The sequence below is a fragment of the Ictalurus punctatus genome, chromosome 13 (assembly GCF_001660625.3).
Source record: "Ictalurus punctatus breed USDA103 chromosome 13, Coco_2.0, whole genome shotgun sequence".
Taxonomy (NCBI): domain Eukaryota; kingdom Metazoa; phylum Chordata; class Actinopteri; order Siluriformes; family Ictaluridae; genus Ictalurus; species Ictalurus punctatus.
This window is the reverse complement of record NC_030428.2, coordinates 4235440-4296387: the sequence shown is the minus strand read 5'-3', so window position 1 is coordinate 4296387 and position 60948 is coordinate 4235440. Positions and strand designations below refer to the sequence as shown.

General features: G+C 39.7%; 1 protein-coding gene, 1 long non-coding RNA gene and 1 other non-coding gene across 6 annotated transcripts; 1 reads left to right on the top strand and 2 right to left on the bottom strand.

Annotated features, from left to right (window-relative positions):
* Positions 1 to 1124: 1124 nt before the first annotated feature.
* On the bottom strand, positions 1125 to 39356 carry LOC108273545 (NACHT, LRR and PYD domains-containing protein 12). 3 transcript variants are annotated; one of them, XM_053685129.1, is made up of 14 exons: positions 39030 to 39355; positions 38749 to 38870; positions 38172 to 38288; positions 37689 to 37743; positions 37335 to 37539; positions 35273 to 37046; positions 33931 to 34107; positions 32868 to 33041; positions 30560 to 30733; positions 12653 to 12826; positions 7091 to 7333; positions 3337 to 3513; positions 2950 to 3126; positions 1125 to 2813 (listed from the first exon to the last, which is right to left on the bottom strand). In XM_053685129.1, the coding sequence occupies exons 2-14, from the start codon at positions 38799 to 38801 to the stop codon at positions 2777 to 2779; spliced, it is 3537 nt and encodes a 1178-aa protein (XP_053541104.1). In that variant the 5' UTR covers positions 38802 to 38870; positions 39030 to 39355; the 3' UTR covers positions 1125 to 2776. The 3 variants fall into 3 exon arrangements, with proteins under 3 accessions (XP_053541104.1, XP_053541106.1, XP_053541105.1); XM_053685130.1 differs by lacking the exons at positions 1125 to 2813; positions 2950 to 3126; positions 3337 to 3513; positions 7091 to 7333; positions 12653 to 12826 and adding exons at positions 27291 to 27879; positions 28021 to 28197; positions 28443 to 28616 and having other exon boundaries at positions 39030 to 39356; XM_053685131.1 differs by lacking the exons at positions 30560 to 30733; positions 32868 to 33041; positions 33931 to 34107; ... (4 more) ...; positions 38749 to 38870; positions 39030 to 39355 and adding exons at positions 14053 to 15817; positions 16104 to 16308; positions 16545 to 16599; positions 17002 to 17118; positions 17576 to 17782.
* Positions 39357 to 41286: 1930 nt separating this feature from the next.
* On the bottom strand, positions 41287 to 48037 carry LOC108273696 (uncharacterized). Of its 2 annotated transcripts, XR_008397697.1 has the most exons (6): positions 47972 to 48037; positions 47111 to 47817; positions 46723 to 46813; positions 42937 to 43041; positions 42565 to 42592; positions 41287 to 41853 (listed from the first exon to the last, which is right to left on the bottom strand). It is a non-coding gene; the product is annotated as an uncharacterized LOC108273696 (long non-coding RNA). The 2 variants fall into 2 exon arrangements; XR_008397695.1 differs by lacking the exons at positions 46723 to 46813; positions 47111 to 47817; positions 47972 to 48037 and adding an exon at positions 43348 to 44251.
* trnaf-aaa (transfer RNA phenylalanine (anticodon AAA)) lies at positions 45851 to 45932 on the top strand. Its single transcript has one exon. It is a non-coding gene; the product is annotated as a tRNA-Phe (tRNA).
* Positions 48038 to 60948: the final 12911 nt, after the last annotated feature.

Below are 60948 nucleotides of genomic sequence, written 5' to 3'. Positions count from 1 at the left end.
GGAACGGAACAAATAAATCTGGACCCTTGCTTCTTCTCACTCACGGCTGGTGTCCTTTTTTTCTATCTCCAACTGGGCTCAGAGGTAGATGTGAGTATTGGCTTCTAAGTTGAATTTTAAGTGTTTTTGAGTAATAGGCTAAATTTGAGCCAGCACTGTTCTGACAGAATAAGCTCTCTGTTCATAATTAAATCAAGCAATGATCTAGCTCTTCCACCTTTCTGTGTGTGTATATATATATATATATATATATATATATATATATATATATATATATATATATATATATATATATATTCAGATAATTTCAGCATTAAACTAAGAAGCTTTCATTGAACTCTGTGTCTGTGTAACCTCTTTCCAAACTCGGTACTGAGAAGGTAACAGTAGTATGGGTCAAAGAATTTAATTCTGATTCCAGTATCAGCAAAATCTTAACAGGTTCATTTATTAGATTCATTTTCAGGAATTAAGCTCATGCAACTCGAGTGTGAAGGGGTGGCGGAGCATAAATGAGTCCTCAAATGTGACAGCACCCTGCAAAGAGGCCCCATTTAAGGGGGTTGCTGAGATGTTGCTGCACATTATTTTAAGATGAAAATTTCTGATAATTTAAATGATCAACACTCAGGGGCCCTCTCAGTATGTGGGGCCCCAGGCAACTGCCTACCTTCCCTGCCCTGTAGATACGCCTATGGGTGTGCTTGATCAGAAGTCGGGTGATTGAGAAAGGGGCAGTGTGTGTGTGTTCTGGGAAGTGTAGTTCATGGCGGCCATGTCTGTAGGCTGTGAAGCATGTTGGGAGATCTATGATGTTCTTGTGGTGAATCCATAGTTGTAAAAAGTCATTGCACATTTCCTTGTGAAGATTTGAACACCAAATAGAAATGAGAGTCTGTTGTTTTGTACTGGATTGTGGTGTAAGTAGACAACTGACTTGTTACATCACTAGAGGGAGGCAGAGAGCACTGTCTTAATCATAATCAGTGGCCATCAGCCCCACCTGTCTTCAGTCAACCTTGCCATACATGCAGTCCTCTTCAAAAGTATTGGAATTCTTTTGATTTTGCTATATACTGAAGACATTTGGGTTTGAGTTCAAAAGATGAAAATAAGACAGTAGATCAAAATTGAAGCTTTAATTTCCTGATATATACATCTAGATGTGTTAAACAACTTAGAACATTTTGAGGTGAGCAAAAATATTGGAACAGATAGTCTTGAAGGAACCCAACGTAAATAACACGATTTGGTTGCATATCCCTTCCTTGCACTAAATAATCAAGCGCCGATACACTGACATAACCAAATAGTTGCACTCTTCTTTTGTGATGCTTTTCCAGGCTTTTACCACAGCTTCTTTCAGATGTTGCTTGTTTTGAGGGGTTTCCCCCTTTAGTCTCCTCTTCAGGAGGCGAAATGCATGCTCAAATGCACAAATCCCAAAGGCCATGCTCCAAAATATAGTGGAAAGATTACCTGGAAGAGTGGAGGTTATTATAACAGCAAAGGGGGACTAAATCTATAATGGTATATTCGACAAGCACATATGGGTTTGATGGTACTGTTGTTTTTTTTCCATCATCTTCACACCCACACACAATCAATGCGATGCAGACAATTTATGACCACACACTACCAAGCACCCGAAATAATTGCCTGTCCAGGTAGGTATAAATGGCGTTGGCACATTTATAACACACATTTGCCGTCAACAGAACTTGTTCTTCCAGCAACCAACAATCACAGTATAGCAACGGATTCAAGCACTGGACATGGTTCTACAGACAGGAAGTGATGTGTATAAAGAATCAGTGCACCCTCTAGTGGGCATGAGCAAAAGCTTTTCATGAGCAACCAACTTTTCCAAATTCAGCCTTTAATGGTCACCATCCGGGTGAACACTGAGAGTCCCATAAGTAGAACGCCTAAAGGATGGCCTAGAAACTAAACCCATTCTTGACTGATCAAGTGACTGAGCTATATGAAGATCTAGAGAAGTTTCTAAATTCAAATCTTGCTCTCGTGTGGTCACCTGAGGTTGAGACGTTAAAGATGAACCTATACTCATAAGACAGTAATCATTTTGTACCCCAATTGGACTAGACTGAAGCACTGAGGGCTGAGAACTAGAATCAACATGGACTTGACCCTCAGAGTTCCTTACACCCATTCTCGTGTGGACTATGGCCACTTGTGAATAATCTCCAATTCTAGGTCCATCTGGCTCTACTCACTCCTGGGGTTGGAAAGGGCCAGTAGACCATTGGTTCACCTGGCATATTGTTGCCAGGTAAGAACAGGCTTACGTTCTGAGCAATGGACAGTTTTAATGGGTCCATCTTCTCCATGTGGTCTGATCTTATACAGCGTTCCCACTTCATCAATGTAGGCCACAATCTCAAACACAGTGGAGCACCAGACATCCTGAATCTTACAGCAACCATGAAAATGATTCTTACAATACACTAAAGTGCCAGGGGGTAGTATTGCTACTGAGTCAGGGCAATTGGTCCTACGGTGAATGACCACAGTCTCCAAGTACATTCAGGAACTGGTATAAATGGAGGTCAAATACTTTCGGTGTTACAGTAGATATTTCGTTATGTGTGTTGATTTCTCCTGTGTATGACCTTCTGCCTGTTCTTGGCTTTGTATCTGTTCTGTCCCTTTACGTTTAATGATTCAGCTCCCAAACTGCTGTAAATGTGGGCCGGGTTCTAACTGTTCACCAAAACTGCTTTATCCTGGAGAAGAGTTTGAGGTGAGACTCCTGTCATATACCAGTCCTGGTGAGTTTATTATAGTTAATGCTGAAAGACAGAAGAGCATCAGTGTAAACACACAACATCAGCATAAACACCAACACACACACACACACACACACACACACACTATTCAGTATGATACAGTAGAGTAGAGTAAAGAGACAGTAAGTCAGTAACTCACCATAATGTCTCCAGTTTACAGTGTGGATCCTTCAGTAGATCAGAGAGCAGCTTCACTCCTGATTCTCCTGGATTATTACCGTTCAGATCCATTTCTCTCAGGTGTGATGAGGAGTTTGACTTCAGAGCTGAAGCCAGAGCAGCATAACCTTCATCTGTAATACTGCAGTAATTCATCCTGCAAAAAAAAAACCCTTCTCACAATTAACACACTCAGTTTTAGCTCTGAAAACATCAACTACACAAAATCTTTATATACTCAACAATGACAATATATCACATCACTACAATTACAATCACCACAGATGGAAACTGGATGTAGCCGTGTTTTTTTTAATTCTGCTCTGTGTGTGTGTGTGTGTGTGTGTGTGTGTGTGTGTGTGTGTACCGCAGTATCTCCAGTGTACAGTGTGGATTCTCCAGTCCAGCACAGAGCAGCTTCACTCCTAAATTCTGCAGGAGTTTATTCTCACTCAGCTCCAGTTCTCTCAGACTGGAGGATTTTGAGCTGAGAACTGAGGACAGAACTCTACAGCTTTCCTCTGTCAGATTACACCTCCGCAGCCTGGAAGAGAAATGAACTGTTAGATTTATTTATCTGATTGTGAAATGAGGTGTTTCCATCAGGTGGGAAATAAAGTGTTTACCTGAATACAAGGTTCTAATGTCAGGATAAAAATATAAGATGAACAGCCTGTGTATAAACAATAAACTAGTATTGGCATGTTATTAAAGTAAATGTGTGTGTAATGTACACTGATCTACATGCTGTAGAAATAAATGTACTGTGTTCTGATGTGAGAAGTGATGTAGATATTTCAGCATTAACACAAAGCTGAGTTTCATAGAGATGCTAAAACTGTTGGAGTTCATTGTTCTTTGGAGCTTAATCTATCTTTCACACAAATACAAATCACATAACACACACACACACAGAAAAACAAAGCTCAACAGCAGAATAAATGCTACTCCATCCATCTTCTATACCGCTTTATCCTTTTCAGGGTCACGAGGGAACCTGGAGCCTATCCCAGGGAGCATCGGGCACAAGGCGGTGTACACCCTGGACAGGGTGCCAATCCATCGCAGGACACACAATCACACACACCCATTCATACACTACGGACACTTTGGACATGCCAATCAGCCTACCATGCATGTCTTTGGACTGGGGGAGGAAACCGGAGTACCCGGGGAAAACAGCCACAGTGAGAATCGAACCCCCGACCCTGGAAGTGTGAGGTGAATGTGCTAACCTCTAAGTCACCGTGCGCCAGTGCTAATCCACATCATATAAAATACACACTTCAATGTTTTACTCATATAAAACACTGGGCCTCATTTATCACACTGGATACGAATTAATTTCTTCATAAACAGTGTGTAGGAGCATTTACACAAGAACTCTTTAATGTGCAAATTAAAATGTAATGTTATGGAACATTTACAGGATGTTGAGAGAAAAGGTTGATGAGGTGATGGATCAGAGTTAAATGGGCATGGCCACTCAGCACAAGAGCTAGCTCTTTAAGTATGTGCATAGCTGATTTATCTGCTCTTCATTCTGACCCTCAACCCAATGTTTCTCCACCAACACCTCACTGTCCTCTACTTGTATACAGTTGGGGGAAAATCTGAGGTGTGTCAATACAGTATATTAGGTCTGTGCATTAGGTCTTAAAGTGACAGCAGTCTAATAAACCTGCTGCTGTCTGTGTCATTAATGTTCATCAAACTACAAAACACAATGAGAAAATCACTCACTCACTCATTTGACTGAATAACTTCAGTAAACCTAATAAGAATCACTGTATATGTCACACAGTGAAGTTAATTTTATTTTACATTTAATTGCTTTATTCAATTTCCGTAGTATTTCTTACCTGAATACTACTGACAGACCTACCTAAGAAAACATATCGTCATCATGAAACGTATCGTGTAGTCATATCGCCCACCCCTAAATGTTAAGATTTCGTAATTCCAGTCTTGAATTTCACATAAAATGTGAAATGTGCTTCTTAATGTAGTAAATCTCATAAACCCTGCTGATGTTTTTTATTATTTTAGAAATTAAAATGAGAAAAGTTACAAGAACAGAGCTGTGTTCAGAAATGAGTTTGTGATTCATAGCCTGATTACAAGCAATAATAAAGCATGAATCTTGTTGTTATGACATGCTGCTAAATGTAACTCTACTCTGTACTCTCTCACTCAGACTATATAACTATGGGGGAGAGGCATCAAATCACTGAAACGTCGAACTGGAAGACACAATATTGTGTGATACAATAGCAAAAGAGCTTCATTTGTATTTTCATACACTTGTAATCTAATAAAAGTTCTACAAATACCTCTATATCCATTTTTTTTATTGAAACCATTTTTTGATAGGAAACTAGTTGAGGTGCTGATGACATGAATAAAAATATTAAATTGCAATGTCAAGATGTATTAGTGGTATTTTTTGTTACAGCTATGTTGCCATTGGTTTGTGAAGGTTAAAATACTAATTTAACAGCTCAGTGTTGAGTTTACAATTGCAATTTCAAATCTTTTATCAGTGTAATTACTTTCTGGACTCGGCCAGAATCAACTCGGACTTGGCCATTAAAGACTCTGACTCAAGTCCAACTCTGCCCCTTTTGGACTCAGACTTGGACTCAGACTTGATTGGTTAAGGACTTGGTCTCAATTCGGATTCGACAAAGGTGGACTCGGACTCAACACTACTAAATAAATTTAAAAAGCAGCTTCAAAACATTTATTTACCTTGGCTTTCAATTAGGCCTCTTCATTTTAGGCTTAAAACTGATTTTTTAAAAATTTCATAATGATCTAAATTAAATTTTATTTTCTGTTTGATTATTTAATTATTTCTTAAGGAATGTTTAGGTTTTAATATTGTATTTATATCTTTAATGTTGTGTTGCAATATTTTTGTTTTAAAAGGGGACCTATTATGCAAAATTCACTTTTAAATGGTGTTTGAACATAAATGTGTGTCGGCAGAATTTGTACACAACCACCCTACGATGGTAAAAATCCACCCACTGCTTTTTTATATTCCCAATAAATCATAAACAGAGTCTCAAAATGAGCCGTTTTTGTTTTCGCCCTAACGTGATGTCACGTTGGAACAAGCCCCGCCCAGGGACTTGCATTAGCATAGCTCCTCCCCTGAGTGAGCTATACACAATCGGCCATGTTCTCCACGCTGGAGCAGCTACAGTGATGAGAAGAATGTCTCAGCTTCGTAAGCTTCGTAAGTATTCTGTTGTTGGTTGTAAGAATGAACACAAGAGTCTTCATGTACTCTCGGCATCAGAGACACTGAAGACGCAGTGAAGTTTAATTTTTGAAGGAAATGTGCCCCAAAAATACCTAAAAACATTTCACACCAGACTGTTTTGTGAACGAGGGTCAATACAAAGCAGGATTCGATAAAAACTTGATTCTCAAGCATGGATCAGTACCCACTGTTCATGATCCAGCTTCATATCCTGAAGACGTAAATATCGCACTTTATATTTTGGGAATGTTTGCTAATCGATTTTCCGAATGAGCTTGGTAGCAGATTCCATGGCTAATGTGGCTAAAGTGCCCGAGTTATGTCGTCATTTTTATTTTTAACCCGAAAACACACCTTTATTATGCACAATACAGTAAGGTGATTGTCTTTTCGAAAGCTGTGTAGGTTTCTGTGAATCATTTTACACAAGGCTGTTTTGTGAATAAGGTTGTTAGCAAATTCCACAGCTAATGTAGGAAGCAGGAGCTGGTCTCTCCCGGAAAGGGGGCGGGGCACAGCAGCTCATTTGCATTTAAAGAGACACACACCAAAACAGCCTATTTTTGCTTCCACCCAAAAAGGGGCATTTATAGCAGGGTATAAGATCTGTGGGGTATTTTGGGCTGAAACTTCACAGACACATTCTGGGGACACCTGAGACTTATATTACATCTTGTAAAAAGGCTTAAAATAGGTCTCCTTTAATATTATATTTGTCATTTTATTTTATTACCATTGTGAAGCAATTTGAGCTGCATTTTATGTATGAAATGTGCTATATAAATAAAGTTATTATTATTATTATTATTATTATTATTACTGTTGTTAGTGTGTGTGTGTGTGTCTGTACCGCAGTATCTCCAGTGTACAGTGTGGATTCTCCAGTCCAGCACAGAGCAGCTTCACTCCTGAATCCTGCAGGAGTTTATTCTCACTCAGGTCCAGTTCTCTCAGTCTGGAGGCATTTGAGGTGAGAACTGAATCCTGCAGGTTATTGTAACCCAGGTCCAGTTCTCTCAGTCTGGAGGAGTTTGAGCTGAGAACTGAGGACAGAACTCTACAGCTTTCCTCTGTCAGATTACACTCCCGCAGCCTGGAAGAGAAATGATGAAGTGTTAGATTTATTTATCTGATTGTGAAATGAGGTGTTTCCATCAGGTGGGAAATAAAGTGTTTACCTGAATACAAGGTTCTAATGTCAGGATAAAAATATAAAATGAACAGCCTGTGTATAAACAATAAACTAGTATTGGCATGTTATTAAAGTAAATGTGTGTGTAATGTACACTGATCTACATGCTGTAGAAATAAATGTACTTTGTTCTGATGTGAGAAGTGATGTAGATATTTCAGCATTAACACAAAGCTGAGTTTCACAGAGACGCTAAAACTGTTGGAGTTCATTGTTCTTTGGAGCTTAATCTAACTTTCACACACATACAAATCACATAACACACACACACACACACACACACACAGAAAAACCAAGCTCAACAGCAGAAACAATGCTAATCCACACCATATAAAATACACACTTGAATGTTTTACTCATATAAAACACTGGGCCTCATTTATCACACTGGATACGAATTAATTTCTTCATAAACAGTGTGTACGAGCATTTACACAAGAACTCTTTAATGTGCAAATTAAAATGTAATGTTAGGGAACATTTACAGGATGTTGAGAGAAAAGGTTGATGAGGTGTTGGATCAGAGTTAAATGGGCGTGGCCACTTAGCACAAGAGCTAGCTGTTTATGTATGTGCATAGCTGCTTTATCTGCTCTTTATTCTGACCCTCAACCCAGTGTTTCTCCACCAACACCTCACTGTCCTCGACTTTCACATTCATCAGGCACTTAAGGAGGAGTTCTGGACTGAGCTGGAGCTTGGGGAAATAGCACCAACACTGGACGAGTGCGCTCATTCTTCTTCCTGTAATCATCTCTCTGTAATAAAACTACTTCATCTGAGAGGACGAGTCTACTGGTGTTTGTCTAAATTTCCACGACAAGAAACCGAGAAAGCAAGTGGCAGATGTGGTAAGAGTGACACAGCGCACATTCTGATTGGTCTCTCTTTGTGCTAACTAATCTATCACTTTTCCCGTTAGGCGGGCTTTACAGTCGACCTCTCTCTCTCCGTGAGGTGGAGAGGTGGGAGGTAGCCAGTGAAGTCACCTCCTTGAAATGAGTTTTGGCATGGTTACGTTGACATCTGGGGAACCAACTGTTGTCAAAGCCAAGAAACCTGGAACTGTGGAGAGCCTGCAGTCAAAAAGGGAAAGCGACAGAGCCCGTGCTAAAACGAGAATAAATATGGGCATGGCTTTTGAGAGCTGGCGAAAACTCAGAGATCTGAAGGGATTGAAGACTGAGATGCTTTTTTCCTGTTAAACAGATCAGACATTTCAGTAGCTCAATAGGTAGCTAGCTAACTTGATTCAGCTGTTTGTTTGTTTTGCTATGGTCAGTGTGGTAAACTGCACTTATTTTCTGCTAGCTATGAGGGACAGCAACTCTCCTCTACTTCAAGAAAACAGTATCCACCTCCACCTCCGCTGTCGAGTATTGGAGCTAATACACAACACACGAATACCGCAGTGTTGCCAAGTCTCACGAGACAAATAAGCAACTGCAGTTTCAAAAACAAGCTCAATATTATTATATCCTGTTACAGGCTCAATGTAAACAGACTCAATAAATGAGCCTACAACACATTAAACTGAAACCACTCACAGTTTAAAACTGTCATGGAATGGGACTGGAAGCGGATGCAGGTGCAGATCAAAGTCTTTATTAACAGCAAACAAACATAAGAAACGCGGTCTACGTGGAACAGGACAAGCCGGATCAAACATGGTACAATAGTCTAGGCATTACTTGAAAACAAAACAAGGAACTGAGACCACTAGCATGCTAAATGCATTCGCACACGGATCTAGAGCTACACTCGTTAAACTCTACCACCGTTGCAAACTATTATATGACGTGCGCAGTCACGCAAGGGGTTTAAATAGCCAATATAATTACTCTAAACATAAACACCTGGTTCAGATTAGGCTACACCCTCGCACATCAAGCCAATGTCCAAACAGGAAGCGGACGAACCAAAGCAAGAGAGTCACGTGTATAGTCCGAAGCTGTGCCGCAGTGCCATCTGCCGGCCATGGCGTAACAGAACCCCCCTCCAACGGTGGTCCTGGGCCCCTGGGATATCTGTCTCTCGCTGCCACGGAAAACAAGGTGGCTTCCACGGGCATCAGACTGGCAGAGCACCACCCGCAGCGGCGTTGGAATGCTGGACGCCGCCCCCAGCGGTACTGGGACACTGGATGCCACCCCCGGCTGCACTGGAATGTGGGGCGCCACCCCTCGCCGGCACTGGGACGCTGGATGCTGACCCCGGTGGCACTGGACAGCAGGACAGCTTCCTGGGCTTGGCAGGACAGCCTCCTCAGCCGGGCAAGGCAGCGGGACAGCTTCCTCGGCCGGGCTGGACAGCGGGACAGCCTCCTCGGCTGGCCAGGGCAAAGGGACAGCTTCCTCGGCTGGGCAGAACATTGGGACAGCCTACTCGGCTGGGCTGGACAGCGGGACAGCTTCCTCGGCTGGACAGGGCAGCGGGACGGCCTCCTCAGCCGGGCAGGGCAGCGGGATGGCCTCCTCGGCCAGGCAGGAGCTCCACAGCTGAAGCCTCCCCGTAGGCCTCAGGTTGGAGCTCTGCTGTCATCATTACCCCCCCAAAAAAGGTTCTGGGCTAGCCTTCAGTTCCGGACTAGGCAGCATGATTGGATCTTCTGCAGGGCAGAAAGTTGGAGCGCTGTTCGGCACTACGGGACGGAAGTTAAGCGCCTCCAGGTTGTGGAGTATCTGTGCCACCTCCGCCTGCCACCACTTCAACTGCAAATCCTCCTGCTGCATCCGTAGCGCAGCCTGGTAATCCTCCCGGCGCAGGTAGTCCCAGTATACGGGTAGCTTTGCTGGCTGCATGGCGTTGTATGATTCCCCTGCTGTGGGAACTTGCGGGGATAGCGACGTGGCGCATGGGCTGGCTTGCTGCAGCAGCCCTCATTGCATTAGCTGGCGATCGATCTGAGCAGGTCTTTCATCGATACGCTTACTCTCTTCCCAGAACGATCGGCCCAACTTATAGAACTCGGTGCTCATGTTGATCTGCTGCTTCCGCGTTCGTGGTACAGTATTCTGTCATGGAACGGGACTGGAAGCGGATGCAGGTGCAGATCAAAGTTTTTATTAACAGCAAACAAACAAACACACACAAGAAACGCGGTCTACATGGAACACGACGAGCCGGATCAAACATGGGACAATAGTCTAGGCATTACTTGAAAACAAAACAAGGAACTGAGACCACTAGCATGCTATATGCATTTGCACACGGATCTAGAGCTACACTTGTTAAACTCTACCGCTGTTGTAAACTATAATACGACGTGCGCAGTCACGCAAGGGGTTTAAATAGCCAATATAATTACTCTAAACATAAACACCAGGCTACACCCTCGCACATCAAGCCAATGTCCAAACAGGAAGCGAACGAACCAAAACAAGAGTCACATGTATATTCCGAAGCTGTGCCGCAGTGCCATCTGCCGGCTGTGGCGTAACAAAAACTATGGCTGCAACTAATGATTATTTTCATAATCGATTACTTGGCCGATTATTTATATATGACTAATAATCGATTAATCATATGGGGGCAAACTTTCAGTGACATTTTTTCATTTATTTAAAATGAAATCCACAAACTGAGTGTTACAAATAAAAACTATTTGTCCAAATATATAAGACTGAAAAGAACCCAATACACACAGACACACACCAGAATATATACTATTCATTTAAATTAAATACAATTTTATTTATTATTCATGTTAAATATTAATAAAATAAAGTAACATATATAGCCTATAATTGTTGTGGAGTGAGGGGGTTCCTTGTGGATTGTTTGAAATATGCTAGGGGTCCAAAGCTCACAAAAGGTTGAGATCCACTGGTCTAGTGTATGGATTTTAGAAAGGTAAAATCGTCTCAAATGGAACACATTAGTTTTTGACTAACCTGAAAGTTTGCCCCCCATTCGATTAATCAGAAAAATAAATCGGCCAACTAATGGATTATGAATGGATTATGTATTGAGTGGCCATAGAACCAATACAACTGAATATATTTTTAAATTTTCTACCATTAAAGGTAGAGGTTAAAGGCAGCGGGCTTTGGGAAACGCAGGTCATCAGCGCCTTATAGTAATGGAGTAAGCAAGGGACCCTAAAAAGTGGGCAACTGTATAAGATTCTACTAAGTTTTTAGTCATTTACTTCACTGGATATCTAACTTATTGCAGTGTTAGGATTCAGTATGGATAAAGATTTTTTAAGGCATATATATTATTAATGATATACCTTTATATTACACATATAAACTTATTGTGCCATATAAAAATCTTATACAGTTGCCCAAGTCATGCACTTTTTAGACGGTCCCATACTGACTTCGCTGATGACCTGCGTTTCCCAAAGCCTGCTTCCATTTCCACAGCGGAAAATTTAAAAATATATTCAGTTGTATTGGTTGTATGTCCACTCAATACACATTATTAAGACAATACACATTATGTCCTTTTTGTGTGTTTATTTCTGAGAAATAGAAGAGAGAAGCTCGAATGTACAGCGAATGTCCAATATAAACCCAATTTTAACGTGATGCGTGCGGTTTACAAAACCGAGGGTAGGAATTGAAAAACAGAGGGCATGGATTGCAAAACCGAGGGCACGGATTACACACAGCTGTTTGGTTTTTTTCCTTACCTGATACTAGGGGGCTCCGTACAATACAGTAAGGTGATTGTCTTTTTGAAAACTGTGTAGGTCTCTGTGAATCATTTTACACCAGGCTGTTTTGTGAATAAGGTTGTTAGCAGATTCCACAGCTAAGGTAATATTGGAAGGAGGAGCTGGTATCTTCTGGAAAGGGGGCGGGATGTAGTGGCATTTAAAGAGATACACACCAAAACAGCCTGTTTTTGCTTCCACCCAAAAAGGGGCTTTTACAGCAGGGTATAAGATCTGTGGGGTATTTTGGGCTGAAACTTCACAGACACATTCTGGAGACACCTGAGACTTATATTACATCTTGTAAAAAGGCTTAAAATAGGTCTCCTTTAATATTATATTCATCATTTTATTTGATTTTCCATTGTGAAGCACTTTGAGCTGCATTTTATGTATGAAATGAGCTATATAAATAAAGTTATTATTATTATTATTATTATTATTATTATTATTATTATTATATTATTATTATTACTGTTGTTGGGCTGTCTGTGTGTGTGTATGTGTGTGTGTGTGTGTGTGTGTGTGTGTGTGTGTGTGTGTGTGTGTGTGTGTACCTCAGTGTCACCAGTGTACAGTGTGGATTCTCCAGTCCAGCAGAGAGCAGTTTCACTCCTGAATCCTGCAGTTTATTGTGACTCAGGTTCAGTTCTCTCAGTCTGGAGGAGTTTGAGCTGAGAACTGAGGACAGAACTCTACAGCTTTCCTCTGTCAGATTACACCTCCACAGCCTGGAAGAGAAATGATTAAATATCAGATCTCTGACCTCAAACACACAAACACAGCCATAATCCAGCTAAAGTTTACCATGTAACAGAAGTGTGTTTCTCTCTAACACAGAAATCAGAGGACAGGACACCACATCAGTACTATTATTATTATTATTATTATTATTATTATTATTATTATTATTAAGAAATGCTTAATTATAATAAAGCATTTTTTCAAACAAAAAACCCTTCTTTTTCATTCCTTTAAGGATCGTTGTAACTGAAAATAATAATAATAAAAATTATAATAATGATAATAATAATAATAATAATAATAATAATAATAATAATAATAATAATAATAATAATAAATTATTATCAGTAACAATGGTCCTTAAAGGACTGAAAACAGATGTTTGTTTTTTTTGTTTGAACAAATGCTTTATTATAATTGAAACTTGAAACCATTTTTTAATGAAAGTACGTGTTAAAAGGTCTCCAACTAAAAAATAAATGAAATAAATAAGAAATCTCCCGTTTGAGCAAAAAGGAGCAGGACGTGCTGTGGCTTTGTTTGGAAATATTTTGTTGGTGAAACAGAACAGAAACAGACAATAAAATGTAAGACAGGTAATATTAACTTATTCTTTCTGTTAGCATAGCATAAATAAAAATAACATCAGATGTTTGAGCTTTAAAATGTCTAAAATAAATTAATATTTAGTGTAGCTGCACAGCCAGACTGATCCTTTACCTTTAACTCTCTCTCTCTCTCTCTCTCTCTCTCTCTCACACACACACACACACACACACACACACACAATGTGACATGTTGTATTCATATTGTTCCCATGGTGACAGTGTTCTTGTTCTCAATTGTGAAATTCAGTTCAATGTCTCTTTCAAGTAAAAGGAGAAATGAAAAAGTGCCTTTCACTGGTGTTTAGTTCACAAAATGATCAAAAAGCAGTCATGAATACATGCAGTTACTTTGTAGAGATCATTTTCATCAGTTTTAGAGAAAAGGTAATAAATGGTGATATAAGGTTTTGTCCATATGGCCCAGATCTCAGTGCAGACGTAACGTGTTAGTGTAAAAAGTGAAACAATCTTCTGTAATAGTACCAGAGGTTTGTTTAAAGATGATTAGAGTAACTACTAACAATCATTAATCCAAACAGTGCAGTTCAGTGTTACATTAAAATAACAAACCATGCAGTAATACATTTATAAATAAAAATACTCACTCAGCTTTTCTGGAGGCTTTGACCACTGGCAGCAGCTTCAGAAGACATTCCTCTGATGGGTCATATTTCCTTAAATCAAACTCATCCAGCTCCTGATCTGAGTTCAGTAACACAAACACCAGAGCTGACCACTGAGCAGGAGAGAGTCTGGTTCCCCTGAGACGAGCGTCACCTCCTCTGTTCAGGTAAGTCTGAACTTCCTGCACTAGAGAATGATCATTCAGTTCATTCAGACAGTGGAACAGATTGATGGATTTCTCTGGAGATGGATTCTCCCTGATCTTCTCCTTGATGTACCTGACTGTTTCCTGTTTGCTGTGAGAGTTGCTTCCTGTCTGGGGCATTAAGCCTCGTAAGAGAGCCTGATTGGACTCTAGTGAGAGACCCAGAAGGAAGCGGAGGAACAGGTCCAGATGTCCATTCTCACTCTGTAAGGCCTTGTCCACTGCACTCCTGAGGAAATCAGACATGTCTGACTTTCTGAAAAGATCAGACAGATCAATGGTTTTTTGTTCTGTTACATTTCTTCTGATGAAGGAGAGAAATGTGTATAAAGCAGCCAGAAACTCCTGAACACTCAGATGTACAAAGCTGAACACCTTCCCCAGGTGGAGCCCAAACTCCTCTCTGAAGATTTGGGTACACACTCCTGAGTACACTGCCACTTCTCCAACATCAATGCCACACTCTCTCAGGTCTTCTTCATAGAAGATCAGGTTTCCTTTCTCCAGCTGTTGGAAAGCCAGTTTCCCCAGTGCCAGGATACTCTCTCTGGTCTGCTGAGGATCAGGGTCACATTTCTGGTGGTACTTTTGGTCCTTGTGTTTGATCTGAAAGATCAGGAAGTGTGTAAACATTTGAGTCAGAGTCTTGGGGACCTCTCCACTCTCTGCTTCACCCAACATTCTCTCTAGAACAGTGGCTGAGATCCAGCAGAAGACTGGGATGTGGCACATGATGTAGAGGCTTTTTGAAGACTTCATGCGTGTGATGATTTTATTGGCCAGGCTCTGATCACTGATCCTCTTCCTGAAGTACTCCTCTTTCTGAGGATCACTGAAGCCTCGTACCTCAGTTACCTGGTCTACACACTCAGGAGGGATCTGATTGGCTGCTCCTGGTCGAGAGGTTATCCAGAGGAGGGCAGAGGGAAGCAGATTCCCCTTGATGAGGTTTGTCAGCAGCACATCCACCGAGGCTGACCTTGTCACATCACACAATCTCTCATTCTTCTGGAAATTTAGAGGAAGTCGACACTCATCCAGACCATCAAAGATCAACACCACTGTGTAGGAGTCTAGTAATTCTAGTTTTCTCATTTCTGGGAAAAAGTTATGTAGAAGCTCCATCAGACTGAGATTTCTCTGCTTCATCAGATTCAGCTCTCTAAAGGGAAGTGGAAACATGAAGGTGACGTCCTGATTTGCTTTTCCTTCAGCCCAGTCCAGAATGAACTTCTGCACAGAGACTGTTTTTCCAATTCCAGCAACTCCTTTAGTCAGCACTCTTCTGATGGGCTTGTCTTTAAAGAGCTCGTTACATTTGATGGGTGTCTCCTGTGTTGCTGGTCTCCTGGACGCTGTCTCAATCTGTCTCACCTCATGTTCATTATTGACGTCTCCACTCCAACCCTCTGTGATGTAGAGATCTGTATAGATCTCATTCAGAAGTGCTGAGCTTCCATGCTGTGAGATTCCTTCATTAATTCTTTTAAACTTCTCTCTCAGGTTGGATTTCAACTTTTGCTGATACACAGAGGCGAGTTCTAATAAACAAAGTAATAACATGTTTTAATGCAAAATCACTGAGCACAATATAAAATGTAAAATTCTTTCAAATGCTACTGTTCATTCCTGATTCATGGACTAAATATTATTGAAGGAACAGGACCACTTTACAGAGTAATCACAAACTGGACCACGAACAGAATAGAAAAGCACCAGATGTACATGATACTAAGCTCAACCTTCAAACTAAAGGAGTTCATACCTAAAACTATTTCCTCTCTCTAAAGTGAACCTGATGGAATAAAGCCATGACTAAGCTCTTACTGTTGTGCAGTGTGTTAGCGAGATCTGTGTGGTTCATGTTCTTCAGGACATGCAGTGTGATCTTCAGCGCTCCCTCTCTGACACTGTGCAGATCCTCCTCATCCTCCACCTCCCTCTCAGTGCATGCTGGGTAATCTGGACTTAGGAGCTTCCTAAACCTCTTCAGCTCATTCTTTATTAGAGTGATGACTTTGTGTTCCAGCTCCTGGTTAGAAACACACAGGAACACATCTAAATATTATAATGTTACACACTGAGAGATGCTTTTATTTTATGAAAAGAAGAAAGGTCTCTTTCTGTTACCACAGTTACAACTGAAATTCTGTCTGATTACCCATAATGCTGCTGCACATCGATAAACCTGTGAACCATCATTATCTTAAATAAAAAACCTACAACCTACTCACACACAAGTTACACACATTAAAAAGACACACACACCTTGAATATGGAGTCCAACTGATTTCTGCTGATGTTTGATTTCTTCTTTTGTGGTCTGTGAACAAATAAAACACATGATGTAATATAGACTATATGTATTCATAGCTGCACAACACACTAATACATACAGAGACAGATATTTAACACTATCTTTTTAACACAAGACACTGATTTCAGGGTTTCCTCACTGACACATGTTTATGAATAAAATAGTGATCTAGTCGTTAATGTCCCAGGTGTAAATGTTGTGTAGCACCACAGACTCTCCAGCTCAGGGACTGCAGGCTGAACTGAACTCTTAAAGCAGTTTTCCTCACTGCCAGTCCGAGAGCTGCAGCACTGCACACTTTAGTGTTTTACTGCTTCAACACCTGATAAAGCTCATGAAGGGCTTCATAATGAGACCAGTGAGTTTGATCAGGTGGAATACTGCTGTAAAACACCTCACTGTACTGACCTCACATCAGGAGAACTGTCTCTGTCTCTGAAGTGAAATGGAAGTCTCATTGACCGGTCACTCTTCATGGACACACAGCTGGGTTCTGGTGAGTCTGACCTCTTTCCCTCCATCATTCTGTAATTAGAACAGAAATATCAGCAATAATTAATACTCTGCTGTCTCAGCACTGTTACACAATGTGTTCATCATTAAACACCAATAATTCCATCTTTTTAATTCAGCTACAGTCTGCACACTTATTCAAACAGGAGACACGCCTCATACCTCAGGAATTACACTGATGTCAGGAGTCCCAATCACAGAAAACTGACTCAGCTGGGTCTTAAAGCCTGTAGAGTTCACTGACTCAAAGCCACACTGCTCTTCTCCTCCACATTACACAGTCTTTTTACTCTTCTCCGTGAATGATTTCTCTAAACTGTTCTTAAATCAGATCAGTGATATATTCACTGCTATTAAACACCTTAAACCAAAGTTTAGTTCCTCTGTAAACTAGTGAGTGTTTAGAGATACAGATCTTTTCCCATGAGATGGTGTGTATTTATTGCTGGTGAATGGAAAAGTAACTCACCCCTCGTCTTTCTTTAAGTCCTGTTTTCCAGACACACTCATGTTGGAGGTCATGGCTCCTTCTCCAGATTACAGCAGGACACACGTTTTCTTCACTCCAACATCGGTGTGTTAAATCAAACCCTGTATCAGCACACAGTTCACTTACAGGAAATAGTCACGGTATCAAATCATAAAACAACTTGTATAGCCGGTTCTGGCTGAGGGGGAGGGGCAGTGGTGTGGTGTGTGTGTGTGTGTGAGAGAGAGAGAGAGAGAGAGAGAGAGAGAGTTTGTGTGTGTGTAAGCATACAGACATTTTTGGGTGTGTGAAGCAAGACAAGATTTTTGCAGTGTTTCAGTGTTTCATTAAAAATAAACACCAATTATAATATCCAGATATCGGATATCCACATTGGTCAAAATATTTAATGTGTTCAAAATGTCTTCTAATAATCCTACCTTAATCTACAAATTCCATGCATGGGTCTGTGATTTTGTCATCATCTTCTGCATTGTGGAACAATAGGTCAGTTAGAGACATTCTACATAGTTAGAGAATTAGGTTTTCTGCAAAGGAAAAGGTTTTTAGAAACACATAAATAAAAGTATAGAAAATTCTCTGCCTTTTTCTGAGGTATAGATCAATTTTTGTGTAACTGCCACATTGAGTAATTTCTGATACAATATAAAAAGAATTTTAGGTGACCTTAAGAAAACATTACACAATTTCTACTAGGGATGGGCATTTCAGGCAAAATACTTTTCAAATTATTCATGGCATTATTTGAGTAACATTCAAATTACTTCTGGCTGAAGGGAGTTGAGCAACTGTGTGTCATTTTCATAGAACACGAAAACATGATGTACCTCTGAACTTCTAAACTTCTAAATCTCCCCAAGCTTGCTGGTCCCTCTTCTTTGCCAGGTTCCAGTTGACCCTATCCTACTGACCTGTCCCCAGAAATATGAAAGCAGACATGCGCTCTCAAATGTACACTGAGAAGCCACGAGAGGGCAATGTAGAGCCTATCCTCTGACCATCCTTTTTCGTGGGTGCGTGGACTAAGAGGTTGATCAAGCCATTGCCTTCCTACTGCTTCACAAATTTCCCCTTGCTTGCTCCCAAACAGAATGTTTGTGCCAGCTAACTTCTGAACAATGCTTATCACATTGGCTCACACTTCCATAGCCACAGGTCACACAGGTATCAGACGTACCTATCACCTTCTGCAAACTAAATACTGGTGGCCCCACATCAGAGCTGATGTACACTGAGCCATGTCCTTCTGCACCTCCCGTGTCCAAGTTAAGGTACCCAGAACTTTACCAGTCGGCAAGCTCCTACCACTGCCCACACCCCAAACGGCCCTGGTCCCACATCGCTGTCGATTTCATCACTAACCTGCCAGAATCAATTCTGGTCATTGTGGATAGGCTCTCTACGTGCCTGTGTCTTATTAGATTGCGCAGACTACCTACTGTATTTGAGATGGCAGAACTTTTATTCAACCACATATTCAGGTACTTCAGAACCCCCTAGGACACTGTCAGTGATTGGGGCCCCCAATTCACCTCTAGGTGAATAAGGCTGACCTCCAGGTTATCACCCACAGCCCAACGGTCAGGTAGAGTGGGCAAATCAGTTCCTGCCCTGGGTCAGACCTCCCAGAACTTCCTACGACATGCCTCCACCAAATTGACTCCTTTTCAGTGTGTACTCAGCTATTAACCTCCTCTGTTCCCCTGGACTGCTAAGCCCACTGACACACCAACTGTGGATTACTGGTTCTGTAGGAGTGTACAGTTTTGGGAGAGTACCCATCATTGATTCAAATAGATGGCTCAAACCCACTAGGTAAACTCTGATCGTCATCATGGAGAAAACCCTTGTTACCATTTGGGAGATTGAGTATGGCTGGCCACCAAAGATTTCAGATAATCCCAAACATCCAAAAAATTTAACCACAGGTACATCAGCCCATACAAAGTGCTTAAACAAATCAACTCCCTCACCTACAAAGTAGACCTCCCATGACACTGCTACATAGCACCTATTTTTCATGTCATTCTATTGAAACTAGTCATTCCAGGATCACTGGCCACAAACGTCCCACCTACCTGTCCTCCTGCCCCACTCAACATTGAAGGTCAGTCTGCATACATTTGGTAATATCCATAGTCAACTCCAGACACAGAAATGGTCGACTGGAGTACCCTGTAGAGTGGGAAGGATATGGCCCCGAGGAACAGAATTGGGTTCTTGCACACAATGCCTCATAAACATTGTGCCCACAAGTAAGCCATTTTGGGAGTGTGTGTGTGTGTGTGTGTGTGGGGGGGGAGTTTCTGTTAGGTCCATGCAATTCACCAACTCCAATACCCAGAACACACCGTGGCCTACAAACATGGCCACCCCAGAGAATACATCCCAGAATTCACCACCACTAACATACTCCCAATCACAAAAACTTCTGATCACACACACCTGTTCCCATCTCACATGCACATAAAAGAGACTCTCATTCACTGAAACTTTGTGAAGTAAATGCTCAGTTTGTCCTAGCACATCTGACTTTACCTAGCATTTTGTAATGTGTTGAATATCCTAGTTTTCAATTCTCTGCCTGTTTTTAAATCTTGTGTTTAGCTTTGCCTAGTTGACTCTGCACATCGCCTGACCCTCGGCTGTTTTTTGACTTTGACCTGCTTAACGTTGTGGTATTGTTTTTGGTATTCCTGACAGTATTACACAAATAATTTGTATCCGCTGCAGTGTGTGTTTATGCACTGTATGCTAGGCAGTGTCGCACTGAGTGACACTTTCTAAAGCTGCCACACTTCATCACATTACACGTTTAAATTCCAATTTTAAAATTTAAGTTCACTACATCCTTGCAAGGCAGTGAGTTGAATCATGACATATTCAACTAGCTAAGTTCTTCCTGTACCACCACACAATTAGTAATTCAGTACACACAGATGATGACCAACAAAATTGCTTCACACTGGCTAAACCACCATTTTCCTAAGAATAGAAAGCAATCTCATTTTGGATTTTACACTTTGCAGCTGTATTTAATGTTTAAAATCTCAATTTCACCCAGTTTGTCACATACCCTTTAAAGCTCAACCAATGAGACAAACCACTGAGACTATATGAGATGGGGCAAGATCTTTATACAGGAATGGAAGGAAAATTATGTTTATTCACAGCACTGAATTATTGACACATTAATCATGACACTAGGGTAAAAATATTTAAAATACTACATGGTGGTGCTACTCCCTTATAACATAAATTGAGATATGTTTTTACACAATTTTGAAGAATACACATCTAGATTGGCACAGGGTACCAACCAATCAAGACAAGTTGCCTTGTTGGTGGTGTGCTTTCCTGCAACTCTTATGATTACTGTTAAATATCTTTTAGAAATGAATCTAATTTAAATAAAAATAAAATAAAATAAGGACTCTACTTTCTATGAATTAATATTACTCAGCACAAACTGTACTAGTATTACTACTGTTAAAGACATAGACTCTAGAGTTAACTATTCGCCATACCTCCTTCTCCATAGGCAAACTGAAATAAATACCTCACTGTGCTTTTAATTACTTGACAGTGTTTAACATTCTGAACTGTTATGAATAATATTCTGTATTATCTTTTTATCTCTCACTACACAGATCTTAGTGTTAAGGTTAAATAGCAATTAAATCGCATTCAGGGTATTTGACAAACTGGATACATCACCCATCTTAACATCAGATAATATATCTTTAATTCCCTTGAGCAGCTTTTTTCAGGTAGAGCTTTTTGGATTGCTGTATGTAAGAGTTTGATGGTGAGCTTACAGAGACTACAGTAAGCAACTAGGGATGGATTTCTCACCTGAATTCTTATCTTTCTGTATAGATTGTCTCCTTTGTCAAAGACAGGGTTTTGCCAAAATGGCCTTTACAGAAATGGCCATTTCTGTAATGTAGCTTAGAGAATTAAGTGTCCATTTCCCATATTCTATTATCACAAACCCATAAACCTCAAAAACTGATAAGGAGAAAATTATCTGAGTTTCCATACACTGTTGAGGCACCAGTAAATGTTATGATCTTTGCTTATGAAGTCCTTAATGTTGTCTTGTTGCTTATTATGATACTGAAATTAATATGGGTTTTTTTTTGTTGTTTTTTTTGTTTTTGTGATGAGTAGTTACCAAATTTCGCAGGTGTATAGCTCTGTCTAATTACTAACAGTCCTTTAGGGACCTTCATAACACACTTGTGCACGTGTCACACCTCAGTTCCTCGGCGCCATTAAAAATGAGAATTTAAGCGTGAGAGATATATCCAGGTTGTTTTATATTTTCACATATTTTCCCCTTGTATGAATTCTGTATGATGTATGAATGTTGAAAAAAAATTACACTCAGATTGAAGACAACATTTTTAGAAAATATCGTTTCTGAGCTTACAAAATTTACACAATTTAGGACTGCTGAATGATGCAAAAAAATATTTAAAACAAACATACCTGTTTATTTGTTTGTTTGTTTGTTCTAATCTAAGGTGATCAGTGGAGTCTGTCACAAAACATTTTCACTTTAATCTATTTTTAGAAATTCATCTTATTTTAATGTAGAATGTTAATAAAGACTGAGAGCAACAAATATACAGAAGTTTATGTTAATTTACAGTAATGCTCTCAAGTCATCTGGAGATGATTTACATCTTATATTTTCCTAAAACGTAAAAAAGAGCCTTAAATTGACTGACCTTAAGTGCAGACTCTATGCATGAAAGGGTTAAGCATGATTTATTAATTGATTAATTAAATATAATTGTAATCCCGAGCTTCTAACACTCTACACTGGCAATTCTTCATCATTTATGCCGTTAATCAGCATACTGGTAATTATTACAAACAATATTACTGTAGGCCCTATTTTAGGAAATTGTCTATTTAGGTGGCATTGGTGCTGATATATATAATAGATAAATAACAGCTAAAATGACAAACCTAGTTGTAATATCTCTCTCTCTCTCTCTCTCTCTCTCTCTCTCTCTCTCTCTCTCTCTCTCTCTCTCTTGAAAATAAATTAGTGATGTTCAAATGTGTAAGTTATCAGAGTGTGAAATATAGCCTAGGCCTGCATAAAATAATGCATAACCGTCCCTTGACTCAGTACTGCATCAGAACATGCACTAATTAAGAACTTTATGTCACATACTCTATGCTAGCAGCGCCATCTTTTGGTACCAGAAAACATGTCAATGCCTATAGCCCTCAAAATTAAAATGCCCTTTTTTCAAAGCTCTTCATGGTCCATGTCCTACTGAGACTCACCATCAACATTGTTAAACCTGTACACCTGCACATTCATACAGTTATCTAATCCGCCAATCTTGTGGCAGTAATGCAATGCAAAAAAAATAATATGAACCATGGCTGGTTTAGTATTTCAGAAACTGCTGATCTCCTGGGATTTTCACAAACAACAATCTAGAGTTTACACAGAATGGTGCAAAAGACAAAACAAAACAAACAAACAAAAAAAAAAACATCTAAATGGCCAGATTGGTTTTAGCTGTCAGGAAGGATATAGAAATTAATATACTCAGGAATAAAAGAAACATCCTCTCACATTCAAATGTTTTTATTTACAACAAATTTCAAACATGTGTAAATATTTGTATTAGCATAAAAATATTCAACAACTGAGACATAAACTGAACCCTTATGTTCTATATTTCTGCACAAATTTGACATACAAGATCAGATTTTCACACAAAAGTATAACAGGGATCTATCAAAGTCTTATGTTCACAACACTTGTGGAAGTGTATCATGGGATCAACAAAAATTCCTCCAAGCCGATGTACAGGACTGATCAACAGTTAACAGAAACATTTAGTTGCAGTTATTGCTGCACAAGGGTCACACCAGATACTAAAAACAAAGTTTCACATACTTTTGCTACTCAGAGAAATGTAATATTGGATCATTTTGCTCAATAAATAAATGGCCAAGTATTATATTTTTGTCTCATTTGTTTAATTGGGCTCTCTTTATCTACTTTTAGGACTTGGGTGAAAAACAGGCAGCAAATACAACGGTTTGGTAACGTCAAAGACAGAATGGAATTGAGCATATACTTCTCAAAGAGCAGGCGGAATAAAGTCTCTACATACAGGTGTGTGTGTGTGTGTGTGTGTGTGTGTGTGTGTGTGTGTGTGTGTGTGTGTGTGTGTGTGTGTGTGTGTGTGTGTGTGTGTGTGTGTGTGTGTGTGTGTGTGTGTGTGTGTGTGTGTGTGTGTGTGTGTGTGTAAGTGAAATTGGGATCAGATGTGCCCAGAGGTGAACCTAGATTATGTGGGGCCCTTCTGACAGATTTATGTTGTTATGTCTTCATGTTACCTGGAGATATTGTTGTGACCCTTTACTTCCGTGAAGGAATCGCAGTAGATGCATATTACGAAAACTTAGTTTCTTTACTTAAAACAATTGTAATGAATAAAGAAGGGGCTACACTACAATTGCTGAGCATGGTCTCAAAACTTTGTCCCTTCCCCCCGTAACAGCCCCCCCTTCGACTCCCGGCCTGAATAAAATATGAAGGTATGATAGGTGAAGCCCACGTCATTATGGGAAAACATAAAATATTACATAAACACATAAATTTTATAATAAGGTGAAATAAATCTGAAATTGGACAAATAGTTTTGGGTTTGTTTGTCTTTAATTATCCTTAATTCATTCGTCATTATCTCCATCACTTACACCTGTCCTGTTTCCTCTTTTCCTCTCTCTCTCTCTCTCTATCCCTCTCTCTGATAGCGTGTACATCTTATCTGAGTACACAAGTCCCTGTCCCGACACAATAAGCTCTCTGTTCCTAGTTAAGTCAAGCAATGATCTAACTCTTCTTCTTTTCTGTATATATACTCTGAATCTTTCACTGAATTCTGTGTCTGTGTGATTTCTTCCCAAGCTTGGTACTGAGAAGGTAATAATAGCGTGGGCCCAAGAATTTAATTCTGAGGCTGGTATCAGCAAAATCTTAACAGTTCAATGGTGTCAGGAGTGGGACATATGGATGGAGGTAAGTGATCTTTTATTTTCTGCCTCCGTGTAGATGTCCTTGTATTCTTGATGTTTGGGTTGAAAATATCACATCTTTTTAATCTGTGATGTTTTCTGCAAACGCAGGCATCGTAGAGACTTTCACTGAAAGTACTTATTGACCTTTGACCCAAGATGGCGCCAGTGTACCTGTCGGCATGCCGTCTCTCTTGTCTTTCCCGTCTATTACAGTTTGTTCTATCTGTTATGTCTGTTCGTCTGGCATCTGTGCTGTTTTTACTGTGTCTCGTGCCACACTGGTATCATGTAGATTCAGTGTTGACCTACAATCGTCAAGCTTTGCTTAACATCAGAAGCTGTATGGGAGCGCATCTGCGATTTTGTCCTACTCTGCATTCACGTTTTTAATCCTCGTCCAGCCGACCTGGGTTGGAGTGTGCTCACCAGATACCTTGCTGCTTTCCTCCTCTAAGGAAGCGCCGCAGGAAGACAGGGAATCGTGCTGGTGTTCGGGTGAGAAATAGATGGACAATCGCTTCCTCCATACAATCGATTGGCTTTCCCTTGGTTACTATAAGCTTGGAGGGACTCCACTTGACATGGTGGTAATGGGATTACAGATATGTTTTTCATCTGCCTATTTTCCCGGACTTCCTACACTTATCTAATTGCTCTGCTCCTCCACGATTACGGATTTGTCAGAGAAGAGTGAACTGTTTAAATCTCCTCCAAGTGGAATTCGTTTCACCAGATCTGACCTTGCTACCTCAGTCTCCTCTTATTCAACATATAAATCAGGCAACACACGTCCTGCATTACCACCACCTAGTGGCCCCTTTCAGGCATTGCAAATTGACTTCACACACATGCCAACTGTCAGAGTTCTCAAATAACTTTTAGTTATTGTGGACAAATTCTCTGAATGGGTATACGCTTTACCATACTCAAAAGAAAATGCCAACACCGTTGATAAAATTGTAGCCAAAGAAATAACCCTGCACTATGGTATTCCTCAGGTTATTGATGGTGATAATGGAACATCCTTTGTTTCTAAGGTAACACAGAAACTTTGCAAATATCTGAAGATTGATTGGCACTTCCACATCCCAAATCATCCACAAAGTTCAGGGATCATGGAAAGAAAGAATCACACCATCAAGAACCGCCTCCCTAGAGAATCCCTCCAGCAATTGGGTTCACCTTTTGAGTACACAGAAGTCCCTGTCCCTGATCTGACACAATAAGCTCGCTGTTCATAGTTAAATCAAGCAATGATCTAGATCTTCCACCTTTCTGTGTATATATATTCCAATAATTTCAGCATTAAACTAAAAAGCTTTCAGTGAACTCTGTGTCTGTATGATTTGTTCCCAAACGTGGTACTGAGAAGGTAACAGTAGTATGGGTCCAAGAATTTAATTCTGATTCCAGTATCAGCAAAATCTTAACAGGTTCATTTTTCAGATTCATTTTCAGGAATTAAGCTCATGCAACTCGAGTGTGAAGGGGAGGCGGCGCATAACGAGTCCTCAAATGTGACAGCGCCCCGCAAAGACGCCCCAGTTAAGGGGGTTGCTGAGATGTTGCTGCACATTATTTTAAGATGAAAGTTTCTGATAATTTAAATGATCAACACTCAGGGGCCCTCTCAGTATGTGGGGGCCCCAGGCAATTGCCTACCTTGCCTGCCTTGTAGATACGCCTCTGGGTGTGCCTGATCAGAAGTCCGGTGATTGAGAAAGAGGCAGAGAGAGTGTGGGTGTGTGGGTGTGTGTTCTGGGAAGTGTAGTTCATAGCGGCCATGCCTGTAGGCCGTGAAGCATGTTGGGAGATCTATGATCTTGTGGTGAATCCATAGTTGTAAAAAGTCATTGCACATTTCCTTGTGAAAATTTGAACACCAAATAGGAATGAGAGTCTGTAGTTTTGTAATGGATTGTGGTGTAAGTGAACAACTGACTTGTTGCATCACTAGAGGGAGGCAGAGAGCACTGTCTTAATCATAATCAGTAGTCATCAGTCCCACCTGTCTTCAGTCAACCTTGCCATACATGCAGTCCTCTTCAAAAGTATTGGAAATCTTTTGCTTTTGCTATACATTGAAGACATTTGGGTTTGAGTTCAAAAGATGAGTATGAGACAACAGATCAACATTAAAGCTTTAATTTCCTGATATATACATCTAGATGTGTTAAACAACTTAGAACATTTTGAGGAGAGAAAAATATTGGAACAGAAAGTCTTCAAGGAAATCAAAGTAAATAACACTATTTGGTTGCATATCCCTTCCTTGCAATAAATAATCAAGTGGCGATCCACTGACATCACCAAATTGTTGCACTCTTCGTTTGTGATGCTTTTCCAGGCTTTTACCACAGCTTCGTCCAGTTGTTGTTTGGTTTTTGGCCAAACATCAACTCATATGGGTAGTGTTAAGTCGACTGGTACATCAAAAAGGAGCTGTGGAAGCAATTGTTACCAGGCTACTAATTTCAGCTGCAAATCCACTGGCCACCCCAATAGCACCATTGTGCCCATTACCTTTATTCAAGGTCCCAGTTGAAAGAATTGTCATGGACCTCATCAGGCCATTAGAGAGATGCACACGAGCGTATTGATTTGTGTTATTTCTGGTCTTATTTCATGTAACTATGTACAGAACCAGTGCCTCCATGCATGCTGAACACACACTGTTGCATAGGCACTTTTCTGAATCATCTCCTGGGTTGACCAAGACACTGTGTTCATGACACAGCAAAGGTTGGCAGGTTGGAAGGGAAATTTTCCACTGTATTTTCACATCTACTCTTTGGCACAAGCCTCATGAATGTGAAACATTGTAAAGTGCTTTGGAACCACTAAGGTTAAAAAAACACTATATAAGTACAGACCCTTTACCATTAACATGCCTGCTCCTGCCTCGTGCTTTGGGATCAGTCGGCTGTACATTTCCGAATGTGTACTTAAGCCTAGTCAGTCTCCACCCCGGGGTAGATCGTTGTCGTTGCTTTGTACAGCAGATATTTCGTTACATGTGTTGATTTCTCCTGTGTATGACCTTCTGCCTGTTCTTGGCTTTGTATCGGCTCTGTCCCTTTAAGTTTAATGTTTCAGCTCCCAAACAGCTGGAAATGTGGGATGGCTTCTAACTCTTCACCAAAACTGCTTTATCCTGGAGAAGAGGTTTGAGGTGAGACTCCTGTCATACGACAGTCCTGGTGAGTTCATTATTCTTAATGCTGAAAGACAGAAGAGCATCAGTGTAAACACCAACACACACACACACACACACACACACACACACACACACACACACACACACACATTATTCAGTATGATACAGTAGAGTAGAGTAAAGAGACAGTAAGTCAGTAACTCACTATAATGTCTCCAGTTTACAGTGTGGATCCTTCAGTAGATCAGAGAGCAGCTTCATTCCTGATTCTCCTGGATTATTCCAGTTCAGATTCAGTTCTCTCAGGTGTGATGAGGAGTTTGACCTCAGAGTTGAAGCCAGAGCAGCACAGCCTTCATCTGTAATACTGCAGTTATACATGCTGCAAGATAAAGAACCTTCTCACACTTAACACACTCAGTTTTAGCTCTGAAAACATCAACTACACAAAATCTTTATATACAGAACATTTACTCTCCATCTCACACACACAATAGTGACAATATATCACATCACTACAATTACAATCACCACAAATGGAAACTGGATGTAGCTGTATTTATTGAAATTCTGTTCGCTCTCTGTGTGTGTGTGTGTGTGTGTGTGTGTGTGTGTGTGTGTGTGTACCTCAGTGTCACCAGTGTACAGTGTGGATTCTCCAGTCCAGCAGAGAGCAGCTTTACTCCTGAATCCTGCAGGTTATTGTCACTCAGGTCCAGTTCTCTCAGTCTGGAGGAGTTTGAGCTGAGAACTGAGGACAGGACTCTACAGCTTTCCTCTGTCAGATTACATCTCCACAGACTGGAAGAGAAATGATGAAGTGTTAGATTTATTTATCTGATTGTGAAATGAGGTGTTTCCATCAGGTGGGAAATAAAGTGTTTACCTGAATACAAGGTTCTAATGTCAGGATAAAAATATAAAATGAACAGCCTGTGTATAAACAATAAACTAGTATTGGCATGTTATTAAAGTAAATGTGTGTGTAATGTACACTGATCTACACGCTGTAGAAATAAATGTACTTTGTTCTGATGTGAGAAGTGATGTAGATATTTCAGCATTAACACAAAGCTGAGTTTCACAGAGACGCTAAAACTGTTGGAGTTCATTGTTCTTTGGAGCTTAATCTTACTTTCACACATACAAATCACATAACACACACACACACACACACACACACACACACACACACACACACACACACAGAGAGAGAGAGAGAGAGAGAGAGAGAGAGAGAGAGAGAGAGAGAGAGAGAGAGAGAGACAAAGCACAACAGCAGAAACAATGCTAATCCACACCATATAAAATACACACTTGAATGTTTTACTCATATAAAACACTGGGCCTCATTTATCACACTGGATACGAATTAATTTCTTCATAAACAGTGTGTACGAGCATTTACACAAGAACTCTTTAATGTGCAAATTAAAATGTAATGTTAGGGAACATTTACAGGATGTTGAGAGAAAAGGTTGATGAGGTGTTGGATCAGAGTTAAATGGGCGTGGCCACTCAGCACAAGAGCTAGCTCTTTATGTATGTGCATAGCTGCTTTATCTGCTCTTTATTCTGACCCTCAACGCAGTGTTTCTCCACCAACACCTCACTGTCCTCTACTTTCACATTCATCAGGCACTTAAGGAGGAGTTCTGGACTGAACTGGAGCTTGAGGAAATAGCATCAACACTGGACGAGTGCGCTCATTCTTCTTCCTGTATTCATCTCTCTGTAATACAACTACTTCATCTGAGAGGATGAGTCTACTGGTGTTTGTCTAAATTTCCACGACAGTAAACTGAGAAAGCAAGTGGCAGATGTGGTAAGAGTGACACAGCGCGCGTTCTGATTGGACTCTCTTTCTGCTAACTAATCTATCACTTTTCTCGTTAGGCGAACTTTACAGTCGACCCCTCTCTCTCCATGAGGTGGGGAGGTGGGAGGTAGCCGCTGAAGTCACCTCCTTGAACTGAGATTTGGCATGGTTACGTTGACATCTGGGGAACCAACTGTTGTCAAAGCCAAGAAACCTGGAACCGTGGAGAGCCTGCAGTCAAAAAGGGAAAACGACAGAGCCCGTGCTAAAACGAGAATAAATATGGGCGTGGCTTTTGAGAGCTGGCGAAAACTCAGATCTGAAGGGATTGAAGACTGAGATGCTTTTTTCCTGTTAAACAGGTCAGACATTTCAGTAGCTCAATAGGTAGCTAGCTAACTTGATTCAGCTGTTTGTTTGTTTTGCTATGGTCAGTGTCGTAAACTGCACTTATTTTCTGCTAGCAATGAGAGAGAGCAACTCTCCTCTACTTCAAGAAAACCGTATCCACCTCCACCTCCGCTGTCGAGTATTGGAGCTAATATACAACACACGAATACCTCAGTGTTGCCAAGTCTCACGAGACAAATAAACAACTGCAGCTTCAAAAACAAGCCATATATTATTATATCCTGTTACAGGCTCAATGTAAACAGACTCAATAATTGAGCCTACAACATATTAAACTGAAACCACTCGCAGTTTAAAACTAGGGCTGCAACTAACGATTATTTTCACAATTGATTTATTGGCCGATTATTTATTATTTATTTATTGTTAATAATCGATTAATCGTATTGGGGCAAACTTTCAGTGCCATTTTTTCATTTATTTAAATTATAATTATTATTATTATTATTACTGTTGGTGTGTGTGTGTGTGTGTGTGTGTGTGTGTGTGTGTGTGTGTGTGTGTGTGTGTGTACCTCAGTATCTCCAGTGTACAGTGTGGATTCTCCAGTCCAGCAGAGAGCAGCTTCACTCCTGAATCCTGCAGGTTATTGTCACTCAGGTCCAGTTCTCTCAGTCTGGAGGAGTTTGAGCTGAGAACTGAGGACAGAACTCTACAGCTTTCCTCTGTCAGATTACACCCCCGCAGCCTGGAAGAGAAATGATGAAGTGTTAGATTTATTTATCTGATTGTGAAATGAGGCGTTTCCATCAGGTGGGAAATAAAGTGTTTACCCGAATACAAGGTTCTAATGTCAGGATAAAAATATAAAATGAACAGCCTGTGTATAATCAATAAACTAGTATTGGCATGTTATTAAAGTAAATGTGTGTGTAATGTACACTGATCTACACGCTGTAGAAATAAATGTACTTTGTTCTGATGTGAGAAGTGATGTAGATATTTCAGCATTTACACAAAGCTGAGTTTCACAGAGACGCTAAAACTGTTGGAGTTCATTGTTCTCTGGAGCTTAATCTAACTTTCACACCACATACAAATCACATAACACACACACACACACACACACACACACACACACACACACACACACACACACACAAGCACACACACAGAAAAACAAAGCTCAACAGCAGAAACAATGCTAATCCACACCATATAAAATACACACTTGAATGTTTTACTCATATAAAACACTGGGCCTCATTTATCACACTGGATACGAATTAATTTCTTCATAAACAGTGTGTACGAGCATTTACACAAGAACTCTTTAATGTGCAAATTATAATGTAATGTTATGGAACATTTACAGGATGTTGAGAGAAAAGGTTGATGAGGTGTTGGATCAGAGTTAAATGGGCGTGGCCACTCAGCACAAGAGCTAGCTCTTTATGTATGTGCATAGCTGCTTTATCTGCTCTTTATTCTGACCCTCAACCCAGTGTTTCTCCACCAACACCTCACTGTCCTCTACTTTCACATTCATCAGGCACTTAAGGAGGAGTTCTGGACTGAGCTGGAACTTGGGGAAATAGCATCAACACTGGACCAGTGCGCTCATTCTTCTTCCTGTATTCATCTCTCTGTAATAAAACTACTTCATCTGAGAGGATGAGTCTACTGGTGTTTGTCTAAATTTCCACGACAATAAACCGAGAAAGCAAGTGGCAGATGTGGTAAGAGTGACACAGCGCACGTTCTGATTGGTCTCTCTTTCTGCTAACTAATCTATCACTTTTCTCGTTAGGCGGGCTTTACAGTCGACCTCTCTCTCTCTCCATGAGGTGGGGAGGTGGGAGGTAGCTGGTGAAGTCACCTCCTTGAAATGAGTTTTGGCATGGTTACATTGACATCTGGGGAACCAACTGTTGTCAAAGCCAAGAAACCTGGAACTGTGGAGACCCTGCAGTCACAAAGGGAAAGCGACAGAGCCCGTGCTAAAACGAGAATAAATATGAGTGTGGCTTTTTAGAGGTGGTGAAAACTCAGATCTGAAGGGATTGAAGACAGAGATGCTTTTTTCCTGTTAAACAGGTCAGACATTTCAGTAGCTCAATAGGTAGCTAGCTAACTTGATTCAGCTGTTTGTTTGTTTTGCTATGGTCAGTGTCGTAAACTGCACTTATTTTCTGCTAGCAATGAGAGAGAGCAACTCTCCTCTACTTCAAGAAAACCGTATCCACCTATTCTTTTATTTAAATAATAATAATTATTATTATTATTATTTATAATTATTTATTATAAATAAATAAATTATTATTTATATAACTGCATTTATTCGGTGGTGTGCTTCACAGTGTGCTCAGTGTGCCAACACAACTTCCTTATGGTGTAGGTAGTGTTTGATTTTGGTGTGACTTGCAGTGGGTTTTAATAACTTCCCGAGTTGTAGCTGGCCTGCCTTGTCTCTGCCAAGCCTGGGCCTGGAGAAGTGCTTAGTTTTAAAACCCTTACTGCGCTTCATGGGAAAGCGATTTTATATTTTCATGTGAAGTTTTAAATGATACTGAAGTGTCATAATAAAATATAATTTTTTATATTCGTACTCATGTCTCACTCTCATGTTCCTTGCCCTGATTGGTGAAACTTTTGTGTGCCTTTTGTTTGGGAGTATTTCCCTGGTTCTCCCCCAGGGTGGCACAGTTGGATTTACTGAATTTTGGATAAACGTCTTCCTCCAGTTGGGATTATTGCCACATTCTGGTGTGGTCTGCAGGGTAGACAACTCCCTTCACATTAAATATTGCCTTATTATTATTATTATTATTATTATTATTATTAGAGTGTGTGTGTGTGTGTGCGTGTGTGTGTGTGTGTACCTCAGTGTCTCCAGTGTACAGTGTGGATTCTCCAGTCCAGCATAGAGCAGCTTCACTCCTGAATCCTGCAGGTTATTGTAACCCAGGTCCAGTTCTCTAAGTCTGGAGGAGTTTAACTTGAGAACTGAGGACAGAACTCTACAGCTTTCCTCTGTCAGATTACACCTCCACAGCCTGGAAGAGAAATGATGAAGTGTTAGACTTATTTATCTGATTGTGAAATGAGGTGTTTCCATCAGGTGGGAAATAAAGTGTTTACCTGAATACAAGGTTCTAATGTCAGGATAAAAATATAAAATGAACAGTCTGTGTATAAACAATAAACTAGTATTGGCATGTTATTAAAGTAAATGTGTGTGTGATATACACTGATCTACACGCTGTAGAAATAAATGTACTTTGTTCTGATGTGAGAAGTGATGTAGATATTTCAGCATTAACAGTGGTAAAATTTGTGTTTCCTAGCTTCAAACCTGTTTCAGGTTTGGTCCACATAACCACTTTACTACTGACAGGGTGTATGTTGTGCCTTACTGTCTCCATGCTATAGTGGCCATAATTGACATTTGTACTGTTTACCATAACTCAGGTTCTGCTTGGGTGCTGTCGACTGCCTCCATTTCTTGTGGTGGTGTCAGTGGGCCTGGGTGTTATAACTACCATACCACAGTGTCTGTAATATTTGTCTTTCTGTGTCTTGTTGTTTAGTGTTTGTGTAATTTTGGGTTAACTGGTGTCTTCTTTCTCTCCAGGAGCCAGTGAGTCTTGGTGGGACAGGAGACGCTAGCTGCATTTATTCGGTGGTGTGCTTCACAGTGTGCTCAGTGTGCCAACACAACTTCCTTATGGTGTAGGTAGTGTGTGACTTGCAGTGGGTTTGGATAACTTCCTCCAATTAGGATTATTGCCACATTCTGGTGTGGTCTGCAGGGTAGACAACTCCCTTCACATTAAATATTGCCTTCTTCTTCTTCTTCTTCTTCTTCTTATTATTATTATTATTATTATTATTATTATTATTATTAGAGTGAGTGTGTGTGTGTGTGTGTGTGTGTGTGTGTACCTCAGTATCTCCAGTGTACAGTGTGGATTCTCCAGTCCAGCAGAGAGCAGCTCCAGTCCTGAATCCTGCAGGAGGTTATTGTTACTCAGGTCCAGTTCTCTCAGTCTGGAGGAGTTTGAGCTGAGAACTGAGGACAGAACTCTACAGCTTTCCTCTGTCAGATTACACCACCACAGGCTGGAAGAGAAATGATGAAATATCAGAACTCTGATCTCAAACACACAAACACGGCCACAATCCAGCTAAAGTTTACCATGTAACAGAAATGTCACAGAAATCAGAGGACAGGACACCACATCAGTACAATTATTATTATTATTATTATTATTATTATTATTATTATTATTATTATTATTATAAACTATTATGATAAATTATTATTATAATAAAGCATTTGTTCAAACAAAAAAACCTTCTGTTTTCATTCCTTTAAGGACCATTGTAACTGATAATAATAATAATAATAATAATAATAATAATAATAATAATAATAATAATACTAATCAATTATTATCAGTTACAATGGTCCTTAAAGGACTGAAAACAGATGTTTTTTTTGTTTGAACAAATGCTTTATTATAATTGAAACTTGAAACCATTTTTAATGAGAGTACATGTTAAAAGGTCTCCAACTAAAAAATAAATAAAATAAATAAGAAATCTCCCATTTGAACAAAAAGGAGCAGGACGTGCTGTGGCTTTGTTTGGAAATATTTCGTTGGTGAAACAGAACAGAAACAGACAATAAAATGTAAGACAGGTAATATTAACTTATTCTTTCTGTTAGCATAGCATAAATAAATATAACATCAGATGTGTGAGCTTAAAAATGTCTAAAATAAATGAATATGTACTGTAGCTGCACAACCAGACTGCTCTTGTACCTTTAACTCTCTCTCTCACACACACACACAATGTCACATGTTGTATGTGTTCCAATGGTGATGTTTTCATGTTTTTCTTGTTCTCAATTGTGAAGTTCTGTTCGATGTCTCTTTCAAGTAAAAGGAGAAAAGAAAAAGTGCCTTTCACTGGTGTTTAGTTCACAAAATGACCAAAAAGCAGTCATGAATACATGCAGTTATTTTGTAGAGATCATTTTCATCAGTTTTAGAGAAAAGGTAATAAATGGTGATATAAGGTTTTGTCCATATGGCCCAGATCTCAGTGCAGACGTAACGTGTTAGTGTAAAAAGTGAAACAATCTTCTGTAACAGTACCAGAGGTTTGTTTAAAGATGATTAGAGTAACTATTAACAAGCATTAATCCAAACAGTGCAGTTCAGTGTTACATTAAAATAACAAACCATGCAGTAATACATTTATAAATAAAAATACTCACACAGCTTTTCTGGAGGCTTTGACCACTGGCAGCAGCTTCAGAAAACATTCCTCTGATGGGTCATATTTACTCAAATCAAACTCATCCAGCTCCTGATCGGAGTTCAGTAACATAAACACCAGAGCTGACCACTGAGCAGGAGAGAGTCTGGTTCCCCTGAGACGACGGTCACCTCCTCTGTTCAGGTAAGTCTGTACTTCCTGCACTACAGAATGATCATTCAGTTCATTCAGACAGTGGAACAGATTGATGGATTTCTCTGGAGATGGATTCTCCCTGATCTTCTCCTTGATGTACTCGACTGTTTCCTGTTTGCTGTGAGAGCTGCTTCCTGTCGGGGCCATTAAGCCTCGTAAGAGAGCCTGATTGGACTCCAGTGAGAGACCCAGAAGGAAGCGGAGGAACAGGTCCAGGTGTCCATTCTCACTCTGTAAGGCCTTGTCCACTGCACTCCTGAGGAAATCGGACATGGTTGACTTGCTGAAGAAATGGAAAAGTCCAGTGCGTTGCTCCACTAACACATTTGTCTTTCTAAAAATAAAGCAGAGAAATGTGTACAAAGCAGCCAGAAACTCCTGAACACTCAGATGTACAAAGCTGAACACCTTCCCCAGGTAAAGCCCAAACTCCTCTCTGAAGATTTGGGTACACACTCCTGAGTACACTGCAACTTCTCCAACATCAATGCCACACTCTCTCAGGTCTTCCTCATAGAAGATCAGGTTTCCTTTCTCCAGCTGTTGGAAAGCCAGTTTCCCCAGTGCCAGGATACTCTCTCTGGTCTGCTGAGGATCAGGGTCGCATTTCTGATGGTACTTTTGGTCCTTGTGTTTGATCTGAAAGATCAGGAAGTGTGTGAACATTTGAGACAGAGTCTTGGGGACCTCTCCACTCTCTGCTTCACCCAACATGCTCTCTAGAACAGTGGCTGAGATCCAGCAGAAGACTGGGATGTGGCACATGATGTAGAGGCTTCTTGAAGACTTCATGTGTGAGATGATTTTATTGGCCAGGCTCTGATCACTGATCCTCTTCCTGAAGTACTCCTCTTTCTGAGGATCACTGAAGCCTCGTACCTCTGTTACCTGGTCTACACACTCAGGAGGGATCTGATTGGCTGCTCCTGGTCGAGAGGTTATCCAGAGGAGAGCAGAGGGAAGCAGATTCCCCTTGATGAGGTTTGTCAGCAGCACATCCACCGAGGCTGACTCTGTCACATCACACAATCTCTCATTCTTCTGGAAATTTAGAGGAAGTCGACACTCATCCAGACCATCAAAGATCAACACCACTGTGTAGGAGTCTAGTAATTCTAGTTTTCTCATTTCTGGGAAAAAGTGATGAAGAAGCTCCATCAGACTGAGATTTCTCTGCTTCATCAGATTCAGCTCTCGAAAGGGAAGTGGAAACATGAAGGTGACGTCCTGATTTGCTTTTCCTTCAGCCCAGTCCAGAATGAACTTCTGCACAGAGACTGTTTTTCCAATTCCAGCAACTCCTTTAGTCAGCACTCTTCTGATGGACTTGTCTTTAAAGAGCTCGTTACATTTGATGGGTGTCTCCTGTGTTGCTGGTCTCCTGGACGCTGTCTCAATCTGTCTCACCTCATGTTCATTATTGATGTCTCCACTCCAACCCTCTGTGATGTAGAGCTCTGTATAGATCTCATTCAGAAGTGCTGAGCTTCCATGCTGTGAGATTCCTTCATTAATTCTTTTAAACTTCTCTCTCAGGCTGGATTTCAGCTCTGTCTGATACACAGAAGCCACAGACTCTAATAAACAAAGTAATAACATGTTTTAATGCAAAATCACTGAGCACAATATAAAACGTAAAATTCTTTCAAATGCTGCTGTTCATTCCTGACTCATGGACTAAATATTATTGAAGGAACAGGACCACTTTACAGAGTAATCACAAACTGGACCACGAACAGAACAGAAAAGCACCAGATGTACATGATACTAAACTCAAACTTCAAACTAAAGGTGTTCATATCTAAAACTATTTCCTCTTTCTAAAGTGAACCTGATGGAATAAAGCCATGATTCAGAGCTCTTACTGTTGTGCAGTGTGTTAGCGAGATCTGTGTGGTTCATGTTATTCAGGATGTGCAGTGTGATCTTCAGCGCTCCCTCTCTGACACTGTGCAGATCCTCCTCATCCTCCACCTCCCTCTCAGAGCATGCTGGGTAATTTGGACTTAGGAGCTTCCTAAACCTCTTCAATTCATTCTTTATCAGAGTGATGACTTTGTGTTCCAGCTCCTGGTTAGAAACACACAGGAACACATCTAAATATTAGAATGTTACACATTGAGAGATGCTTTTATTTTATGAAAAGAAGAAAGGTCTCTTTCTATTACCACAGCAACCTACTCACACACAAGTTACACACATTAAAAAGACACACACACCTTGAATATGGAGTCCAGCTGATTTCTGCTGATGTTTGATTTCTTCTTTTGTGGTCTGTGAACAAATAAAACACATGATGTAATATAGACTATATGTATTCATAGCTGCACAACACACTAATACATACAGAGACAGATATTTAACACTATCTTTTTAACACAATACACTGATTTCAGGGTTTCCTCACTGACACTAACATGTTTATGAATAAAATAGTTTTTAATAAAATTTAATAAAATCTAGTCATTAATGTCCCAGATGTAAATGTTGTTGTGTAGCACCACAGACCCTCCAGCTCAGGGACTGCAGGCTGAACTGAACTCTTAAAGCAGTTTTCCTCACTGCCAGTCCGAGAGCTGCAGCACTGCACACTTTAGTGTTTTACTGCTTCAACACCTGATAAAGATCATGAAGGGCTTCATAATGAGACCAGTGAGTTTGATCAGGTGGAACACTGCTGTAAAACACCTCACTGTACTGACCTCACATCAGGAGAACTGGATCTGTCTCTGAAGTTGTGTGGAATACCCATTGATGTGTCACTCTTCATGGACACACAGCTGGGTTCTGGTGAGTCTGATCTCTTTCCCTCCATCATTCTGTAATTAGAACAGAAATATCAGCAATAATTAATACTCTGCTGTCTCAGCACTGTTACACAATGTGTTCATCATTAAACACCAATAATTCCATCTTTTTAATTCAGCTACAGTCTGCACACTTATTCAAACAGGAGACACGCCTCATACCTCAGGAATTACACTGATGTCAGGAGTCCCAATCACAGGTAACTGACTCAGCTGGGTCTTAAAGCCTGTAGAGTTCACTGACTCAAAGCTACGCTGCTCTTCTCCTCCACATTACACAGTCCTTTTTACTCTTCTCTCAGTGAATGATTTCTCTAAACTGTTCTTAGATCAGATCAGTGATATATTCACTGCTATTAAACACCTTAAACCAAAGTTTAGTTCCTCTGTAAACTAGTGAGTGTTTAGAGATACAGATCTGTTCCCATGAGACGGTGTGTATTTATTGCTGGTGAATGGAAAAGTAACTCACCTCTCATCTTTCTTTAAGTCCTGTTCTCCAGACACACTCATGTTGGAGGTCATGTCTCCTTCTCCAGATTACAGCAGGACACACGTTTACTTCACTCCAACATCGGTGTGTTAAATCAAACCCTGTATCAGCACAGAGTTCACTTACAGGAAATATTCACGGTATCAAGTCATAAAACAACCTGTGTACATTCAAACTTCAGTACAAACCCACAAAACTCTTCTGCATCTGGTGTACATTCAGTGTGTTTATATATTATAGCTTTAGATTTAGATACTCACTGTGTTTTTACTCCTGAAATGGTTTATTTTCCCCTCCACACAAAATGGAGCTGCCTAGTTTTACTTTTACTGACACCGTCTAACTGGTTTATCTGGTTTATTCTGCAGAGCAGGAAGGGCCTTGGTGTGTGTGTGTGTGTGTGTGTGTGTGTGTGTGTGTGTGTGTGTGTGTGTGTGTGTGTGTGTGTGTGTGTGTGTGCGTAAATGAACAATATTTAATGGTGGATTTTTTGTGATTCTGCAGTAAAACATTAAACAGTAAAAATATAACAGCGCATTTTCACATGCTACGAAAGGTTTTATCTTCAAAGTGGGCATCTCCAATCTTTTAATTTTGTAATTACAGCATTTAAAATAATCCTGGAGGTGCAACTGTTTCCAATATAACATGACCTGCTGGTGAAGATGCGATAATTTAATCAGTAAACATTGAAATCATATCTAAGTAAAAATCTGATCCCTCCCAATTTCTTAAATATTTCTCTGGGAATATGGAACCAGAAGTTGATGTTGTTTAGGAAAGGTTTTAACCATTTAATTTTCAAGGTCCCATTTATACAATTCAAACCGATGGCTTGTAGGCCTCCATCTTTAAATTCTTCGGTCATCTCTGCTCTCTTAATGTAATGAATTTCCCTGATCCAGATATAATCAAAATCAACCTGATTTATCTTTATTAATAGCTCTACTTTGAGTATGCAGGATAGATAAAATACTCAACCCAATAAGCTAATATCTCTTAATAACCATGAGCAATGTTCATGTACTTGTTGTTCATGTTCATGTTTGTGTATTCATGACTGCTTTTTGATCATTTTGTGAACTAAACACCAGTGAAAGGCACTTTTTTTTCTTCTTTTATTTGAACGTGACAATGAACAGAACTTCACAAATAGGAAGAAGAAATACATAACACTGTCAAAATGGGAACAATATGAATACATCATGTGACTACATCATGTTAATCCCTAACAAAAAATGTGTGAGCACTGCCATTGCGCTGTGTACGTCAGCCACATGTGCTGAATATCCAATCACATCAGCCATTTATCCAATCACATCAACGAATTATCCAATCATATCAGCCATTTATCGAGTCACATGAGCCAATTATCCAATCATGTCAGCCATTTATCCAATCACTTCAGCCAATTATCCACTCACATCAGCCAAATATCCAGTCACATCAGCCAAACATACAATCACATCAACCATTTATCCAGTCACATCAGCCAAATATGCAATCACATCAGCCATTTATCCAATCACCTCAGCCAAATATGCAACCACATCATCCATTTATCCAATCACATCAGCCAAATATCCAATCACATCAGCCAAACATACAATCACATCAGTCATTTATCCAGTCACATCAGCCATTTATCCAGTCACATCAGCCAAATATACAATCACATCAGCCATTTATCCACTCACATCAGCCATTTATACAATCACATCAGCCATTTATACAATCACATCAGCCATTTATCCACTCACATCAGCCATTTATACAAATCACATCAGCCATTTATCCCATCACATCAGCCATTTATCCACTCACATCGGCCAAATATCCACTCACATCAGCCATTTATACACTCACATCAGCCATTTATACAATCACATCAGCCATTTATACAATCACATCAGCCAAATATCCACTCACATCAGCCAAATATCCACTCACATCAGCCATTTATCCCATCACATCAGCCAAATATCCAATCACATCAGCCATTTATCCAATCACATCAGCCAAATATCCAATCACATCAGCCATTTATCCAATCACATCAGCCATTTATACAATCACATCAGCCATTTATCCACTCACATCAGCCATTTATACAATCACATCAGCCATTTATCCAATCACATCAGCCAAATATCCAATCACATCAGCCAAACATACAATCACATCAGCCATTTATACAATCACATCAGTCAAACCCAGAGGAAAAGAAAATTAGAAAAGAGCTCTCAAAAACATCTCATGCATTTCTCCTAGACAACAATGAGGTCTGTGAGAAACCAAAACGAGATTGTGGCTTATTTCTCCTGTTTCTCAATTTTTTCTCCTGGAGAAAAAGCATCACAAAATCTCAAAGTAGCCTCCTTTTAAGTTTCAAAATAGATCTCATCACTCTCTCAAATAATTCTCAGATTGTCTCAAGTTTGGTGCCTTTTTGATCTCTGGCAGAGAAACCAGAGAGCTCTCTCTATGATCTCAGTCTATTCTCATCCCAGTCTAATTTGTGCATCTCATGGTGAGCTCAGACAGCACAAATAAAGATCTCCAACACTTTCTCATCCAAACTTAATGGTTTCTTTAAAAAAAATCATAAAGAAACTCAAATACATGGTCCTCATTGTAATGTATTTGATATGCTTGTGCATGACAAAAACAAACTTCCAAGACATTTTAAATATGTTTTGATATTTACATGGTGAAAATTGGGGTTACATAATGCAGACAAAAGCAAATCTACATATTTTTCACTGGATATTTCAACATCAATAATCTAACAATATTATTTGCTCTTAAATAGGACATAGACATTGGGAAAACAGCTTATTAGTAACGAGGATGATAATCAGTTAGAGTCTATCATTAATATCACTCAGCTCCATGTGTCTTTCAATTTCAGAAAATGATCACTTTCTTGTAATGCAGCCATTTAGACAAGGAAGACAGTATTTTAGCTGTATTAAAGCAAACTGCCAAAATCTCAGAACTGACTCATAACTGGTGTAAATGTAATATGTTCAGGAAGACAAGGTATTCCTTCGGTGCAATAGTCACCTGGCCTCCACTTTGATTCTAGAAACCAAAAGAAGAAAAATGTAATACGTTTTATAGATTTGTTGTCAGTCATGTACACAAAATGTTGAAAAGCAGCATTGGTAAGTTTGTGGCTCACTAGTCTCCTTGTGGTTATTTTCCATAGTAATTCTGTAAGTCTAAACACATTACCAATCACTAGACATCAAGGTGTCGGAGTTACCTGAGCTGCCATTTAAAGCTTTGTAAACCAATTCAAGTACAAGTGCAAGTCTCACATCAGTAAGTAGTGTTTTGTTAACACTATTAACACTACTACCGATCACAATTTAAAGCTCTATAACATGGTATTTCTTACATTGCCACTATATAAATAGACCAGATGCTATCTTTGAAACATCTGAATATTTATTATACAGTTATATGAATACAGTGCAAATGACATTATGGTAGCCCACTAAGCATGTCAGCCAACTGTGCAGACACACCTGGATGGATACAGGGACATAGCACCTTCCTACACATTTCAGCTGTCAGATAAGTGTGCTGCTGTCCAAGCCCTCTCCAGCCAATTCTTTGTTTATACCAAAATAGTCAGTGCTGACACTGGAAGTAGTCTGAGGGAATAATTTACAGTATACCATATTCATTTTCCCAATTACTATGGAACCAAAATTCTTTGTGTAGAAAACTGATCACACTTCATTACTCTATGGAGTTAGATGTTTTACATTTTTGAATAGTTGTTACCTGCATTCTCTACTCCTCGTGTGTCTAGCTAAAAATTGAGATAAATAATACAGTTATCATACTTCAACCACAATGCATATTTCAACTGGATGTGCAAAATATTAGGAAGACCTCAATATAACTCAGTACAGTTCAAGAGCACCACAATTTACAGTCTACAAAATTATACTGCATTATTTTTATTCACGTGTACTCAATAAATTGGCAGGTATATTCTTAGTAAACTGTCATTTCAAACAAAAAACAATTTCTTAGTTATATAAAAGTATTTATCAATGCTGTCAGAAGCAAAGCAGCTGCTGAAATTTGGCTCGGAGAAGAACATAATAACAGCTGTCCATATAACAACAAAGACGTCTGAAATCTTCTCACCTTTCTTCTGTATCTTTTGCAAGTACTTTGCTGGCTCTTGACTTTTCTCCTCCAGCATGAATCATACCTCGGTGCCATTTTCAAATTTAGGAAGCATCAATTTCCCTGAAATAATGTCAACAGACAAAAAATAACCTCTCTGAGTACAAAGAAGCATTTGAAAACTGAATCAAAAATCAATCATATAATCAAAATCAAAATGCCTCTCTCTCTTTCAGTTACATTACATTTCCAACTGCAACTACTTCATGGACCATACTATAGTGTATGATTTAATCCTATATTCACATACAGACAGGCTACAAAGGAAAAAACAGCTTAAAGTGTCTCAGTAAGGTGTTGGGCCATCACATGCTGCTAGAACAGCTTCAGTGCTCCTTGACATTGATTCTCCAAGTCTCTGAACTCAACTGGAGGGATGAACACAATTCTTCCAAGTGTTTTGATTGTGATGATGTAGAGTCTACATGGTTCGCATCCAACTCACATCGAAATCCAAAGGGACAAAAGCGCTGATGATCGTTAAACAGTTCATGTGAATATAAGAAAAAACAGTAGACAGAATAAATTACACCAAATACACTGGGAACAGTTTAACTAAATCTTTATGAAGTGAAACAATATTACGGTTTCAACATTTCCTATTATTGCCGTCACTGAAAGGTACCAAAGCTTGCAGAAAATGACATTAAAACTGAAGTATATGTGATACAATTGGGGTAACATCCAGAGACACATTGCACCAGTCACAGAAGACGGTAAAGGCAAATACACAGATGAGACTGCCTCAACGAGAAGCACTTATGAATATATTGTAAATCAAGTGCTCCTATTTGAAGTAATCTAATAGTGCTTTCTTTTGAAAGTATTGGATGTTGTCCAAACTGTTTAACGTTTAATAAATTGTAAAAAAAAATTATAATAAATGAATGAATAAATAAATAAACAATAATAAAATGAAAAAAAAAAAGAAGTATCTTTAGTTGCTTCAATCACCCAAACCACCCCAACAAATAGCACTTACCATTCAGGAAAGTCAGAGCCATTGATAGAATAACAACTGTGACAATAAGACAGATGGGTGGTCTTCTTCTTTGCATCTTGTCCTGCCGTATTCACCACAACAAATATAATCCCTACATTCCTGCTATCCTAGAAGTTGTCCACTGAGAATTTACCTGTTGTCCACTATTTCATTCTGAGGGGCCTGAGTCAAGTGTTGTTCCTTTGAATGCTTAGAGTCTGATCATAACTTGAGATGATTCACAGTCCAACCCACAGAATCCAATGTGACAATAGAAGTGATGATGGCAGATCACTCCAGGTGATTCGCACATTGACAGGCAGTTATCACTCTCGATTGAGAGTAGGTACACAGCCAAATGATGCTTTCACTGATGTATTCAAAGGTATTGCCTAAGAGATTTCAGCATATGTTTCACTAAATACTTGTGCAAGAATTTTAAGAAATATTTATAAACAGAAACACTTAAGTTAGAATCTCAACAACAATGAATGTGATTATAGTTTCACACTCCACATTCATGGTGTCCAAATTCACTGAAAGTTGCCCCAACTTGTAAGCACTTACTTTAAAACTTTAAAACCTGCATAAAAAGTCTTCTTGATTCAGTTGTCTGAATCACTGAAAACTACCCCAACAAATAGCACTTACCAAATGATTCAGACAGGTCAGAGCCATTGTTAGGATATCAACTGTAACAATAATGCTGACTGACCTCTTCACTATCACCTGGAAGAATTACCAATAAAAGTATACAATCATTGCATACCTGCTATTGTACAAAGTCTTCACTGAGATTTTTCGACTTGCCCACTACTTAATTCTGAGATGAAGGACTCAGGCGTTGTTCATTTCAATGTCTAATAAAGAGTCTGGATCTGCCCAGACCTTAGATGGTTGGCATCCCAAGCCACACTGAAATCCAATGTGACAGTAGCTCTGATGTTGACGCGTCATTTCGACTGGCGAAAATACAATTGGTCTTCCCGCCCGCTACCCCACTACCTCCGTGATTTGGTTTGCCGTAGGGCAGTTGAAACATGGTTTGTTGTGGCTGTTACCCAAGCTTGTATGACAAATTATGGAGCTGTTAAAAATCCAGGTATGTCACCTTAAAAAGTGTTCTCCTCTCCTGGAAACATTTGTGTCAAAATACTGCATGGGTTTCCTTTAAATCACTGCCTGTAGATATTCGACCAGTTATACAAGTGTTTATACAACTCATATGGTCAACATAACACCTGTATATGGTCCACGTGCACCTTCAATGCATCCGGATGGCCGAGTGGTCTAAGGTGCTGTATTCAGGTTATGGTTTCCCCTGGAGGCGTGGGTTCAAATCCCACTCCTGAAATTTAGTTCCTTTGCTGCACTCTGTTGAGGGGGCATTTGGTTGTTCCTGATGAGATATTTCAAGAAATCCATTAAAATGTCCCTGCATAGTTTGAACTGCTAATTGCAGCCCATTCTAGAGTTCAAACTTAAGCCTGGTTTGGGTTCAAATGCCACTTCTGACAATCTGCCCAGTTGCTGCACTCTGTTGAGGGTCTAAAAGACTGTTTGTATTGTAATTCCTCTTTACATGGTGTCATTTTTTAAGTCACGTCACTTGAAATGTATAGTTTAGGATGCTTACAAACAGGTTTAAGCTTCTGTTTGCCACACTATGGTTAAGAACTGTTCATTGAAGCCCATTCTAGGCTTCAAATTATAGCACTGTCTTGATTTTATGGCACTGTCCATAGATGGTTGCCAAGGGAACCAACTACACTGCCTCGTTGTGTTGCCAAAATACCTGAGCAGGGTCCCTAAAAGAAGCCTATACATTCTGAAACAAAGTGCATGGAATTGCGATCAGACAGTGGTCCATGCTGAAGCAAGACTTTTTGTGTAATTGTGGCTGAGTGGTTAAGGCGATGGACTAAAAATCCATTGGGGTTTCCCCATGCAGGTTCAAATCCTGCCAACTAGGTCTGAAATATGGTTTATGATTCCAGTAGCTGGGCTAGCAAGAGTGGCAATAAATCTGACTGTATTCTTCACTAAAACACCATGTACATTAATTGCTATTAAAAGATTACAGTTGTTGAACTGAGAATTCACCAAATGAATGAATAAATGCTTTTCATTCTGTGCGAACAGAGAGTCTGGTGTTGTCCCTTTGAACATTCAGGAGCTGCCCAGACGGTAGATGGAGAGCACTGTCTAACACAGCAGTCCAAAATCTCCCATAGGTGTTCAACTAGGTTGGGATCTGGTGACTGTGAACTCATCAAACCATTCAGTGAGGGCAATAGGGGCATTGTCATCCTAGAAGAGACCACTGCCATCAGGAAAGAAATGTTTCATCGTAGGACAAAGGTGATCACTTGGAGCAACTTTGTATTGATTTGCAGTAGCTTCTTCCTCTAAGGGGACAAGAGAACCCAAACATGCCAGCAGACCCCTGTTATTGGGGTGCAGCATTCATGCCTTTCCTTTTCTCTTGGTGTATGCCACAGGTGACCTCAACCACTTGAGAATATGGAGAGGGATGGCTCATCCGACCGTATTACTTTTTTGTCCACATCTTAGTAGACCAGTGTCGTTCTATCACTCTCTATACAGATCTTTTGGTTTTCATCTCTTCACTTCAGAGGATTGGAGCATCTATGCCAAGGCCCACTGAAACTGTTCTAGTGGCCTGTGGTGCCCAAAACCTAGCTAAGACACTAAATGTTGGTTTTTCCTTAAATTAGCTAGGTTGTGTAATAAAGACTTACCCCACTACCATCAAACACACATGTAACTTCTATGGAAGAGCAATATTTACGCTTGACTGGTGTCACAAATGGAGCTGCAACGATGGTGACACTAGAGATGACAGAAAAGGCACACTCTTACACAATTAATACATACCAGTTGGTTTTACAACTTTTTGCATATACTAGTGTTACAGTAATTGGACAATTCTACATTTGTCCAACTTTTCCTATTTAAAAAACTGATGATGAAGATAAAGCATATAATCATCATTTATTTTAAAAATCAGTTGTAACATTTATGATAATAGATGGTTGGCATACTTCAACACAGGAAGTGTGCACTGATTTCACCTCAAAAGCACAGAACAACAGCATTGTTCCAGGCATATCATAATCAATAATTTACCTGCCAAAAACCAGCAAGAGGCCAATGTCCAGTTTATTAAACCACAGTGGCATTTTGAGAATGAAGAATTCCTGGCTGAACACCTCTGGCAGTGTGAATAAACAATTTCGATAAACCTAACGTAAAGAGTATAGAACAAAAACGCCATTATTGTTACGACACGGCCGGCAGATGGCACTGCGGCGCGGTTTCTAAGTGGACATATGACTTTGTTTTGGTTCATGCTCTTCCTGCTTGAGTATTGGGTTATGTGTGAGGATGTCTTTGATTTGCCCCAGGTGTCCATGGTTTAGTTTAATTATGTTGGCTATTTAGAAAGCTAACATTTTTGTGGGGAAATGGGTGTAAAAATAAAAAGGTCCACAGGAAGAAGTAAACCTTGAGCCTTGAACTTTAACATGTTAGATTTTACTCAAAAGAAGTTTCTACTCTCTACATCACAGCTTCAATCATTTTCGGTAGATTTCATCTTAGGGCTAAGCGCTAGTTAGCTGTCTCCTCTTTAAAACGTATAGCTGAAGCGCTGTTTAACGATTTAATTGAATTAAACTACATAACAGATTTATAACTATGTGTAAAGATGAGGAGAAAAAACATGACTTGCCTTGAGTTAGTGTCCAGCTCTGCTGCTCCACTCAGATGAGGCTGTGAGAGAATCAACTCCAGGGGGAAAGATGTAGTTTTCTCTCAGCTCCTCACTACACGTTCTATTAAACGCGATTTCGACCACATATTAGCAACGAAGGGATTGGGACTTCAGAATCTTTTATTCAGGTATATAAAATAAACATTTTTACACGTCATGGAAATGCCTAGAGTATAATCTATTTAACAATCCATTCATATATAACACAAACATACCAGATCAAGATATGGCCTATACAATGAAATCCAACGTGGTTTAGGGACAATATCTGCGCATGCGCGTGCTTAGCTCCGTAGGTTTTGGTTTTGTACGTGCGTACGTGCAGTTTTGTATGCAAGAGATTTCGTATTCCAGTAAAAGATGAAATAAAAATAAATCTTAGTGAACAATTACATCTGGATATATTTCTTTGAAATTACACAGCAGTAACTTGATTAATCAGTTTTTTTTCCCCGCATAAGTAGTTATATCATACACTTTCTGTCAAACTGTCAATCAAAGTAGTGTGTTTGATAATTTATGACCCTCTGTGCTTCCCTGACTGGCAAGTCTGTAGGGGTGGTGAGAGGGGTAACCCTATCGAGTGTAGCTGGTCAATCTGGCTCCTTTGTGTCTGGGGGTGTTGTGGAGAGGTGAGAGGTGGGGGGGGGGGGTTGGCCCCCTTCCAACAAAAGGTGTTTATGTTAATGAGTTTGGTTTTTGGTGGGGTGAAATACGTCTGAAAAGAAATAATGTTTTTAATATGGGGATGTGTTTGTGTTACTGTGTGGGGGTATTTCGTTTGTGTAAACACACTGTTAGAAAAGCATGATGTTTGAATGTGTACGTATATGAGTAGAATATTTGTTTTGTGAAATAAATGAAAACAATTGTTGACTATGTTTTTAGGGATCCCGGTTTACCTTTGAATAAAAAGTTTAGGAGTTAAAGCGTCTTTTTTTTTTTTTTTTTAAAGAATCTGTTTAAAAGAATCGTTTGTATTACATACATTCTAAACAGAAACCTTTAGGATGTAAAAATGATTAAAAGAGCTGTTTAAAGAGAATAGCGCATATTACATGACTTCTAAACAAAGATCCTTACGAGGTAAAAATGTTAAAGTGCTGGTTAAAAGATGTTTAAACTAGGAGAAGTTTTTTTTTTTTTTTTCAAGAGATGTCTTCCAGTGTCTGTGTTAAGCAGTAATGAAGTTAAACTGAAACACCTTACTCTCGCTAAACCCCGCCCACACATACGTGTATTCAAACACGCCTCTCTCTCTCTCTCTCTCTCTCTCTCTCTCTCTCTCTCTCTCTCTACACCCATACACGTGTTTTCATCGTAGCCAGTACGTTCTGTCAAAATGTCAATCACGGCGGTAGAACTAGAGAGCTAATTTATGGCCTCGTCCTTGTCAGGCCTGCGTTTCTCTGGGAGTGCTTAATTTATGGCCCTTTGTTTCTTCCTGACCAAGAGTTTTTTTATGACCAGGGGGATCGCGGTGTGATCTCACAGATTGTTCATGATAATGAGTGTCTGCGGGGGTGTTAATAGCTTTACGACACACCCTACAATAGGTATGCGTTATGTTTAAAAGTAGGGTCAGTTACGCAGAAGTCTCTAAAATCTCGGCTGTGTTTCAGAGCGCTGTGTAATTTTAGGCGAATCGTCGATTCTCGTTTTAACTCACCGCTAAAGCTTTATATTTTATTTTGGAGAATACTTCAAAGAGGAGATGGCCGTCTATCGTAAGAGTAACGGTTTAATTTTATTTTTATTATTATTACACATTGTTAAGAATGTTTTTATTTATAAACGAATTTATGGGTTTATTGTGATGGATAAAACAGGTCTCTAATGTTACAGGTGATGCTGACATTGTGTCTATTCCGGACATCGTAGACGAAATAAATTTTCTGAACAAGGCAAGCGGTACGTACATTGTTATTCTTTATAAATATTCGATCCTATGTATGATGTGTTGTGTATGTGTTTAATGATTTTACTTTATTTTACACAAAGGGGCGAGCACAGAAGTCCCGCGAGTCAGGTTGGAAAACCCCGTGTTGGGTAAGATCTGTAATGAGATATTTAGCTGTTATGTTTAAAAGCGGTTTAAGATGTTTTCTTATGTATTGTGCTCGTTTGTTTACTGTTCAAGGCTTGTCAAATATTGTAAACAAGATCGCTGCACCCGAGTTCAAAAATAGTGCTGCGGTTTCTACTGAACGCGGTATAAAAACGAGCTCTGGAAAGGCCGAGCGTAAAACAGTCGCTCAGGTCCACAGCGCGGGGGTCGCGACGTCTAAACGTAAACGATCGAGATCTCCCCCACAATCGACAGACGGTATGTAGCATGTATTTTATATATATATATATATATATATATATATATATATATATATATATATATATATATATATATATATATATATATATTTTTTTTTTTAAGAGTGCTTCATCATCCTAATTAGTGCCGGTATCCTAAGTAATGTTTTGTGTGTTTTTTTTTTCTACCCCAACAGAGTCAGCTGTGAATGAACCGAGCGCTATAGACTCTTGTTTGAACTGGAATCAGGAGCTGTTTGATTCGTGGGACGCCTGTGTATTTACCCCGGTTCCTGGAGACGATCTGCCTTCAAACCAAGAAGCATTTGGTCGTGAGGCTACTGTTGTTATAGACAATAACAGAGACTCGGCGGAGGTGACACGAACCGGGTTCAAGGCCATCGAAGATCGTATTGCAGGATTTGAAAAGACTTTTGCTAGCGTCACCGAGCGTCTGGACATTATAGAGAAGAATCAGCGTCTTTATAATCAAAGTGTTGTGGAAACATTACAAAACCATACCATCACACACAAACAAATCATAGCAACCCAGAAGCTTCTTGCTGGGGAAATTCGACCCGTTGATCACAATCAACACCTGACGACGGAATTGTTAAAACAGCTTGTACAGCTGGTTAAAAACAAGAAACTCGGGTGAGTTATACAATAAGTATTTTATACCCGTGTGTGTGTGTGTGTGTGTGTGTGTGTGTGTGTGTGTGTGTGTGTGTGTGTGTGTTTATTTGCTGGTTCGTATCTGGTTTACTGTGTGTGTTTTTTTGTTTGTTTGTTTTTTTGTTTTTCTACTAATTTTTGTTTCAATTTTAAAAAATCTGTAAAAATGTCAAAGCGGTGTGGTGAAAACTCGAGTAATCTGGGAGCTGCAATTAAATCTAGAAGATGCGACGATGGTCTGTGTACTTTTGAACAGCGTGGCAATACAGAGACGTTACAGTGTTTAATTCGGACAATGGAGGATCTGAATAGACAGCAGTCTACCACTGATACTTTGTTGGACTAATTTAACAGTGTTAGATCAGTGACTGAGGTTCAAACAGCACCACTGCCTAATTCGTTGTTAGACAGCGATTCAAATTCACAGCAGGTGGGGTGGGGGTCAGACAGTCAATCGTTTAATCCTTCGGAGCCAGATTTTGGGTTATCCGAAGCCGCTATTGAGTCTATCGTAAGAGAGGGTGGGTCTGTTGGTGGTTATACGGTGGTACCGAGACTCAGATTTAATAGTTTGGAGATACGGCGTTGTAGACCACAGGTGTAAATACGTTTGCGATGTACGTAGTGCACCTGATTGTCATAAATACGTCGGCAAAATGAGGCAATGTCACGAGTGTTTGCGGTACTGCAGATCAGCCTACTGTTACAATGCGCATAAACAAACACAAACAGGACAACAGTACGCTCAGTGTGATGTCACTAAATACTGTCAGAAATGTAATAGGCGATATAATGTCAACGGAGCCGCACCAAAAAAAACGTGTGCCCTGCAGAACACTATCCATTGTAAAGCTGAATTGGTTAATGACTGAGTACACCAATGTTTCATACAACTGATAAAAATGGAACCACCAAGCGACAAATACATTCATTATGATTTTAAGACACAACACACGGACGGTAAACACGTAGCAAATTTCGTATGCGCCATTACATTTAAAGGGGAAGAGTTCACAGCCGCTGGTACAGACTGTATAGATCAACTTGTTAAAAAGTTTAGACAGCCTCATTATCAGAATTACACATGGGTTGCACACAACGCTTCAGGGTTTGACAATTTTATACTATTGGAATATTTTGCAAAAGCAGGGCTAACACTCCAAATTACTATGCAAGGCTGTCGGATCATTTTAATGTATGATAAGACATTCAAGCAACGTTTCATCGATAGCTACTCTTTCATCCCTATGTGTCTGTCCATGACATCTGCCGCGTTAAATCTAACCTGTGCTGAGAAAGGCTATTTTCCACATCTGTTCAATAGAATAGAAAATGAAGACTATGTAGGCCCATTCCCTGATAAGCATTTCTACGGCTATGAGACAATGTCTGACAAAGAGAGGGCTCTGTTTGATAAGTGGTATGATTTTTGATTTTAAAAAAGAGCTCGCCATGTACGGCAAGAACGATGTCGTTTTGCTCCGTGAGGCATGCATGAAGTACTGTGACGAATTCATACAATGTACCAAACTCGACCCATTCAGATACACCACTTTGGCAGAGTGCTGCATGGCCGTGTATAAAACCCACTATCTACCGAGAGACACACTAGCTCTGACCCATAACAATGCATACACTAATTAGAACAAGTCATACTCAGCCGTTTCTATTGAATGGCTTGAATATGTCAAAACAACACACGGCGTGAACATTCAGCACGCTTTAAATCATGTAGAGATGGTGATTGGAAAATATCATCTCGATGGTTATTATGAAAAGGATGGTGTGAAATACAGTTTCGAATTCGACAGATGCATGTTTCACGGGCATGAATGTCGTTATAACCCAAACCATTTACATCTGTTATCAAAAGTGCCCTACGCTTTGCTCAGAAGACAGTTTGATGATAAGGTCGAAATTTTGGAAAAGGCGTATGGTCTCGATGTTGAGGTGATGTGGGAATGTGATTGGAATAACGCTAAACAGAACAATGTCGCTGTAATGGCGTTTATGTCCACTTACACACATCCTAATGATTGAAACTGCGCAACGCGCTATTTGGTGGTCGTACTAACGCGTACAAATTGTATCACAAAGCCGACAATAGTGAAAAAATACAATATGTCGACTTTAAAAGTTTGTACCCCTTTTGCCAGGCCAAAAAATGTTACCCCATAGGACATCCACAAATAATTTTCAAGGATTTTGAACCTCTTGAAAATTATTATGGGTTTGTCAAGGCTACAGTACTGCCACCACGAAAACTGCTTCACCCTGTCTTTCCCTATAGGACCGGTGGTAAGCTTATGTTTCCACTTTGTCGTACATGCGCCGAACATCAGAATCAGACAGACCCGTGTGGCCATACTGATGAGGAAAGAGCGATTTCAGGGTGTTGGGTCAGCATAGAGCTGTTGAAAGGTGTGGAAAAGGGTTATATTGTAACGAACGTGGACGAGGTGTGGCATTTCCCACAACGGTCAGAAACTTTGTTTTGTGATTGTTAAAACATTTTTACAATATAAACAAGAGGCCAGCGGTTTCCCCGCACACGTTATGACAGACGCAGACAAGGAATCCTACATCTCAGACTACTTTGAGAAAGAGGGGATTAAGGTGGATGCCGGTAAGATAAGTCGCAACCCAGCACGGCGTTCTATTAACAAACTTCTGCTGAACTCACTTTGGGGTCGTTTCTCCATGCGTGAAAACTTGCTGTGTACAGAGTTAATTTCGGACCCGGAACAATTTACACAGCACATATTCGGTGACGGGTATGATGTTAAACACTTTATCTTTGTTTCAGACAGCGTGGCTCTAATTCAGTGGTGTTATGCGGATGGGAAAGGGGGGCAGACTCGCGACATCAACATCTTTCTTGGTGCTTTCACAACAGCTCATGCCCGTCTAGAACTTTACGAATTAATGGACAAATTGGGTGACAGACTGTTGTACAGTGACGCAGACAGTGCGATCTTTACGTCTAGAGAGGGCGACTGGGAACCTCCGTTGGGCCCCATCTCTGTAATTTAACTGATGAGGTTGGACCTGGTGATCATATTGTAGAATTTTGTTCAGGCGGACCAAAAACATATGGCTACTGCACTGCGAAGGGTAAGGTATGCATGAAAGCCAAAGGTGTCACGCTCAACACAGTAAATTCAAAAGCCATTAGTTTAGACACCCTGATTGGACTTGTCGATCACTACGTCCTGGGGGCGGATAATAGTCGTCATATACTGGCATACACGGATACCATTGTACGTAATAAAAACAATTCACACTACACAACAGGTCAGTTGTTAAAAAGTTTAAGGTTGTGTACAACAAATGCTTACTGCTCCCAGATTTCACAACGATCCCATATGGCTTCTGACAATCTTTTTGGACATAGGGGTGTGCGAGACACAGAGGGGTTTGATTTCAGATTACATCACCCTTTTTCATGTGTGATAAGGACCTTCAAACTCGGGGAAGTCATATTTTGTAAAAATGTTGTTGCAAAATGCTGTACATTTGATTTCTAAAAAAAGTTAAAATATTGTGTATATTTATGATTGTTGGCAACCGTTGTATGATGAATTGTTGAAAATGTACAAAATAAAATTTGTTGAAGGATTACCACAGACTCTGAATGATGATGATCTGCTTCCGGCCAACACGGTTAATTTATTAATCCTCGATGATCTGATGAAAGAGGCCAGCGGGAGCAGTGAGGTGGAGAAGGTCTTTACCCAATATGTACATCATAGAAATCTTAGCGCTATTTATATTGTACAGAATTTATTTTGCCAAGGAAAAGCCAGTAGGACCATCATCTTAAACACTAATTATCTAATGTTGTTTAAAAATCCCTGAGATGCTAATCAAGTCAGTGTTCTAGGAAGACAAATGTATCCCGGCAACACAAATTTTTTTATGGAATGTTATCAAGACGCAACCAGCAAGCCTTTCGGGTATCTGCTGATTGATTATAAAACAAAAACTCCCGAACACTATCGGCTCAGAACAGATTTACTTGCGCCACACCCTGTGGTATATCTCCAGAAAAGAAGAGAGCGAAATGTCTGCCAGACTTTGTAGAAACCTGCCGCTTTTAAAAATATTATTAAAAGCGTCACCCAAACAAAGAAGGATTATTTTACAAGCTCATTGAGCTCATTGCGACATTGTGTGAAGTAGCTCTTAATGTTCTCTATTGTAATATACCTCTCACATCACAACAATATCAGAAACTCAGAAAAAGGAAAAGCGTAATCAAATTTGTAGCGGATAAGACTGCTGGTGTTAAAAGAAAGAGACGTGTAATAAATCAACAGGGGGGCTTTCTTCTACCGCTCTTAAGCGTGGCTATTCCTTTCATCTCCAGCCTGATTGCATCTAGATAACAGAGGGAATGGAGTACGCAGAGAAAATGTTTTTAGTCCCGCAGCACCAGTTGGACAAACTAAAGACCGGGACAGCACGCGAATCTATTCAGCAAATCATGGAGAATGATTTGGACATTGCTATAAGAAATATCTTGCACCGCTCTGACTTGGACAGTTATGAAAAAGCGAAGCTGTACACAAACGGTTTACAGCACTTTTTAACAGTCGCTAGACAAGGGGACCGTGAAAACAGCACATGAACACTGACACCTATGCAGACTGAGCATCCTGAACAAGAAAAGCCGTCTGCGCCGCCCGGCGTAAACCACCACGACGGTTTAGATAACGTAGCGGCGGATATTTTGAAGAATGTTCCGCAGAGGAGTGTAAAAAACGCTCGCTACATTTTAGATAAAATGTCTAAAATGAAAGATGTCACATCTTGGGACGATTCGGGGGAGTTTGTGTTTAACGGTAGAACTATTCCCGGCGAAGCCCGAAGACCCGTCGGCTGGCTCGAATTTCTGGAGGCTTTTGCTACTTTAAACATACCATACTCAACGGTGCCAAACCATTATGTCAGACACGCAATTAAATCTTTCAAAACCAAATCGACTTCGCCTATAACCAATTCGTCTAAGAGGCGTAAAAAGCAGAAAATACTTCCGAGCACACCATCAGCAAAATCAAATTATTCAGATGGCCCTGTTTTCAAATCACCCAGTCTTGACACGAGTCAGTGGCTACGTTTTTAATCCACGAGTTTTCTTTTGTTTATGATCTTGTTATCATCTGTATTGCTTTATGTGGTGTTTGTATAACAACAACAACAACAACAACAACAATAATAATAATAATAATAATAATAATAATAAAGAGTCAAAAGAAGAAGAAATCTCTGTTCTTTGTTTTTACTGAAAAAAAATTAGTGTTAGATTAACATTTCACCTGTCTGAACACAACAAATACAGCTGAAAACATTTTCATTACAAACACCTTTTTTTAGTTTTAGTTTTTTTCATAAATGCTGACACCATCTTGTCATTTTTAATAAAATCGCCGGTATACATCTTCAACACACGGTCATAATCATGTCCCTTCACTATATGATAGAGAAAAAACACACAATGCTGCCCGCAGGTCTCTGATGAAAAATCTTGGACTTGTACTACTGAATGTTGAATCACTTGCGGTTTAGAAAGTTTTTGATATTCTGTGGAAAACGATTGTCATCTGGGTTATTACCAAAGCTGTCAAAAAAACAACCCACGCTGACCTCGTTTATGTAGATGGCTAACCAGTGTTCACACTGGAGTCCTGAAGGATGCGTGTTGATTATCACCATTAATGGTAATTTTCTTAAGGGGGCTTCTGGTAGGTGGTCACACGGTAGTACGCCGAGAAAATGGGTATTACACGAGATCTTATCCATTATAGCCGTAAGCTGGATGGTGTCCATTTTGCCTATTAATAGTAATCAACCAGGATCTGTCTGCGATTTGACACTTCGATGATGCTGTCAAATATGGCATAAACAATTATCGTTGATCGTTCAGGGTAGAGGTTGTCTAAAACGTGCTTCTAGCCTAATGTTCCCAGACTTGATAAGCGACACGTGTTGACTGCAGTCTTCGTCCGGCGTGAGATTAAACGCATGAAGGGTATACACGTGCAGAAAATCCTCCCGATCAATTCAATTCAATTCAATTTTATTTGTACAGCGCTTTTTACAATAGACATTGTCTCAAAGCAGCTTTACAGAAATATCAACACGGTATACAGATATTAAAGGTGCGAATTTATCCCAACTGAGCAAGCCACTGAGTGGAGACGGTGGCGAGGAAAAACTCCCTAAGATGTTTTAAGCGGAAGAAACCTTGAGAGGAACCCGACTCAGAAGGGAACCCATCCTCATCTGGGTAACAACAGTTAGTGTGGAAAAAGTTCATTATGGATTTATATGAAGTCTGTATGGCGTTAGGAGCAGCCGTAGTCCCAGCAGTCTGGAATTAGAGAAGATTTGAGCTCCATCCAGAGGCAGAAAGGATCTGGATCTCTAGTATCTCCATAAATTCGTGTGGGGCTCGGCGAAAGGAGAAAGGGAGAAAAAAGATTATTATGACTGCGAAGTAGTAGAACAGAATCTAGTCAGGGTGGGCTTGAGTAAACAAATACGTTTTAAGCCTAGACTTAAAGACTGAGACTGTGTCTGAGTCCCGAACACTAATTGGAAGACTATTCCATAACTGTGGGGCTCTATAAGAGAAAGCTCTTCCCCCTGCTGTAGCCTTCACTATTCGAGGTACCGTCAAATAGCCTGCATCTTTTGATCTATGTAGGCGTGGCGGATCATATAAAACCAAAATATCGCTTAGATATTGTGGCGCTAGACCATTTAGTGCTTTATAGGTTAATAAAAGTATTTTATAGTTAATGCGAGATTTTACTGGGAGCCAATGCAGTATTGATAATATCGGTGTGATATGGTCGTATCTTCTAGTTCTAGTTATTACTCTACCAGCTGCATTCTGGACTAACTGGAGCTTATTTATATTCCTACTGGAACATCCAGACAGTAAGGCATTACAGTAATCTAATCTAGAGGTGACGAATGCATGAACTAGTATTTCCGCATAATGTAGTGACAATATGTTTCTTATTTTAGAAATATTTCTGAGATGAAAGAAAGCTATCCTAGTAATATTATCTACATGAGCATCAAATGATAGGCTGGAGTCAATAATCACTCCAAGGTCTTTAACTGCTGTACATGATGAAACAGAAAGACCATCCAGAGTAACCATGTGATCAGAAAGATTTCTTCTAGCTACACATGGGCCTAATAAAAGTATTTCTGTTTTATCAGAATTAAGTAGAAGGAAGTTAGTTAACATCCAATGTCTAATGTCCTTTACACAATCCTCAACTTTACTAAGCTTCTGTCTGTCCTCTGGCATCACTGAAACATATAACTGTGTATCATCAGCATAACAGAAAAATCACCATCACTGGAGAAATCACCATTTACGTCTACGAACTGATAACGATCGGTCAGATAAGACCTGAGCCAGGAGAGGACTGTTCCCTTAATACCAACAACATTTTCTAATCTATCAAGGAGAATAGTGTGATCTATAGTATCAAAAGCTGCACTAAGGTCGAGTAACACAAGCAGTGAGACACAACCCTGATCGTAGGTCAGTAGAAGGTCATTTACTACTTTAACTAACGCTGTCTCTGTGCTATGATGAGGTCTAAATCCTGACTGATACATTTAATGAATGTTATTCCTATCTAAGTACGAGCATAACTCTTTTGCTACAACCTTTTCTAAAATCTTAGAGATGAAGGGGAGATTTGATATTGGTCTATAGCTGGACAATTGAGACGGGTCAAGATCAGGTTTTTTAATCAAGGGTTTAATAATTGATAATTTAAGTGATTTAGGTACATAGCCAGTGCTTAGGGAAGAATTGATTATATTTAAAAGTGGTTCAGTTACTCCTGGACAAATCTGTTTAAATAAACATGTAGGTACGGGATCTAGTATGCAAGTTGGTGAATTGGCTGAAGAGATTAATGTAGCTAGTTCAGTCTCTCTAAGCGGAGCAAAACACTCTAAACATTGATCTGATATTGCTACATTGTCATGTAATGGGTTTGTTACAGTACTGTCCGGTTTTAATTTAATGGCCTGTATTTCACGTCTAATATTTTCCACCTTATCAATGAAAAATTTCATGAAATCTTCACTGCTATGTAATGATTGAGTGTTTCTCTCTGTAGTGGTTTTATTCCTAGTTAATTTTGCTACTGTGTTGAAAAGGAATCTAGAATTGTTTTTGTTGTCTCCTATCAAGGTGGAGAAATAGATTTTTCTAGCATCGCCAAGAGATTTCCTATATTTCAGTAGGCTGTCCTTTCATGCTGTTTGAAATATCACCAGTTTGGTTTGACGCCATTTACGTTCTAATTGTCGAGTTGTCTGTTTTAAGGTTCGCGTTTGATCGTTATACCAGGGTGCTAATTTTTTTCTCTAATTATTTTCCTTTTGAGTGGAGCCACTCTATCTAGCGTGTAGCGGAGTGTTGACTACAAGCTTTCAGTCGCCTGATCGAGTTCTATGGGATCAGACGGTGATCCAAATCTAATTGATGTTTCTGCGAGGTTATTTATGAAGCTCGGTGCAGTAGCTGATGTGTAGGTACGTTTTACGCGGTAGCGAGGCGAGGTGCAAATATTATGATCAATACGTATTATGAACGAGATAAGATAATGGTCTGAGACAACTTCAGACTGTGGAAAAATGATAATATTTTCTATACTTAGTCCGTATGTTAGTATGAGGTCAAGAGTGTGACCACCATTATGAGTAGGCCCGATAACATTCTGATTAATCCCTACTGCATCTAAGATGGACACAACCGCTAATCTTAGAGGGTCTTCCAGGTTATCAAAATGAATATTAAAGTCTCCGACGATTAATGCTTTATCTACAGACACAACCAGGTTTGAGACAAAGTCTGCAAATTCACTAAGAATTTCAGTATATGGCCCTGGGGGTCTGTAAATAATAATTAGAGGAATTGACTTATTTTTTGTGGCTACATAACTTATACTGGTATAAAGAATTTAAAAAGAATTAAATTTATGCTTAGGTTCTTGTGTGACGACTAGATTTTTACTATGGATGAATCCAACACCTCCTCCTCTACCAGTTGAACGAGGCTGATGTACATAACTGTATCCAGGAGGACTGGCTTCATTTAATGCTATGTACTCGTTTGGTTTAATCCAAGTTTTTTTTAAACACATTAAATTACATTCCTGATCAGTAATGATATCGTTAACAATAAGAGCCTTAGACGCAAGAGATCTAATGTTTAATAGTCCTAGCCTCAGATCAAAAGTGCTGGCTGTGCATTCAATATGATTAAATTAGGTTATATGTTAATTAGGTTACGAAGACTGACTTTCCGAGATTTTCTATATATTTGTATAGCTCAGGGAACAGACACAGTCTCTATAGTATGTATTACCGGTGCCGGATTTTTAATTGAACATTGATTATACTGAATGTTGTTATCATTGGAAGATGTACTTACGGTAGGCAGTCAATAGCTAGAGGTTGATTTTTAAGATGCTTTCCAGAAGCCAGCACTAACTGGTAAAATTCATGCACTGCAGAGCCGCTTCCATATTCAGGCTGCAGAGGTTTAGCGGGGTGCTGTTGGCCGTCCAGATAAACTGCCAAAAATTCTAGGTCATAGTTTTTAAAGGCGAACGGATTTTGATTATACGAGCCAGTAAACGCATCATTATCAACCATAGCCAGATTTTGGTAAGAACAAGTTCCTAAGAACAAGTTTTCTTGATTACAAACACGTGAGCCTACAGGGATTGAGAAATTTTTCACACACACCTTGTCGATGGGGTATTTGGCTGGCGTCGAGAGTAATGCTTGCGCTTGCCCCAATCTCACACCTGGTGATACTGACACTTTTTTCACAAACAGTGAAGCTGACACGATGTTTAGTTTATAGGCCACAGCGTCGCTCCTCATCAAACAGAATTCATCTTTTGCCCTCGTCATGCGGATTTTAATGTCCACGCCGTTAAGCATTAGTTTTTCTTGAAAGAATATGTCGCTGGGAATGGGTGCTAGTAGTTCAACAACGTTGCTGGCGTTATTAGATGCAGCTCGTTTGGTCATAACTCTATTACCACCAGCGAGGTCCAATACGTCCATGTTACCAGCCGTGTCTTTGTAAAAGAGCCCCGCTGAGAACTGCGTTTCAAGAGCGTCTTTACCATAATTGGTTTATAATCAATGCGAGATT

Coding starts and splice junctions, on each gene's coding strand:
- LOC108273545 (XM_053685129.1), bottom strand. CDS start 38,801: ATGACCTCCAACATGAGTGTGTCTGGAGAACAGGACTTAAAGAAAGAT. Junction 37,540..37,688: donor AGCTGGACTCCATATTCAAG/GTGTGTGTGTCT, acceptor GTTTCTAACCAG/GAGCTGGAACACAAAGTCAT. Junction 3,127..3,336: donor TGTACACTGGAGATACTGCG/GTACACACACAC, acceptor TTTTTTTTGCAG/GATGAATTACTGCAGTATTA.